Source organism: Paramormyrops kingsleyae, unplaced genomic scaffold, assembly GCF_048594095.1.
Source record: "Paramormyrops kingsleyae isolate MSU_618 unplaced genomic scaffold, PKINGS_0.4 ups42, whole genome shotgun sequence".
NCBI classification, from domain to species: domain Eukaryota; kingdom Metazoa; phylum Chordata; class Actinopteri; order Osteoglossiformes; family Mormyridae; genus Paramormyrops; species Paramormyrops kingsleyae.
Genome location: NW_027325980.1, coordinates 48,269 through 120,357, shown reverse-complemented (window position 1 = coordinate 120,357; position 72,089 = coordinate 48,269). Strand labels below are relative to the sequence as shown.

General features: G+C 35.7%; 2 long non-coding RNA genes across 3 annotated transcripts; one reads left to right on the top strand and one right to left on the bottom strand.

Annotated features, from left to right (window-relative positions):
* The first annotated feature begins 32,353 nt into the window (after positions 1–32,353).
* On the top strand, positions 32,354–35,378 carry LOC140586352 (uncharacterized). 2 transcript variants are annotated; one of them, XR_011988183.1, is made up of 3 exons: positions 32,354–33,361; positions 33,465–33,532; positions 33,628–35,378. It is a non-coding gene; the product is annotated as an uncharacterized lncRNA (long non-coding RNA). The 2 variants fall into 2 exon arrangements; XR_011988182.1 differs by having other exon boundaries at positions 32,354–33,532.
* Positions 35,379–45,086: 9,708 nt separating this feature from the next.
* LOC140586353 (uncharacterized) lies at positions 45,087–47,810 on the bottom strand. Its single transcript, XR_011988184.1, has 3 exons — positions 46,803–47,810; positions 46,632–46,699; positions 45,087–46,536 (listed from the first exon to the last, which is right to left on the bottom strand). It is a non-coding gene; the product is annotated as an uncharacterized lncRNA (long non-coding RNA).
* Between the last annotated feature and the right edge of the window lie 24,279 nt (positions 47,811–72,089).

The following is a 72,089-nucleotide window of genomic DNA, read 5'->3' as shown; positions in this document are numbered from 1 at the left end:
GGAAACGCAGGTTTCATGAAATCAGGTTTCACGAAGCTTCATTTCGTGGTAGTTTGTCATGATTTCTTCACGAAAACACATTTTCCTATAATGGTAGGTCGAACTCTTATAGGGGAAACGCAGGTTTCATGAAATGAACTCAGAATTTCAAGATATGATGAAAACTTCATTTCGTGGTAGTTTGTCATGATTTCTTCACGAAAACACATTTTCCTATAATGGTAGGTCGAACTGTTATAGGGGAAACACAGGTTTCATGAAATGAACTCAGAATTTCAAGTTATGATGAAATCTTCATTTCGTGTTATTTTGTCATGATTTCTTCACGAAAACACATTTTCCTATAATGGTAGGTCGAACTCTTACAGGGAAAACGCAGGTTTCATGAAATGAACTCAGAATTTCAAGTTATGATGAAGTCTTCATTTCGTGTTAGTTTGTCATGATTTCTTCACGAAAACACATTTTCCTATAATGGTAGGTCGAACTCTTATAGGGGAAACGCAGGTTTCATGAAATGAACTCAGAATTTCAAGTTATGATGAAAACTTCATTTCGTGTTAGTTTGTCATGATTTCTTCACGAAAACACATTTTCCTATAATGGTAGGTCGAACTGTAATAGGGGAAACGCAGGTTTCATGAAATGAACTCAGAATTTCAAGTTATGATGAAATCTTCATTTCGTGTTAGTTTGTCATGATTTCTTCACGAAAACACATTTTCCTATAATGGTAGGTCGAACTGTTATAGGGGAAACGCAGGTTTCACGAAATGAACTCAGAATTTCAAGTTATGATGAAGTCTTCATTTCGTGTTAGTTTGTCATGATTTCTTCACGAAAACACATTTTCCTATAATGGTAGGTCGAACTCTAATAGGGGAAACGCAGGTTTCATGAAATGAACTCAGAATTTCAAGTTATGATGAAAACTTCATTTCGTGTTAGTTTGTCATGATTTCTTCACGAAAACACATTTTCCTATAATGGTAGGTCGAACTCTAATAGGGGAAACGCAGGTTTCATGAAATGAACTCAGAATTTCAAGTTATGATGAAATCTTCATTTCGTGTTAGTTTGTCATGATTTCTTCACGAAAACACATTTTCCTATAATGGTAGGTCGAACTCTTATAGGGGAAACGCAGGTTTCATGAAACGAACTCAGAATTTCAAGTTATGATGAAAACATCATTTCGTGTTAGTTTGTCATGATTTCTTCACGAAAACACATTTTCCTATAATGGTAGGTCGAACTGTTATAGGGGAAACGCAGGTTTCACGAAATGAACTCAGAATTTCAAGTTATGATGAAGTCTTCATTTCGTGTTAGTTTGTCATGATTTCTTCACGGAAACACATTTTCCTATAATGGTAGGTCGAACTCTTATAGGGGAAACGCAGGTTTCATGAAATGAACTCAGAATTTCAAGTTATGATGAAAACTTCATTTCGTGGTATTTGTCATGATTTCTTCACGAAAACACATTTTCCTATAATGGTAGGTCGAACTCTTAAAGGGGAAACGCAGATTTCATGAAATGAACTCAGAATTTCAAGTTATGATGAAAACATCATTTCGTGTTAGTTTGTCATGATTTCTTCATGAAAACACATTTTCCTATAATGGTAGGTCGAACTTTTATAGGGGAAACGCAGGTTTCATGAAATGAACTCAGAATTTCAAGTTATGATGAAATCTTCATTTCGTGTTAGTTTGTCATGATTTCTTCACGAAAACACATTTTCCTATAATGGTAGGTCGAACTCTAATAGGGGAAACGCAGGTTTCATGAAATGAACTCAGAATTTCAAGTTATGATGAAAACATCATTTCGTGTTAGTTTGTCATGATTTCTTCACGAAAACACATTTTCCAATAATGGTAGGTCGAACTCTTATAGGGGAAACGCAGGTTTCATGAAATGAACTCAGAATTTCAAGTTATGATGAAAACTTCATTTCGTATTAGTTTGTCATGATTTCTTCACGAAAACACATTTTCCTATAATGGTAGGTCGAACTCTTAAAGGGGAAACGCAGATTTCATGAAATGAACTCAGAATTTCAAGTTATGATGAAAACATCATTTCGTGTTAGTTTGTCATGATTTCTTCATGAAAACACATTTTCCTATAATGGTAGGTCGAACTTTTATAGGGGAAACGCAGGTTTCATGAAATGAACTCAGAATTTCAAGTTATGATGAAATCTTCATTTCGTGGTAGTTTGTCATGATTTCTTCACGAAAACACATTTTCCTATAATGGTAGGTCGAACTCTTACAGGGGAAACGCAGGTTTCATGAAATAAACTCAGAATTTCAAGTTATGATGAAATCTTCATTTCGTGGTAGTTTGTCATGATTTCTTCACGAAAACACATTTTCCTATAATGGTAGGTCGAACTCTTATAGGGGAAACGCAGGTTTCATGAAATGAACTCAGAATTTCAAGTTATGATGAAATCTTCATTTCGTGGTAGTTTGTCATGATTTCTTCACGAAAACACATTTTCCAATAATGGTAGGTCGAACTCTTATAGGGGAAACGCAGGTTTCATGAAATCAGGTTTCACGAAGCTTCATTTCGTGGTAGTTTGTCATGATTTCTTCACGAAAACACATTTTCCTATAATGGTAGGTCGAACTCTTATAGGGGAAACGCAGGTTTCATGAAATGAACTCAGAATTTCAAGTTATGATGAAAACTTGATTTCGTGTTAGTTTGTCATGATTTCTTCACGAAAACACATTTTCCTATAATGGTAGGTCGAACTCTTATAGGGGAAACGCAGGTTTCATGAAATGAACTCAGAATTTCAAGTTATGATGAAAACTTCATTTCTTGTTAGTTTGTCATGATTTCTTCACGAAAACACATTTTCCTATAATGGTAGGTCGAACTCTTATAGGGGAAACGCAGGTTTCATGAAATGAACTCAGAATTTCAAGTTATGATGAAAACTTGATTTCGTGGTAGTTTGTCATGATTTCTTCACGAAAACACATTTTCCTATAATGGTAGGTCGAACTCTTATAGGGGAAACGCAGGTTTCATGAAATGAACTCAGAATTTCAAGTTATGATGAAAACTTCATTTCGTGGTAGTTTGTCATGATTTCTTCACGAAAACACATTTTCCTATAATGGTAGGTCGAACTCTTATAGGGGAAACGCAGGTTTCATGAAATGAACTCAGAATTTCAAGTTATGATGAAATCTTCATTTCGTGGTAGTTTGTCATGATTTCTTCACGAAAACACATTTTTCAATAATGGTAGGTCGAACTCTTATAGGGGAAACGCAGGTTTCATGAAATCAGGTTTCACGAAGCTTCATTTCGTGGTAGTTTGTCATGATTTCTTCACGAAAACACATTTTCCTATAATGGTAGGTCGAACTCTTATAGGGGAAACGCAGGTTTCATGAAATGAACTCAGAATTTCAAGTTATGATGAAAACTTCATTTCGTGGTAGTTTGTCATGATTTCTTCACGAAAACACATTTTCCTATAATGGTAGGTCGAACTGTTATAGGGGAAACACAGGTTTCATGAAATGAACTCAGAATTTCAAGTTATGATGAAATCTTCATTTCGTGTTATTTTGTCATGATTTCTTCACGAAAACACATTTTCCTATAATGGTAGGTCGAACTCTTACAGGGAAAACGCAGGTTTCATGAAATGAACTCAGAATTTCAAGTTATGATGAAGTCTTCATTTCGTGTTAGTTTGTCATGATTTCTTCACGAAAACACATTTTCCTATAATGGTAGGTCGAACTCTTATAGGGGAAACGCAGGTTTCATGAAATGAACTCAGAATTTCAAGTTATGATGAAAACTTCATTTCGTGTTAGTTTGTCATGATTTCTTCACGAAAACACATTTTCCTATAATGGTAGGTCGAACTCTTATAGGGGAAACGCAGGTTTCATGAAATGAACTCAGAATTTCAAGTTATGATGAAAACTTGATTTCGTGGTAGTTTGTCATGATTTCTTCACGAAAACACATTTTCCTATAATGGTAGGTCGAACTCTTATAGGGGAAACGCAGGTTTCATGAAATGGACTCAGAATTTCAAGTTATGATGAAAACTTGATTTCGTGTTAGTTTGTCATGATTTCTTCACGAAAACACATTTTCCTATAATGGTAGGTCGAACTCTTATAGGGGAAACGCAGGTTTCATGAAATGAACTCAGAATTTCAAGTTATGATGAAAACTTCATTTCGTGGTAGTTTGTCATGATTTCTTCACGAAAACACATTTTCCTATAATGGTAGGTCGAACTGTTATAGGGGAAACACAGGTTTCATGAAATGAACTCAGAATTTCAAGTTATGATGAAATCTTCATTTCGTGTTATTTTGTCATGATTTCTTCACGAAAACACATTTTCCTATAATGGTAGGTCGAACTCTTATAGGGAAAACGCAGGTTTCATGAAATGAACTCAGAATTTCAAGTTATGATGAAGTCTTCATTTCGTGTTAGTTTGTCATGATTTCTTCACGAAAACACATTTTCCTATAATGGTAGGTCGAACTCTTATAGGGGAAACGCAGGTTTCATGAAATGAACTCAGAATTTCAAGTTATGATGAAAACTTCATTTCGTGTTAGTTTGTCATGATTTCTTCACGAAAACACATTTTCCTATAATGGTAGGTCGAACTCTTATAGGGGAAACGCAGGTTTCATGAAATGAACTCAGAATTTCAAGTTATGATGAAAACTTCATTTCGTGGTAGTTTGTCATGATTTCTTCACGAAAACACATTTTCCTATAATGGTAGGTCGAACTCTTATAGGGGAAACGCAGGTTTCATGAAATGAACTCAGAATTTCAAGTTATGATGAAAACTTGATTTCGTGGTAGTTTGTCATGATTTCTTCACGAAAACACATTTTCCTATAATGGTAGGTCGAACTCTTATAGGGGAAACGCAGGTTTCATGAAATGAACTCAGAATTTCAAGTTATGATGAAAACTTCATTTCGTGGTAGTTTGTCATGATTTCTTCACGAAAACACATTTTCCTATAATGGTAGGTCGAACTCTTATAGGGGAAACGCAGGTTTCATGAAATGAACTCAGAATTTCAAGTTATGATGAAATCTTCATTTCGTGGTAGTTTGTCATGATTTCTTCACGAAAACACATTTTTCAATAATGGTAGGTCGAACTCTTATAGGGGAAACGCAGGTTTCATGAAATCAGGTTTCACGAAGCTTCATTTCGTGGTAGTTTGTCATGATTTCTTCACGAAAACACATTTTCCTATAATGGTAGGTCGAACTCTTATAGGGGAAACGCAGGTTTCATGAAATGAACTCAGAATTTCAAGTTATGATGAAAACTTCATTTCGTGGTAGTTTGTCATGATTTCTTCACGAAAACACATTTTCCTATAATGGTAGGTCGAACTGTTATAGGGGAAACACAGGTTTCATGAAATGAACTCAGAATTTCAAGTTATGATGAAATCTTCATTTCGTGTTATTTTGTCATGATTTCTTCACGAAAACACATTTTCCTATAATGGTAGGTCGAACTCTTACAGGGAAAACGCAGGTTTCATGAAATGAACTCAGAATTTCAAGTTATGATGAAGTCTTCATTTCGTGTTAGTTTGTCATGATTTCTTCACGAAAACACATTTTCCTATAATGGTAGGTCGAACTCTTATAGGGGAAACGCAGGATTCATGAAATGAACTCAGAATTTCAAGTTATGATGAAATCTTCATTTCGTGTTAGTTTGTCATGATTTCTTCACGAAAACACATTTTCCTATAATGGTAGGTCGAACTCTAATAGGGGAAACGCAGGTTTCATGAAATGAACTCAGAATTTCAAGTTATGATGAAAACATCATTTCGTGTTAGTTTGTCATGATTTCTTCACGAAAACACATTTTCCAATAATGGTAGGTCGAACTCTTATAGGGGAAACGCAGGTTTCATGAAATGAACTCAGAATTTCAAGTTATGATGAAAACTTCATTTCGTGTTAGTTTGTCATGATTTCTTCATGAAAACACATTTTCCTATAATGGTAGGTCGAACTTTTATAGGGGAAACGCAGGTTTCATGAAATGAACTCAGAATTTCAAGTTATGATGAAATCTTCATTTCGTGGTAGTTTGTCATGATTTCTTCACGAAAACACATTTTCCTATAATGGTAGGTCGAACTCTTACAGGGGAAACGCAGGTTTCATGAAATAAACTCAGAATTTCAAGTTATGATGAAATCTTCATTTCGTGGTAGTTTGTCATGATTTCTTCACGAAAACACATTTTCCAATAATGGTAGGTCGAACTCTTATAGGGGAAACGCAGGTTTCATGAAATCAGGTTTCACGAAGCTTCATTTCGTGGTAGTTTGTCATGATTTCTTCACGAAAACACATTTTCCTATAATGGTAGGTCGAACTCTTATAGGGGAAACGCAGGTTTCATGAAATGGACTCAGAATTTCAAGTTATGATGAAAACTTGATTTCGTGTTAGTTTGTCATGATTTCTTCACGAAAACACATTTTCCTATAATGGTAGGTCGAACTCTTATAGGGGAAACGCAGGTTTCATGAAATGAACTCAGAATTTCAAGTTATGATGAAAACTTCATTTCTTGTTAGTTTGTCATGATTTCTTCACGAAAACACATTTTCCTATAATGGTAGGTCGAACTCTTATAGGGGAAACGCAGGTTTCATGAAATGAACTCAGAATTTCAAGTTATGATGAAAACTTGATTTCGTGGTAGTTTGTCATGATTTCTTCACGAAAACACATTTTCCTATAATGGTAGGTCGAACTCTTATAGGGGAAACGCAGGTTTCATGAAATGAACTCAGAATTTCAAGTTATGATGAAAACTTCATTTCGTGGTATTTGTCATGATTTCTTCACGAAAACACATTTTCCTATAATGGTAGGTCGAACTCTTATAGGGGAAACGCAGGTTTCATGAAATGAACTCAGAATTTCAAGTTATGATGAAATCTTCATTTCGTGTTAGTTTGTCATGATTTCTTCACGAAAACACATTTTCCTATAATGGTAGGTCGAACTCTAATAGGGGAAACGCAGGTTTCATGAAATGAACTCAGAATTTCAAGTTATGATGAAAACATCATTTCGTGTTAGTTTGTCATGATTTCTTCACGAAAACACATTTTCCAATAATGATAGGTCGAACTCTTATAGGGGAAACGCAGGTTTCATGAAATGAACTCAGAATTTCAAGTTATGATGAAAACTTCATTTCGTATTAGTTTGTCATGATTTCTTCACGAAAACACATTTTCCTATAATGGTAGGTCGAACTCTTAAAGGGGAAACGCAGATTTCATGAAATGAACTCAGAATTTCAAGTTATGATGAAAACATCATTTCGTGTTAGTTTGTCATGATTTCTTCATGAAAACACATTTTCCTATAATGGTAGGTCGAACTTTTATAGGGGAAACGCAGGTTTCATGAAATGAACTCAGAATTTCAAGTTATGATGAAATCTTCATTTCGTGGTAGTTTGTCATGATTTCTTCACGAAAACACATTTTCCTATAATGGTAGGTCGAACTCTTACAGGGGAAACGCAGGTTTCATGAAATAAACTCAGAATTTCAAGTTATGATGAAATCTTCATTTCGTGGTAGTTTGTCATGATTTCTTCACGAAAACACATTTTCCAATAATGGTAGGTCGAACTCTTATAGGGGAAACGCAGGTTTCATGAAATCAGGTTTCACGAAGCTTCATTTCGTGGTAGTTTGTCATGATTTCTTCACGAAAACACATTTTCCTATAATGGTAGGTCAAACTCTTATAGGGGAAACGCAGGTTTCATGAAATGGACTCAGAATTTCAAGTTATGATGAAAACTTGATTTCGTGTTAGTTTGTCATGATTTCTTCACGAAAACACATTTTCCTATAATGGTAGGTCGAACTCTTATAGGGGAAACGCAGGTTTCATGAAATGAACTCAGAATTTCAAGTTATGATGAAAACTTCATTTCTTGTTAGTTTGTCATGATTTCTTCACGAAAACACATTTTCCTATAATGGTAGGTCGAACTCTTATAGGGGAAACGCAGGTTTCATGAAATGAACTCAGAATTTCAAGTTATGATGAAAACTTGATTTCGTGGTAGTTTGTCATGATTTCTTCACGAAAACACATTTTCCTATAATGGTAGGTCGAACTCTTATAGGGGAAACGCAGGTTTCATGAAATGAACTCAGAATTTCAAGTTATGATGAAAACTTCATTTCGTGGTAGTTTGTCATGATTTCTTCACGAAAACACATTTTCCTATAATGGTAGGTCGAACTCTTATAGGGGAAACGCAGGTTTCATGAAATGAACTCAGAATTTCAAGTTATGATGAAATCTTCATTTCGTGGTAGTTTGTCATGATTTCTTCACGAAAACACATTTTTCAATAATGGTAGGTCGAACTCTTATAGGGGAAACGCAGGTTTCATGAAATCAGGTTTCACGAAGCTTCATTTCGTGGTAGTTTGTCATGATTTCTTCACGAAAACACATTTTCCTATAATGGTAGGTCGAACTCTTATAGGGGAAACGCAGGTTTCATGAAATGAACTCAGAATTTCAAGTTATGATGAAAACTTCATTTCGTGGTAGTTTGTCATGATTTCTTCACGAAAACACATTTTCCTATAATGGTAGGTCGAACTGTTATAGGGGAAACACAGGTTTCATGAAATGAACTCAGAATTTCAAGTTATGATGAAATCTTCATTTCGTGGTAGTTTGTCATGATTTCTTCACGAAAACACATTTTCCTATAATGGTAGGTCGAACTCTTATAGGGGAAACGCAGGTTTCATGAAATGGACTCAGAATTTCAAGTTATGATGAAAACTTGATTTCGTGTTAGTTTGTCATGATTTCTTCACGAAAACACATTTTCCTATAATGGTAGGTCGAACTCTTATAGGGGAAACGCAGGTTTCATGAAATGAACTCAGAATTTCAAGTTATGATGAAAACTTCATTTCGTGGTAGTTTGTCATGATTTCTTCACGAAAACACATTTTCCTATAATGGTAGGTCGAACTGTTATAGGGGAAACACAGGTTTCATGAAATGAACTCAGAATTTCAAGTTATGATGAAATCTTCATTTCGTGTTATTTTGTCATGATTTCTTCACGAAAACACATTTTCCTATAATGGTAGGTCGAACTCTTATAGGGAAAACGCAGGTTTCATGAAATGAACTCAGAATTTCAAGTTATGATGAAGTCTTCATTTCGTGTTAGTTTGTCATGATTTCTTCACGAAAACACATTTTCCTATAATGGTAGGTCGAACTCTTATAGGGGAAACGCAGGTTTCATGAAATGAACTCAGAATTTCAAGTTATGATGAAAACTTCATTTCGTGTTAGTTTGTCATGATTTCTTCACGAAAACACATTTTCCTATAATGGTAGGTCGAACTCTTATAGGGGAAACGCAGGTTTCATGAAATGAACTCAGAATTTCAAGTTATGATGAAAACTTCATTTCGTGGTAGTTTGTCATGATTTCTTCACGAAAACACATTTTCCTATAATGGTAGGTCGAACTCTTATAGGGGAAACGCAGGTTTCATGAAATGAACTCAGAATTTCAAGTTATGATGAAAACTTGATTTCGTGGTAGTTTGTCATGATTTCTTCACGAAAACACATTTTCCTATAATGGTAGGTCGAACTCTTATAGGGGAAACGCAGGTTTCATGAAATGAACTCAGAATTTCAAGTTATGATGAAAACTTCATTTCGTGGTAGTTTGTCATGATTTCTTCACGAAAACACATTTTCCTATAATGGTAGGTCGAACTCTTATAGGGGAAACGCAGGTTTCATGAAATGAACTCAGAATTTCAAGTTATGATGAAATCTTCATTTCGTGGTAGTTTGTCATGATTTCTTCACGAAAACACATTTTTCAATAATGGTAGGTCGAACTCTTATAGGGGAAACGCAGGTTTCATGAAATCAGGTTTCACGAAGCTTCATTTCGTGGTAGTTTGTCATGATTTCTTCACGAAAACACATTTTCCTATAATGGTAGGTCGAACTCTTATAGGGGAAACGCAGGTTTCATGAAATGAACTCAGAATTTCAAGTTATGATGAAAACTTCATTTCGTGGTAGTTTGTCATGATTTCTTCACGAAAACACATTTTCCTATAATGGTAGGTCGAACTGTTATAGGGGAAACACAGGTTTCATGAAATGAACTCAGAATTTCAAGTTATGATGAAATCTTCATTTCGTGTTATTTTGTCATGATTTCTTCACGAAAACACATTTTCCTATAATGGTAGGTCGAACTCTTACAGGGAAAACGCAGGTTTCATGAAATGAACTCAGAATTTCAAGTTATGATGAAGTCTTCATTTCGTGTTAGTTTGTCATGATTTCTTCACGAAAACACATTTTCCTATAATGGTAGGTCGAACTCTTATAGGGGAAACGCAGGATTCATGAAATGAACTCAGAATTTCAAGTTATGATGAAATCTTCATTTCGTGTTAGTTTGTCATGATTTCTTCACGAAAACACATTTTCCTATAATGGTAGGTCGAACTCTAATAGGGGAAACGCAGGTTTCATGAAATGAACTCAGAATTTCAAGTTATGATGAAAACATCATTTCGTGTTAGTTTGTCATGATTTCTTCACGAAAACACATTTTCCAATAATGGTAGGTCGAACTCTTATAGGGGAAACGCAGGTTTCATGAAATGAACTCAGAATTTCAAGTTATGATGAAAACTTCATTTCGTGTTAGTTTGTCATGATTTCTTCATGAAAACACATTTTCCTATAATGGTAGGTCGAACTTTTATAGGGGAAACGCAGGTTTCATGAAATGAACTCAGAATTTCAAGTTATGATGAAATCTTCATTTCGTGGTAGTTTGTCATGATTTCTTCACGAAAACACATTTTCCTATAATGGTAGGTCGAACTCTTACAGGGGAAACGCAGGTTTCATGAAATAAACTCAGAATTTCAAGTTATGATGAAATCTTCATTTCGTGGTAGTTTGTCATGATTTCTTCACGAAAACACATTTTCCAATAATGGTAGGTCGAACTCTTATAGGGGAAACGCAGGTTTCATGAAATCAGGTTTCACGAAGCTTCATTTCGTGGTAGTTTGTCATGATTTCTTCACGAAAACACATTTTCCTATAATGGTAGGTCGAACTCTTATAGGGGAAACGCAGGTTTCATGAAATGGACTCAGAATTTCAAGTTATGATGAAAACTTGATTTCGTGTTAGTTTGTCATGATTTCTTCACGAAAACACATTTTCCTATAATGGTAGGTCGAACTCTTATAGGGGAAACGCAGGTTTCATGAAATGAACTCAGAATTTCAAGTTATGATGAAAACTTCATTTCTTGTTAGTTTGTCATGATTTCTTCACGAAAACACATTTTCCTATAATGGTAGGTCGAACTCTTATAGGGGAAACGCAGGTTTCATGAAATGAACTCAGAATTTCAAGTTATGATGAAAACTTGATTTCGTGGTAGTTTGTCATGATTTCTTCACGAAAACACATTTTCCTATAATGGTAGGTCGAACTCTTATAGGGGAAACGCAGGTTTCATGAAATGAACTCAGAATTTCAAGTTATGATGAAAACTTCATTTCGTGGTATTTGTCATGATTTCTTCACGAAAACACATTTTCCTATAATGGTAGGTCGAACTCTTATAGGGGAAACGCAGGTTTCATGAAATGAACTCAGAATTTCAAGTTATGATGAAATCTTCATTTCGTGTTAGTTTGTCATGATTTCTTCACGAAAACACATTTTCCTATAATGGTAGGTCGAACTCTAATAGGGGAAACGCAGGTTTCATGAAATGAACTCAGAATTTCAAGTTATGATGAAAACATCATTTCGTGTTAGTTTGTCATGATTTCTTCACGAAAACACATTTTCCAATAATGATAGGTCGAACTCTTATAGGGGAAACGCAGGTTTCATGAAATGAACTCAGAATTTCAAGTTATGATGAAAACTTCATTTCGTATTAGTTTGTCATGATTTCTTCACGAAAACACATTTTCCTATAATGGTAGGTCGAACTCTTAAAGGGGAAACGCAGATTTCATGAAATGAACTCAGAATTTCAAGTTATGATGAAAACATCATTTCGTGTTAGTTTGTCATGATTTCTTCATGAAAACACATTTTCCTATAATGGTAGGTCGAACTTTTATAGGGGAAACGCAGGTTTCATGAAATGAACTCAGAATTTCAAGTTATGATGAAATCTTCATTTCGTGGTAGTTTGTCATGATTTCTTCACGAAAACACATTTTCCTATAATGGTAGGTCGAACTCTTACAGGGGAAACGCAGGTTTCATGAAATAAACTCAGAATTTCAAGTTATGATGAAATCTTCATTTCGTGGTAGTTTGTCATGATTTCTTCACGAAAACACATTTTCCAATAATGGTAGGTCGAACTCTTATAGGGGAAACGCAGGTTTCATGAAATCAGGTTTCACGAAGCTTCATTTCGTGGTAGTTTGTCATGATTTCTTCACGAAAACACATTTTCCTATAATGGTAGGTCGAACTCTTATAGGGGAAACGCAGGTTTCATGAAATGGACTCAGAATTTCAAGTTATGATGAAAACTTGATTTCGTGTTAGTTTGTCATGATTTCTTCACGAAAACACATTTTCCTATAATGGTAGGTCGAACTCTTATAGGGGAAACGCAGGTTTCATGAAATGAACTCAGAATTTCAAGTTATGATGAAAACTTCATTTCTTGTTAGTTTGTCATGATTTCTTCACGAAAACACATTTTCCTATAATGGTAGGTCGAACTCTTATAGGGGAAACGCAGGTTTCATGAAATGAACTCAGAATTTCAAGTTATGATGAAAACTTGATTTCGTGGTAGTTTGTCATGATTTCTTCACGAAAACACATTTTCCTATAATGGTAGGTCGAACTCTTATAGGGGAAACGCAGGTTTCATGAAATGAACTCAGAATTTCAAGTTATGATGAAAACTTCATTTCGTGGTAGTTTGTCATGATTTCTTCACGAAAACACATTTTCCTATAATGGTAGGTCGAACTCTTATAGGGGAAACGCAGGTTTCATGAAATGAACTCAGAATTTCAAGTTATGATGAAATCTTCATTTCGTGGTAGTTTGTCATGATTTCTTCACGAAAACACATTTTTCAATAATGGTAGGTCGAACTCTTATAGGGGAAACGCAGGTTTCATGAAATCAGGTTTCACGAAGCTTCATTTCGTGGTAGTTTGTCATGATTTCTTCACGAAAACACATTTTCCTATAATGGTAGGTCGAACTCTTATAGGGGAAACGCAGGTTTCATGAAATGAACTCAGAATTTCAAGTTATGATGAAAACTTCATTTCGTGGTAGTTTGTCATGATTTCTTCACGAAAACACATTTTCCTATAATGGTAGGTCGAACTGTTATAGGGGAAACACAGGTTTCATGAAATGAACTCAGAATTTCAAGTTATGATGAAATCTTCATTTCGTGTTATTTTGTCATGATTTCTTCACGAAAACACATTTTCCTATAATGGTAGGTCGAACTCTTACAGGGAAAACGCAGGTTTCATGAAATGAACTCAGAATTTCAAGTTATGATGAAGTCTTCATTTCGTGTTAGTTTGTCATGATTTCTTCACGAAAACACATTTTCCTATAATGGTAGGTCGAACTCTTATAGGGGAAACGCAGGTTTCATGAAATGAACTCAGAATTTCAAGTTATGATGAAAACTTCATTTCGTGTTAGTTTGTCATGATTTCTTCACGAAAACACATTTTCCTATAATGGTAGGTCGAACTCTTATAGGGGAAACGCAGGTTTCATGAAACGAACTCAGAATTTCAAGTTATGATGAAAACATCATTTCGTGTTAGTTTGTCATGATTTCTTCACGAAAACACATTTTCCTATAATGGTAGGTCGAACTGTTATAGGGGAAACGCAGGTTTCACGAAATGAACTCAGAATTTCAAGTTATGATGAAGTCTTCATTTCGTGTTAGTTTGTCATGATTTCTTCACGGAAACACATTTTCCTATAATGGTAGGTCGAACTCTTATAGGGGAAACGCAGGTTTCATGAAATGAACTCAGAATTTCAAGTTATGATGAAAACTTCATTTCGTGGTATTTGTCATGATTTCTTCACGAAAACACATTTTCCTATAATGGTAGGTCGAACTCTTATAGAGGAAACGCAGGTTTCATGAAATGAACTCAGAATTTCAAGTTATGATGAAATCTTCATTTCGTGTTAGTTTGTCATGATTTCTTCACGAAAACACATTTTCCTATAATGGTAGGTCGAACTCTAATAGGGGAAACGCAGGTTTCATGAAATGAACTCAGAATTTCAAGTTATGATGAAAACATCATTTCGTGTTAGTTTGTCATGATTTCTTCACGAAAACACATTTTCCAATAATGGTAGGTCGAACTCTTATAGGGGAAACGCAGGTTTCATGAAATGAACTCAGAATTTCAAGTTATGATGAAAACTTCATTTCGTATTAGTTTGTCATGATTTCTTCACGAAAACACATTTTCCTATAATGGTAGGTCGAACTCTTAAAGGGGAAACGCAGATTTCATGAAATGAACTCAGAATTTCAAGTTATGATGAAAACATCATTTCGTGTTAGTTTGTCATGATTTCTTCATGAAAACACATTTTCCTATAATGGTAGGTCGAACTTTTATAGGGGAAACGCAGGTTTCATGAAATGAACTCAGAATTTCAAGTTATGATGAAATCTTCATTTCGTGGTAGTTTGTCATGATTTCTTCACGAAAACACATTTTCCTATAATGGTAGGTCGAACTCTTACAGGGGAAACGCAGGTTTCATGAAATAAACTCAGAATTTCAAGTTATGATGAAATCTTCATTTCGTGGTAGTTTGTCATGATTTCTTCACGAAAACACATTTTCCAATAATGGTAGGTCGAACTCTTATAGGGGAAACGCAGGTTTCATGAAATCAGGTTTCACGAAGCTTCATTTCGTGGTAGTTTGTCATGATTTCTTCACGAAAACACATTTTCCTATAATGGTAGGTCGAACTCTAATAGGGGAAACGCAGGTTTCATGAAATGAACTCAGAATTTCAAGTTATGATGAAAACTTCATTTCGTGTTAGTTTGTCATGATTTCTTCACGAAAACACATTTTCCTATAATGGTAGGTCGAACTCTAATAGGGGAAACGCAGGTTTCATGAAATGAACTCAGAATTTCAAGTTATGATGAAATCTTCATTTCGTGTTAGTTTGTCATGATTTCTTCACGAAAACACATTTTCCTATAATGGTAGGTCGAACTCTTATAGGGGAAACGCAGGTTTCATGAAACGAACTCAGAATTTCAAGTTATGATGAAAACATCATTTCGTGTTAGTTTGTCATGATTTCTTCACGAAAACACATTTTCCTATAATGGTAGGTCGAACTGTTATAGGGGAAACGCAGGTTTCACGAAATGAACTCAGAATTTCAAGTTATGATGAAGTCTTCATTTCGTGTTAGTTTGTCATGATTTCTTCACGGAAACACATTTTCCTATAATGGTAGGTCGAACTCTTATAGGGGAAACGCAGGTTTCATGAAATGAACTCAGAATTTCAAGTTATGATGAAAACTTCATTTCGTGGTATTTGTCATGATTTCTTCACGAAAACACATTTTCCTATAATGGTAGGTCGAACTCTTAAAGGGGAAACGCAGATTTCATGAAATGAACTCAGAATTTCAAGTTATGATGAAAACATCATTTCGTGTTAGTTTGTCATGATTTCTTCATGAAAACACATTTTCCTATAATGGTAGGTCGAACTTTTATAGGGGAAACGCAGGTTTCATGAAATGAACTCAGAATTTCAAGTTATGATGAAATCTTCATTTCGTGTTAGTTTGTCATGATTTCTTCACGAAAACACATTTTCCTATAATGGTAGGTCGAACTCTAATAGGGGAAACGCAGGTTTCATGAAATGAACTCAGAATTTCAAGTTATGATGAAAACATCATTTCGTGTTAGTTTGTCATGATTTCTTCACGAAAACACATTTTCCAATAATGGTAGGTCGAACTCTTATAGGGGAAACGCAGGTTTCATGAAATGAACTCAGAATTTCAAGTTATGATGAAAACTTCATTTCGTATTAGTTTGTCATGATTTCTTCACGAAAACACATTTTCCTATAATGGTAGGTCGAACTCTTAAAGGGGAAACGCAGATTTCATGAAATGAACTCAGAATTTCAAGTTATGATGAAAACATCATTTCGTGTTAGTTTGTCATGATTTCTTCATGAAAACACATTTTCCTATAATGGTAGGTCGAACTTTTATAGGGGAAACGCAGGTTTCATGAAATGAACTCAGAATTTCAAGTTATGATGAAATCTTCATTTCGTGGTAGTTTGTCATGATTTCTTCACGAAAACACATTTTCCTATAATGGTAGGTCGAACTCTTACAGGGGAAACGCAGGTTTCATGAAATAAACTCAGAATTTCAAGTTATGATGAAATCTTCATTTCGTGGTAGTTTGTCATGATTTCTTCACGAAAACACATTTTCCTATAATGGTAGGTCGAACTCTTATAGGGGAAACGCAGGTTTCATGAAATGAACTCAGAATTTCAAGTTATGATGAAATCTTCATTTCGTGGTAGTTTGTCATGATTTCTTCACGAAAACACATTTTCCAATAATGGTAGGTCGAACTCTTATAGGGGAAACGCAGGTTTCATGAAATCAGGTTTCACGAAGCTTCATTTCGTGGTAGTTTGTCATGATTTCTTCACGAAAACACATTTTCCTATAATGGTAGGTCGAACTCTTATAGGGGAAACGCAGGTTTCATGAAATGAACTCAGAATTTCAAGTTATGATGAAAACTTCATTTCGTGTTAGTTTGTCATGATTTCTTCACGAAAACACATTTTCCTATAATGGTAGGTCGAACTCTTATAGGGGAAACGCAGGTTTCATGAAATGAACTCAGAATTTCAAGTTATGATGAAAACTTCATTTCGTGTTAGTTTGTCATGATTTCTTCACGAAAACACATTTTCCTATAATGGTAGGTCGAACTCTTATAGGGGAAACGCAGGTTTCATGAAATGGACTCAGAATTTCAAGTTATGATGAAAACTTGATTTCGTGTTAGTTTGTCATGATTTCTTCACGAAAACACATTTTCCTATAATGGTAGGTCGAACTCTTATAGGGGAAACGCAGGTTTCATGAAATGAACTCAGAATTTCAAGTTATGATGAAAACTTCATTTCGTGTTAGTTTGTCATGATTTCTTCACGAAAACACATTTTCCTATAATGGTAGGTCGAACTCTTATAGGGGAAACGCAGGTTTCATGAAATGAACTCAGAATTTCAAGTTATGATGAAAACTTGATTTCGTGGTAGTTTGTCATGATTTCTTCACGAAAACACATTTTCCTATAATGGTAGGTCGAACTCTTATAGGGGAAACGCAGGTTTCATGAAATGGACTCAGAATTTCAAGTTATGATGAAAACTTGATTTCGTGTTAGTTTGTCATGATTTCTTCACGAAAACACATTTTCCTATAATGGTAGGTCGAACTCTTATAGGGGAAACGCAGGTTTCATGAAATGAACTCAGAATTTCAAGTTATGATGAAAACTTCATTTCGTGTTAGTTTGTCATGATTTCTTCACGAAAACACATTTTCCTATAATGGTAGGTCGAACTCTTATAGGGGAAACGCAGGTTTCATGAAATGAACTCAGAATTTCAAGTTATGATGAAAACTTGATTTCGTGGTAGTTTGTCATGATTTCTTCACGAAAACACATTTTCCTATAATGGTAGGTCGAACTCTTATAGGGGAAACGCAGGTTTCATGAAATGAACTCAGAATTTCAAGTTATGATGAAAACTTCATTTCGTGGTAGTTTGTCATGATTTCTTCACGAAAACACATTTTCCTATAATGGTAGGTCGAACTCTTATAGGGGAAACGCAGGTTTCATGAAATGAACTCAGAATTTCAAGTTATGATGAAATCTTCATTTCGTGGTAGTTTGTCATGATTTCTTCACGAAAACACATTTTTCAATAATGGTAGGTCGAACTCTTATAGGGGAAACGCAGGTTTCATGAAATGAACTCAGAATTTCAAGTTATGATGAAAACTTGATTTCGTGGTAGTTTGTCATGATTTCTTCAAGAAAACACATTTTCCTATAATGGTAGGTCGAACTCTTATAGGGGAAACGCAGGTTTCATGAAATGGACTCAGAATTTCAAGTTATGATGAAAACTTGATTTCGTGTTAGTTTGTCATGATTTCTTCACGAAAACACATTTTCCTATAATGGTAGGTCGAACTCTTATAGGGGAAACGCAGGTTTCATGAAATGAACTCAGAATTTCAAGTTATGATGAAAACTTCATTTCGTGTTAGTTTGTCATGATTTCTTCACGAAAACACATTTTCCTATAATGGTAGGTCGAACTCTTATAGGGGAAACGCAGGTTTCATGAAATGAACTCAGAATTTCAAGTTATGATGAAAACTTGATTTCGTGGTAGTTTGTCATGATTTCTTCACGAAAACACATTTTCCTATAATGGTAGGTCGAACTCTTATAGGGGAAACGCAGGTTTCATGAAATGAACTCAGAATTTCAAGTTATGATGAAAACTTCATTTCGTGGTAGTTTGTCATGATTTCTTCACGAAAACACATTTTCCTATAATGGTAGGTCGAACTCTTATAGGGGAAACGCAGGTTTCATGAAATGAACTCAGAATTTCAAGTTATGATGAAATCTTCATTTCGTGGTAGTTTGTCATGATTTCTTCACGAAAACACATTTTTCAATAATGGTAGGTCGAACTCTTATAGGGGAAACGCAGGTTTCATGAAATCAGGTTTCACGAAGCTTCATTTTGTGGTAGTTTGTCATGATTTCTTCACGAAAACACATTTTCCTATAATGGTAGGTCGAACTCTTATAGGGGAAACGCAGGTTTCATGAAATGAACTCAGAATTTCAAGATATGATGAAAACTTCATTTCGTGGTAGTTTGTCATGATTTCTTCACGAAAACACATTTTCCTATAATGGTAGGTCGAACTGTTATAGGGGAAACACAGGTTTCATGAAATGAACTCAGAATTTCAAGTTATGATGAAATCTTCATTTCGTGTTATTTTGTCATGATTTCTTCACGAAAACACATTTTCCTATAATGGTAGGTCGAACTCTTACAGGGAAAACGCAGGTTTCATGAAATGAACTCAGAATTTCAAGTTATGATGAAGTCTTCATTTCGTGTTAGTTTGTCATGATTTCTTCACGAAAACACATTTTCCTATAATGGTAGGTCGAACTCTTATAGGGGAAACGCAGGTTTCATGAAATGAACTCAGAATTTCAAGTTATGATGAAAACTTCATTTCGTGTTAGTTTGTCATGATTTCTTCACGAAAACACATTTTCCTATAATGGTAGGTCGAACTCTAATAGGGGAAACGCAGGTTTCATGAAATGAACTCAGAATTTCAAGTTATGATGAAATCTTCATTTCGTGTTAGTTTGTCATGATTTCTTCACGAAAACACATTTTCCTATAATGGTAGGTCGAACTCTAATAGGGGAAACGCAGGTTTCATGAAATGAACTCAGAATTTCAAGTTATGATGAAAACATCATTTCGTGTTAGTTTGTCATGATTTCTTCACGAAAACACATTTTCCAATAATGGTAGGTCGAACTCTTATAGGGGAAACGCAGGTTTCATGAAATGAACTCAGAATTTCAAGTTATGATGAAAACTTCATTTCGTATTAGTTTGTCATGATTTCTTCACGAAAACACATTTTCCTATAATGGTAGGTCGAACTCTTAAAGGGGAAACGCAGATTTCATGAAATGAACTCAGAATTTCAAGTTATGATGAAAACATCATTTCGTGTTAGTTTGTCATGATTTCTTCATGAAAACACATTTTCCTATAATGGTAGGTCGAACTTTTATAGGGGAAACGCAGGTTTCATGAAATGAACTCAGAATTTCAAGTTATGATGAAATCTTCATTTCGTGGTAGTTTGTCATGATTTCTTCACGAAAACACATTTTCCTATAATGGTAGGTCGAACTCTTACAGGGGAAACGCAGGTTTCATGAAATAAACTCAGAATTTCAAGTTATGATGAAATCTTCATTTCGTGGTAGTTTGTCATGATTTCTTCACGAAAACACATTTTCCAATAATGGTAGGTCGAACTCTTATAGGGGAAACGCAGGTTTCATGAAATCAGGTTTCACGAAGCTTCATTTCGTGGTAGTTTGTCATGATTTCTTCACGAAAACACATTTTCCTATAATGGTAGGTCGAACTCTTATAGGGGAAACGCAGGTTTCATGAAATGGACTCAGAATTTCAAGTTATGATGAAAACTTGATTTCGTGTTAGTTTGTCATGATTTCTTCACGAAAACACATTTTCCTATAATGGTAGGTCGAACTCTTATAGGGGAAACGCAGGTTTCATGAAATGAACTCAGAATTTCAAGTTATGATGAAAACTTCATTTCTTGTTAGTTTGTCATGATTTCTTCACGAAAACACATTTTCCTATAATGGTAGGTCGAACTCTTATAGGGGAAACGCAGGTTTCATGAAATGAACTCAGAATTTCAAGTTATGATGAAAACTTGATTTCGTGGTAGTTTGTCATGATTTCTTCACGAAAACACATTTTCCTATAATGGTAGGTCGAACTCTTATAGGGGAAACGCAGGTTTCATGAAATGAACTCAGAATTTCAAGTTATGATGAAAACTTCATTTCGTGGTATTTGTCATGATTTCTTCACGAAAACACATTTTCCTATAATGGTAGGTCGAACTCTTATAGGGGAAACGCAGGTTTCATGAAATGAACTCAGAATTTCAAGTTATGATGAAATCTTCATTTCGTGTTAGTTTGTCATGATTTCTTCACGAAAACACATTTTCCTATAATGGTAGGTCGAACTCTAATAGGGGAAACGCAGGTTTCATGAAATGAACTCAGAATTTCAAGTTATGATGAAAACATCATTTCGTGTTAGTTTGTCATGATTTCTTCACGAAAACACATTTTCCAATAATGATAGGTCGAACTCTTATAGGGGAAACGCAGGTTTCATGAAATGAACTCAGAATTTCAAGTTATGATGAAAACTTCATTTCGTATTAGTTTGTCATGATTTCTTCACGAAAACACATTTTCCTATAATGGTAGGTCGAACTCTTAAAGGGGAAACGCAGATTTCATGAAATGAACTCAGAATTTCAAGTTATGATGAAAACATCATTTCGTGTTAGTTTGTCATGATTTCTTCATGAAAACACATTTTCCTATAATGGTAGGTCGAACTTTTATAGGGGAAACGCAGGTTTCATGAAATGAACTCAGAATTTCAAGTTATGATGAAATCTTCATTTCGTGGTAGTTTGTCATGATTTCTTCACGAAAACACATTTTCCTATAATGGTAGGTCGAACTCTTACAGGGGAAACGCAGGTTTCATGAAATAAACTCAGAATTTCAAGTTATGATGAAATCTTCATTTCGTGGTAGTTTGTCATGATTTCTTCACGAAAACACATTTTCCAATAATGGTAGGTCGAACTCTTATAGGGGAAACGCAGGTTTCATGAAATCAGGTTTCACGAAGCTTCATTTCGTGGTAGTTTGTCATGATTTCTTCACGAAAACACATTTTCCTATAATGGTAGGTCGAACTCTTATAGGGGAAACGCAGGTTTCATGAAATGGACTCAGAATTTCAAGTTATGATGAAAACTTGATTTCGTGTTAGTTTGTCATGATTTCTTCACGAAAACACATTTTCCTATAATGGTAGGTCGAACTCTTATAGGGGAAACGCAGGTTTCATGAAATGAACTCAGAATTTCAAGTTATGATGAAAACTTCATTTCTTGTTAGTTTGTCATGATTTCTTCACGAAAACACATTTTCCTATAATGGTAGGTCGAACTCTTATAGGGGAAACGCAGGTTTCATGAAATGAACTCAGAATTTCAAGTTATGATGAAAACTTGATTTCGTGGTAGTTTGTCATGATTTCTTCACGAAAACACATTTTCCTATAATGGTAGGTCGAACTCTTATAGGGGAAACGCAGGTTTCATGAAATGAACTCAGAATTTCAAGTTATGATGAAAACTTCATTTCGTGGTAGTTTGTCATGATTTCTTCACGAAAACACATTTTCCTATAATGGTAGGTCGAACTCTTATAGGGGAAACGCAGGTTTCATGAAATGAACTCAGAATTTCAAGTTATGATGAAATCTTCATTTCGTGGTAGTTTGTCATGATTTCTTCACGAAAACACATTTTTCAATAATGGTAGGTCGAACTCTTATAGGGGAAACGCAGGTTTCATGAAATCAGGTTTCACGAAGCTTCATTTCGTGGTAGTTTGTCATGATTTCTTCACGAAAACACATTTTCCTATAATGGTAGGTCGAACTCTTATAGGGGAAACGCAGGTTTCATGAAATGAACTCAGAATTTCAAGTTATGATGAAAACTTCATTTCGTGGTAGTTTGTCATGATTTCTTCACGAAAACACATTTTCCTATAATGGTAGGTCGAACTGTTATAGGGGAAACACAGGTTTCATGAAATGAACTCAGAATTTCAAGTTATGATGAAATCTTCATTTCGTGTTATTTTGTCATGATTTCTTCACGAAAACACATTTTCCTATAATGGTAGGTCGAACTCTTACAGGGAAAACGCAGGTTTCATGAAATGAACTCAGAATTTCAAGTTATGATGAAGTCTTCATTTCGTGTTAGTTTGTCATGATTTCTTCACGAAAACACATTTTCCTATAATGGTAGGTCGAACTCTTATAGGGGAAACGCAGGTTTCATGAAATGAACTCAGAATTTCAAGTTATGATGAAAACTTCATTTCGTGTTAGTTTGTCATGATTTCTTCACGAAAACACATTTTCCTATAATGGTAGGTCGAACTCTTATAGGGGAAACGCAGGTTTCATGAAATGAACTCAGAATTTCAAGTTATGATGAAAACTTGATTTCGTGGTAGTTTGTCATGATTTCTTCACGAAAACACATTTTCCTATAATGGTAGGTCGAACTCTTATAGGGGAAACGCAGGTTTCATGAAATGGACTCAGAATTTCAAGTTATGATGAAAACTTCATTTCGTGGTAGTTTGTCATGATTTCTTCACGAAAACACATTTTCCTATAATGGTAGGTCGAACTCTTATAGGGGAAACGCAGGTTTCATGAAATGAACTCAGAATTTCAAGTTATGATGAAATCTTCATTTCGTGGTAGTTTGTCATGATTTCTTCACGAAAACACATTTTTCAATAATGGTAGGTCGAACTCTTATAGGGGAAACGCAGGTTTCATGAAATCAGGTTTCACGAAGCTTCATTTCGTGGTAGTTTGTCATGATTTCTTCACGAAAACACATTTTCCTATAATGGTAGGTCGAACTCTTATAGGGGAAACGCAGGTTTCATGAAATGAACTCAGAATTTCAAGTTATGATGAAAACTTCATTTCGTGGTAGTTTGTCATGATTTCTTCACGAAAACACATTTTCCTATAATGGTAGGTCGAACTGTTATAGGGGAAACACAGGTTTCATGAAATGAACTCAGAATTTCAAGTTATGATGAAATCTTCATTTCGTGTTATTTTGTCATGATTTCTTCACGAAAACACATTTTCCTATAATGGTAGGTCGAACTCTTACAGGGAAAACGCAGGTTTCATGAAATGAACTCAGAATTTCAAGTTATGATGAAGTCTTCATTTCGTGTTAGTTTGTCATGATTTCTTCACGAAAACACATTTTCCTATAATGGTAGGTCGAACTCTTATAGGGGAAACGCAGGATTCATGAAATGAACTCAGAATTTCAAGTTATGATGAAATCTTCATTTCGTGTTAGTTTGTCATGATTTCTTCACGAAAACACATTTTCCTATAATGGTAGGTCGAACTCTAATAGGGGAAACGCAGGTTTCATGAAATGAACTCAGAATTTCAAGTTATGATGAAAACATCATTTCGTGTTAGTTTGTCATGATTTCTTCACGAAAACACATTTTCCAATAATGGTAGGTCGAACTCTTATAGGGGAAACGCAGGTTTCATGAAATGAACTCAGAATTTCAAGTTATGATGAAAACTTCATTTCGTGTTAGTTTGTCATGATTTCTTCATGAAAACACATTTTCCTATAATGGTAGGTCGAACTTTTATAGGGGAAACGCAGGTTTCATGAAATGAACTCAGAATTTCAAGTTATGATGAAATCTTCATTTCGTGGTAGTTTGTCATGATTTCTTCACGAAAACACATTTTCCTATAATGGTAGGTCGAACTCTTACAGGGGAAACGCAGGTTTCATGAAATAAACTCAGAATTTCAAGTTATGATGAAATCTTCATTTCGTGGTAGTTTGTCATGATTTCTTCACGAAAACACATTTTCCTATAATGGTAGGTCGAACTCTTATAGGGGAAACGCAGGTTTCATGAAATGAACTCAGAATTTCAAGTTATGATGAAATCTTCATTTCGTGGTAGTTTGTCATGATTTCTTCACGAAAACACATTTTCCAATAATGGTAGGTCGAACTCTTATAGGGGAAACGCAGGTTTCATGAAATCAGGTTTCACGAAGCTTCATTTCGTGGTAGTTTGTCATGATTTCTTCACGAAAACACATTTTCCTATAATGGTAGGTCGAACTCTTATAGGGGAAACGCAGGTTTCATGAAATGAACTCAGAATTTCAAGTTATGATGAAAACTTCATTTCGTGTTAGTTTGTCATGATTTCTTCACGAAAACACATTTTCCTATAATGGTAGGTCGAACTCTTATAGGGGAAACGCAGGTTTCATGAAATGAACTCAGAATTTCAAGTTATGATGAAAACTTCATTTCGTGTTAGTTTGTCATGATTTCTTCACGAAAACACATTTTCCTATAATGGTAGGTCGAACTCTTATAGGGGAAACGCAGGTTTCATGAAATGGACTCAGAATTTCAAGTTATGATGAAAACTTGATTTCGTGTTAGTTTGTCATGATTTCTTCACGAAAACACATTTTCCTATAATGGTAGGTCGAACTCTTATAGGGGAAACGCAGGTTTCATGAAATGAACTCAGAATTTCAAGTTATGATGAAAACTTGATTTCGTGTTAGTTTGTCATGATTTCTTCACGAAAACACATTTTCCTATAATGGTAGGTCGAACTCTTATAGGGGAAACGCAGGTTTCATGAAATGAACTCAGAATTTCAAGTTATGATGAAAACTTCATTTCGTGTTAGTTTGTCATGATTTCTTCACGAAAACACATTTTCCTATAATGGTAGGTCGAACTCTTATAGGGGAAACGCAGGTTTCATGAAATGAACTCAGAATTTCAAGTTATGATGAAAACTTGATTTCGTGGTAGTTTGTCATGATTTCTTCACGAAAACACATTTTCCTATAATGGTAGGTCGAACTCTTATAGGGGAAACGCAGGTTTCATGAAATGGACTCAGAATTTCAAGTTATGATGAAAACTTGATTTCGTGTTAGTTTGTCATGATTTCTTCACGAAAACACATTTTCCTATAATGGTAGGTCGAACTCTTATAGGGGAAACGCAGGTTTCATGAAATGAACTCAGAATTTCAAGTTATGATGAAAACTTCATTTCGTGTTAGTTTGTCATGATTTCTTCACGAAAACACATTTTCCTATAATGGTAGGTCGAACTCTTATAGGGGAAACGCAGGTTTCATGAAATGAACTCAGAATTTCAAGTTATGATGAAAACTTGATTTCGTGGTAGTTTGTCATGATTTCTTCACGAAAACACATTTTCCTATAATGGTAGGTCGAACTCTTATAGGGGAAACGCAGGTTTCATGAAATGAACTCAGAATTTCAAGTTATGATGAAAACTTCATTTCGTGGTAGTTTGTCATGATTTCTTCACGAAAACACATTTTCCTATAATGGTAGGTCGAACTCTTATAGGGGAAACGCAGGTTTCATGAAATGAACTCAGAATTTCAAGTTATGATGAAAACTTCATTTCGTGGTAGTTTGTCATGATTTCTTCACGAAAACACATTTTCCTATAATGGTAGGTCGAACTGTTATAGGGGAAACACAGGTTTCATGAAATGAACTCAGAATTTCAAGTTATGATGAAATCTTCATTTCGTGTTATTTTGTCATGATTTCTTCACGAAAACACATTTTCCTATAATGGTAGGTCGAACTCTTACAGGGAAAACGCAGGTTTCATGAAATGAACTCAGAATTTCAAGTTATGATGAAGTCTTCATTTCGTGTTAGTTTGTCATGATTTCTTCACGAAAACACATTTTCCTATAATGGTAGGTCGAACTCTTAAAGGGGAAACGCAGGTTTCATGAAATGAACTCAGAATTTCAAGTTATGATGAAAACTTGATTTCGTGTTAGTTTGTCATGATTTCTTCACGAAAACACATTTTCCTATAATGGTAGGTCGAACTCTTATAGGGGAAACGCAGGTTTCATGAAATGAACTCAGAATTTCAAGTTATGATGAAAACTTCATTTCGTGTTAGTTTGTCATGATTTCTTCACGAAAACACATTTTCCTATAATGGTAGGTCGAACTCTTATAGGGGAAACGCAGGTTTCATGAAATGAACTCAGAATTTCAAGTTATGATGAAAACTTGATTTCGTGGTAGTTTGTCATGATTTCTTCACGAAAACACATTTTCCTATAATGGTAGGTCGAACTCTTATAGGGGAAACGCAGGTTTCATGAAATGGACTCAGAATTTCAAGTTATGATGAAAACTTGATTTCGTGTTAGTTTGTCATGATTTCTTCACGAAAACACATTTTCCTATAATGGTAGGTCGAACTCTTATAGGGGAAACGCAGGTTTCATGAAATGAACTCAGAATTTCAAGTTATGATGAAAACTTCATTTCGTGTTAGTTTGTCATGATTTCTTCACGAAAACACATTTTCCTATAATGGTAGGTCGAACTCTTATAGGGGAAACGCAGGTTTCATGAAATGAACTCAGAATTTCAAGTTATGATGAAAACTTGATTTCGTGGTAGTTTGTCATGATTTCTTCACGAAAACACATTTTCCTATAATGGTAGGTCGAACTCTTATAGGGGAAACGCAGGTTTCATGAAATGAACTCAGAATTTCAAGTTATGATGAAAACTTCATTTCGTGGTAGTTTGTCATGATTTCTTCACGAAAACACATTTTCCTATAATGGTAGGTCGAACTCTTATAGGGGAAACGCAGGTTTCATGAAATGAACTCAGAATTTCAAGTTATGATGAAAACTTCATTTCGTGGTAGTTTGTCATGATTTCTTCACGAAAACACATTTTCCTATAATGGTAGGTCGAACTGTTATAGGGGAAACACAGGTTTCATGAAATGAACTCAGAATTTCAAGTTATGATGAAATCTTCATTTCGTGTTATTTTGTCATGATTTCTTCACGAAAACACATTTTCCTATAATGGTAGGTCGAACTCTTACAGGGAAAACGCAGGTTTTATGAAATGAACTCAGAATTTCAAGTTATGATGAAGTCTTCATTTCGTGTTAGTTTGTCATGATTTCTTCACGAAAACACATTTTCCTATAATGGTAGGTCGAACTCTTAAAGGGGAAACGCAGATTTCATGAAATGAACTCAGAATTTCAAGTTATGATGAAAACATCATTTCGTGTTAGTTTGTCATGATTTCTTCATGAAAACACATTTTCCTATAATGGTAGGTCGAACTTTTATAGGGGAAACGCAGGTTTCATGAAATGAACTCAGAATTTCAAGTTATGATGAAATCTTCATTTCGTGGTAGTTTGTCATGATTTCTTCACGAAAACACATTTTCCTATAATGGTAGGTCGAACTCTTACAGGGGAAACGCAGGTTTCATGAAATGAACTCAGAATTTCAAGTTATGATGAAATCTTCATTTCGTGGTAGTTTGTCATGATTTCTTCACGAAAACACATTTTCCTATAATGGTAGGTCGAACTCTTATAGGGGAAACGCAGGTTTCATGAAATGAACTCAGAATTTCAAGTTATGATGAAATCTTCATTTCGTGGTAGTTTGTCATGATTTCTTCACGAAAACACATTTTCCAATAATGGTAGGTCGAACTCTTATAGGGGAAACGCAGGTTTCATGAAATCAGGTTTCACGAAGCTTCATTTCGTGGTAGTTTGTCATGATTTCTTCACGAAAACACATTTTCCTATAATGGTAGGTCGAACTCTTATAGGGGAAACGCAGGTTTCATGAAATGAACTCAGAATTTCAAGTTATGATGAAAACTTCATTTCGTGTTAGTTTGTCATGATTTCTTCACGAAAACACATTTTCCTATAATGGTAGGTCGAACTCTTATAGGGGAAACGCAGGTTTCATGAAATGAACTCAGAATTTCAAGTTATGATGAAAACTTCATTTCGTGTTAGTTTGTCATGATTTCTTCACGAAAACACATTTTCCTATAATGGTAGGTCGAACTCTTATAGGGGAAACGCAGGTTTCATGAAATGGACTCAGAATTTCAAGTTATGATGAAAACTTGATTTCGTGTTAGTTTGTCATGATTTCTTCACGAAAACACATTTTCCTATAATGGTAGGTCGAACTCTTATAGGGGAAACGCAGGTTTCATGAAATGAACTCAGAATTTCAAGTTATGATGAAAACTTGATTTCGTGTTAGTTTGTCATGATTTCTTCACGAAAACACATTTTCCTATAATGGTAGGTCGAACTCTTATAGGGGAAACGCAGGTTTCATGAAATGAACTCAGAATTTCAAGTTATGATGAAAACTTCATTTCGTGTTAGTTTGTCATGATTTCTTCACGAAAACACATTTTCCTATAATGGTAGGTCGAACTCTTATAGGGGAAACGCAGGTTTCATGAAATGAACTCAGAATTTCAAGTTATGATGAAAACTTCATTTCGTGTTAGTTTGTCATGATTTCTTCACGAAAACACATTTTCCTATAATGGTAGGTCGAACTCTTATAGGGGAAACGCAGGTTTCATGAAATGAACTCAGAATTTCAAGTTATGATGAAAACTTCATTTCGTGTTAGTTTGTCATGATTTCTTCACGAAAACACATTTTCCTATAATGGTAGGTCGAACTCTTATAGGGGAAACGCAGGTTTCATGAAATGGACTCAGAATTTCAAGTTATGATGAAAACTTGATTTCGTGTTAGTTTGTCATGATTTCTTCACGAAAACACATTTTCCTATAATGGTAGGTCGAACTCTTATAGGGGAAACGCAGGTTTCATGAAATGAACTCAGAATTTCAAGTTATGATGAAAACTTGATTTCGTGTTAGTTTGTCATGATTTCTTCACGAAAACACATTTTCCTATAATGGTAGGTCGAACTCTTATAGGGGAAACGCAGGTTTCATGAAATGAACTCAGAATTTCAAGTTATGATGAAAACTTCATTTCGTGTTAGTTTGTCATGATTTCTTCACGAAAACACATTTTCCTATAATGGTAGGTCGAACTCTTATAGGGGAAACGCAGGTTTCATGAAATGAACTCAGAATTTCAAGTTATGATGAAAACTTGATTTCGTGGTAGTTTGTCATGATTTCTTCACGAAAACACATTTTCCTATAATGGTAGGTCGAACTCTTATAGGGGAAACGCAGGTTTCATGAAATGGACTCAGAATTTCAAGTTATGATGAAAACTTGATTTCGTGTTAGTTTGTCATGATTTCTTCACGAAAACACATTTTCCTATAATGGTAGGTCGAACTCTTATAGGGGAAACGCAGGTTTCATGAAATGAACTCAGAATTTCAAGTTATGATGAAAACTTCATTTCGTGTTAGTTTGTCATGATTTCTTCACGAAAACACATTTTCCTATAATGGTAGGTCGAACTCTTATAGGGGAAACGCAGGTTTCATGAAATGGACTCAGAATTTCAAGTTATGATGAAAACTTGATTTCGTGGTAGTTTGTCATGATTTCTTCACGAAAACACATTTTCCTATAATGGTAGGTCGAACTCTTATAGGGGAAACGCAGGTTTCATGAAATGAACTCAGAATTTCAAGTTATGATGAAAACTTCATTTCGTGGTAGTTTGTCATGATTTCTTCACGAAAACACATTTTCCTATAATGGTAGGTCGAACTCTTATAGGGGAAACGCAGGTTTCATGAAATGAACTCAGAATTTCAAGTTATGATGAAATCTTCATTTCGTGGTAGTTTGTCATGATTTCTTCACGAAAACACATTTTTCAATAATGGTAGGTCGAACTCTTATAGGGGAAACGCAGGTTTCATGAAATGAACTCAGAATTTCAAGTTATGATGAAAACTTGATTTCGTGGTAGTTTGTCATGATTTCTTCAAGAAAACACATTTTCCTATAATGGTAGGTCGAACTCTTATAGGGGAAACGCAGGTTTCATGAAATGGACTCAGAATTTCAAGTTATGATGAAAACTTGATTTCGTGTTAGTTTGTCATGATTTCTTCACGAAAACACATTTTCCTATAATGGTAGGTCGAACTCTTATAGGGGAAACGCAGGTTTCATGAAATGAACTCAGAATTTCAAGTTATGATGAAAACTTCATTTCGTGTTAGTTTGTCATGATTTCTTCACGAAAACACATTTTCCTATAATGGTAGGTCGAACTCTTATAGGGGAAACGCAGGTTTCATGAAATGAACTCAGAATTTCAAGTTATGATGAAAACTTGATTTCGTGGTAGTTTGTCATGATTTCTTCACGAAAACACATTTTCCTATAATGGTAGGTCGAACTCTTATAGGGGAAACGCAGGTTTCATGAAATGAACTCAGAATTTCAAGTTATGATGAAAACTTCATTTCGTGGTAGTTTGTCATGATTTCTTCACGAAAACACATTTTCCTATAATGGTAGGTCGAACTCTTATAGGGGAAACGCAGGTTTCATGAAATGAACTCAGAATTTCAAGTTATGATGAAATCTTCATTTCGTGGTAGTTTGTCATGATTTCTTCACGAAAACACATTTTTCAATAATGGTAGGTCGAACTCTTATAGGGGAAACGCAGGTTTCATGAAATCAGGTTTCACGAAGCTTCATTTTGTGGTAGTTTGTCATGATTTCTTCACGAAAACACATTTTCCTATAATGGTAGGTCGAACTCTTATAGGGGAAACGCAGGTTTCATGAAATGAACTCAGAATTTCAAGATATGATGAAAACTTCATTTCGTGGTAGTTTGTCATGATTTCTTCACGAAAACACATTTTCCTATAATGGTAGGTCGAACTCTAATAGGGGAAACGCAGGTTTCATGAAATGAACTCAGAATTTCAAGTTATGATGAAATCTTCATTTCGTGTTAGTTTGTCATGATTTCTTCACGAAAACACATTTTCCTATAATGGTAGGTCGAACTCTTATAGGGGAAATGCAGGTTTCATGAAACGAACTCAGAATTTCAAGTTATGATGAAAACATCATTTCGTGTTAGTTTGTCATGATTTCTTCACGAAAACACATTTTCCTATAATGGTAGGTCGAACTGTTATAGGGGAAACGCAGGTTTCACGAAATGAACTCAGAATTTCAAGTTATGATGAAGTCTTCATTTCGTGTTAGTTTGTCATGATTTCTTCACGGAAACACATTTTCCTATAATGGTAGGTCGAACTCTTATAGGGGAAACGCAGGTTTCATGAAATGAACTCAGAATTTCAAGTTATGATGAAAACTTCATTTCGTGGTATTTGTCATGATTTCTTCACGAAAACACATTTTCCTATAATGGTAGGTCGAACTCTTATAGAGGAAACGCAGGTTTCATGAAATGAACTCAGAATTTCAAGTTATGATGAAATCTTCATTTCGTGTTAGTTTGTCATGATTTCTTCACGAAAACACATTTTCTTATAATGGTAGGTCGAACTCTAATAGGGGAAACAGAGAGATGGAGAATGCCGCTTTTGTCAAAATGACAGGTTGGGTCAAAGGTCACAAAGGTCAAATAAATCAAAAAGTGACAGGCGGTGGGTGCAAGCCGGGTGACGTCATGAGGTAGTGGGAGGGGGGGCTTTTTTTTTTGGCTGTGAGCCAGTTGAGCGTTGGGATAGGGGTTTATTTGTATATAGTTTATTTATTTATTATAATTTAATTATTTATTATTATTTAATTATTTATTATAATGTAATTATTATTTTATATTGAGTAGAGTGCTTATGAGTGTGTTGTTTTGTCTGCATCCACCGGGTGCCGAGCAGGGGGGGACTGAGCAGGGGGGGTTAAGGTCCCAAACACTGGGTCTGAGTGGGGGTGGGTTACCTGATGGAGTGTGAGCGTACGCTGTACCACCGTGGTAAGGTCCGTGGCTTTGGAGAATCTGTGGAAAAGGGCTCTGAGAGAGCGATGCTGTGTCTGTTGCGGTACCGTGGTAAGGTCCCGTGGCTTTGGATAATCCGCAAAGGACTCGGAGAGAGCGATGCCGGAGAGCTGAGAGTTGTGCTGCGCGAGACTGAAAGAAATCCTGTGAGAATGACCAAGTTGGAGCTAAGAATGAGAGGAGGAGCTGGGTCTGACGTCCAGTAAAAAAACGCTTAGCAGTAGTTTGACCGTCTGTGTGTGTGTGTATGTGTGTGTGTGTGTGAAAGCCGACACCCCCCTGCAGCAGTAGCAGTTTGGCCTTGTGTTTTTCCTCATGCAACCTATGTACATCCCGATAGGTCAAATCCCGGTCAAACTGTAATTTCGGCCACAGATCAAGTTTGACACTTTGTATTTCAGTAAATTTTGTTAAAAGTTTTGTCTTTTCCCCCCGACTCCCCGCCACACATCAAGTTTGACATTTTGTATTTCAGTAAATTTTGTCTTTTCCCCCCGACTCCCCCCATACCGTCTACGCAGTTAAAACGTACATCGAAATAGACAACAGATAAAACTTGACAGGACGTATATTTCTCCTTAAAGAATCCTAAAAAGTAAGCAACCGGTGAAATTTTTATTACCTTGAGAAGGGTCCCCCTCCTTTGGTAAAGAGACACAAGTACCCCACACCCCGTATCATCAAGGCATTGCCCTACTGGAAAGAGAAAACTACATGGGACCTGCATAGAGTAAGTATATTATTTCTTTTACGCGTGTTTTATGATATTTTACGCGTGTTTTATGATAAACACAATACAATAAAATAACTTAAAATAATTATTTTATTTTTAGAGATTCAGCTATTTTGGGTTTGTTTTTTTTTCTCTACGGGAGACACTGCGGATAGAAAACTCCATATAGTGAGTATATTATTTCTTTTATACATATGATAAACGCTATACATTAAAAATAACTTATTCTAATAATAGGTATTCTCTATTATTTTATGTACAAGAGAGACGGCACGGACCGGTCAAGAGAAAATCTACGCAAGACCTGAATCAGCAGGTATGGATGGAGCAACACCCCCCCTCCTATACCTGAAGCGCTATTAAATGAAATAGACAACATCAACAACGCTAATAATGATGAAAATGATGCGGTTTACTTTGCTCAACACGACTCGCCACCCGCAGCGTCTGGTGAAGCGACGGCCCAAGAGCCCTGTTTGCTACCATCCTTAGAGACATTATTAATAACCTTCCGGTGCTGATAGGGTCGGCACCGACCCATTTTTAAGTTTAACATGCATAAAAGCACCACATATATTTGTGCATACTCTTAAAACAAAAGGCTCCATATTGAACCTTTTAGCTTGGTACATATATGACACTCCTTGGACATTCTCAATTAAAAGAAATGGCACCTTTTTGAAGGCAATGGTTATATTTCCTCTGGTTAGAACCCCTATAGTTCTATATAGCACACCCAAGAACCTTTTTTTTCGAAATATATACTGCATCAAAGTTTTTTGACTTTGTCAGGAATCTCTATTTAAACTAAATAAATTAAAACAAAATCAAGGTAAGGCATCCCCACACATGTAAGGTAAGATAAGACCAGTTCAGTTTATTTATATAATTCTCTAGAGGTTTATTTTATCATTATTTTTTATTGAAAACGAGAGGAATGCTGTCAAAAGAAAGGTCCAGAAAGCCACACCAAAAATATTAAAACCAATCTTTTCATGGATAAGGAAGCCTAACAAGGTAACCAAGAAGTAAGAAACAAATTGGATGATAAATAATTGTTTTGAGGGTATCTTATGGCTGATGTACTGTAAGACACGTGCTGCTTGACACCGACCCGTCTAACATAAGAGACAGGAACAGAAAGCTAACATAGGCCGAAGGTTAAGCGTGTTAAATGAAAGGCAGCGGGATAATTCCCCATAATGCCGCACCATAACAAAATCAAACGCGACGTGAAAACGTTTAATAGACCTCAATAAAAATGTCAGGGACGTCTACGACAAACGCAGATTGTTGCCTATTGGGGAAACTGCCTTTTGGATACCGAAATGTAAAACTAGCAGCATCGCAAAAAGGGTGTTGTAAGTCTTTAAAAATATTTCATCGAATGAATTTGTTAGTGTAACATGAAAGTGTTTCAAAGATGTACAGATGTTTTAAAATGTAATATGAAAGTTTTTCAAAGTAAGATGTACAGATGTTTTAAAATGTAATATGAAAGTTTTTCAAAGTAAGATGTACAGATGTTTTAAAATGTAACATGAAAGTTTTTCAAAGTAAGATGTACAGATGTTTTAAAAAATGTAACATGAAAGTTTTTCAAAGTAAGATGTACAGATGCTTTAAAAATGTTCGGGTGTTTTATTTTCTAGACGCGTTGTACAAAAACGGTTTGTTATGTGTACGCAGCGCAAGCATGTTTGTACAAAGTTTTATGCATTCAGTTTGCGAATCAGTTTTGAAATCTAATATGAACGTGGCTTTTATTTTACAAAAACAAAGTTGCAAAAAATTTGTAGGCTCTTTATCAAAGCAGATTTTGTTAATATAACATGAAGTTTTTTTTTATTATTTTCAAAGTTGCACAAGGGTTTTAAAATGTAACATGTACACGTGTGTTTTATTTTTCAAACTTGTACAAAAACGTGTGTGTACATTTATCAAATGAGTTTTAAAATGCAACATGTACAGGTATTTTATTATTCAAAATAAAAGTTGTACATACATTTTGTTATATGTATGCAGCACGGTCATGTTTTTAAAATGTGCTAATATTTGCGGGATGGTGGGAATGGAATGCTGTCAAAAGAAAGGTCCAGAAAGCCACACCAAAAATATTAAAACCAATCTTTTCATGGATAAGGAAGCCTAACAAGGTAACCAAGAAGTAAGAAACAAATTGGATGATAAATAATTGTTTTGAGGGTATCTTATGGCTGATGTACTGTAAGACACGTGCTGCTTGACACCGACCCGTCTAACATAAGAGACAGGAACAGAAAGCTAACATAGGCCGAAGGTTAAGCGTGTTAAATGAAAGGCAGCGGGATAATTCCCCATAATGCCGCACTATAACAAAATCAAACGCGACGTGAAAACGTTTAATAGACCTCAATAAAAATGTCAGGGACGTCTACGACAAACGCAGATTGTTGCCTAGTGGGGAAACTGCCTTTTGGATACCGAAATGTAAAACTAGCAGCATCGCAAAAAGGGTGTTGTAAGTCTTTAAAAATATTTCATCGAATGAATTTGTTAGTGTAACATGAAAGTGTTTCAAAGATGTACAGATGTTTTAAAATGTAATATGAAAGTTTTTCAAAGTAAGATGTACAGATGTTTTAAAATGTAACATGAAAGTTTTTCAAAGTAAGATGTACAGATGTTTTAAAAAATGTAACATGAAAGTTTTTCAAAGTAAGATGTACAGATGCTTTAAAAATGTTCGGGTGTTTTATTTTCTAGACGCGTTGTACAAAAACGGTTTGTTATGTGTACGCAGCGCAAGCATGTTTGTACAAAGTTTTATGCATTCATTTTGCGAATCAGTTTTGAAATCTAATATGAACGTGGCTTTTATTTTACAAAAACAAAGTTGCAAAAAATTTGTAGGCTCTTTATCAAAGCAGATTTTGTTAATATAACATGAAGTTTTTTTTTATTATTTTCAAAGTTGCACAAGGGTTTTAAAATGTAACATGTACACGTGTGTTTTATTTTTCAAACTTGTACAAAAACGTGTGTGTACATTTATCAAATGAGTTTTAAAATGCAACATGTACAGGTATTTTATTATTCAAAATAAAAGTTGTACATACATTTTGTTATATGTATGCAGCACGGTCATGTTTTTAAAATGTGCTAATATTTGCGGGATGGTGGGAATAAAGCGTATTTAAAAGGGGTACCTCTCGTGGAATCTACCAATCTTTAGCAGCTTTTGAACCCTGAGCCACACGGGGACTGGGGTTTTTAACCGTGAGACTCGACACCTAGCTACGCATTAGATCCTTACTTCAGCAATGGTCCCCATGTACCCAGTGTAGGGTCAGGTCCATCGCAAGAGAATGTCTCCGCCGTGAAAGAACGATCCACCAGCATTTTGTGTATCAACGAATCTGTAATCATTCTTTCCATTCATTATATGCTGAGTTTTCCAAAATTGTTTTTTAGCTGAAGCATCAAAAGCTGTAACTTCGAGTGCACCTGGTTTAATAGCATTTTATTTATAACAGTAGGAGCTTGTAAACTGCATTTAGCGGTCGCATGAAAACACATTAAAAACTTTAAAGAATAAAGCTTTAGTTATTTTTAATAAAGACGGCTTTCTAGTAAATGGTTTTCCTACAAGGTGACCCCGCGGCCTATACTTAAGACATCCGGGCGCCTGATTTGAGATGTTTACTGAGGACGGTATGTTAAGTTAACAGTGGTGACTGAGCTGCACCGTGTTTGACTCTTAATGAAACTTAGACCTAATTCAACAGAACCAGTCGTCATCCACTTTGCAGTGAGATTTCTGTGCGAAATGTGAACAAAGATTCATTTTCTTACTTTACCACTTATCGGATAATAAGGGAAATGGCAGCGGCAATAACCTACACAGTTATTTGTTCCTTCCATATGTATATATATAGCACCGCAGAACGTTTTGCACTTTTTTGCACTATTTGTTTATTGTTTGTTGTGTGTTCTACATGCATGTTTGCACTGGAGGATCTGCTTTTTATTCTCATTGTACATGAGTATAGTGACAATAAAAAGGCATTTCATTCATTCATAATATGTCGGACACAATGGCTCTGAGCACCAGGGAGTCCGCCGTGAGGCGCACGAGCTGCTAGCTGATGTAATGCTGCGAACGGTCGGGGCTCTGACATTCTTAAGGTGCGGCTATCTATCCCCGAGACACTTTAGCCAGGAGCGTGTATATTTGCGCTTATTAATGCTGCAGTGTCAGGGTTTTGCTGACTCTTATAGGAAGCTGGCTAGCAATAACATTTTTAGCTGGTCTTTTTCATTTAGTACATACACGGTTTAGAAGAAAACCTAATCACCATTAAAAAAAATAAATAAATAAACGTACAAAACTATTGAAATCCCCCAGAAGCATGTGCATATTTTTCTGGTTTGCATGTGTGTGTGTGTGTGTGTGTGTGTGTGTGTGTGTGTGTGTGTGGTTACCTAAGCACAGTCGGCCTAGTGTTTGATAGGTGATGGAGAAGCGTACGGTCGTGGGGACAGTAAACTACATGCGCCTATGCCAACATGTGTTTAAGTATAGCGACAAACATGGACGCTTTCTTTAACGTAAAACAGTTAAAGGCTCATACGGTTTTGTTTACATTTTTATTTTTTTAATTTCAAGTAGCCTCTAATCACCTTACATTAGTTCTGATTTACTGTAGTCACCAATCAGAGTATTTTAAAACAATGGCACTGAAATGTCACCACATGTTAAAGCTAACAAAGTAACATGATTATATCAGCGGAACAAACCAGTCGCCGGTACGTATAGACGGATCATGTGTTGCTCAACAATCGACAGCATTTTGAAATCTATTTGTATTTAGACAAATATATTGGGAATAAAGCGTTGTGTTTTAAAAGGCAGACATTGAGGTCGAATTTAAATTGGTCACAATTGTATTGTTTTCCGCAGCTAGAAGTGTCGGCTGAGGTTGATTTTAATTGGCATGTCAGTTTAGGATTCTTGCAGTAGAAGTTATGTAGTGAATTGCGGTACTCTGAAATTAAGTGATATGTGTATTAGAATCGTGAAGCGTCATCTTCCTTTGTTTTAGGTTCACCCCGGGCATTTTATGAATTGTAATGTAATATCAGACAGTGTGTGATGAATTTCTGAAGGCCTGTTATAGGCCTATATGACAATTTCGTGGAAACGTCTCATGGAAAAATGTAGTTGCAGTTTGTCAGGACTAAAGACTGGCTAATGTGACATGGTGAACAAGTCCTGTGGTTAAAGAATGCCGGCCTGTTGCTTAAAACATTGTGTTGTATGCCGAATGTTTCTTGCCCATAGACTACATGTTGCTATACTGTTCCTTTATAATATTCAACTATTATTTTTTAAATCATTTAATGAAATAGGTAAATACCTCATCATTGATGACTATGGTCCACCTGAGTGACAAGTAACCCGTCCTGGACAGAGGTTTCTTCAAGGCCTGTTGTGGGAACCCCATGGTGTAGGATTAAGAGAAAGAATACAGGGAGTGGTACAAATGAGCAGTTGTCCTGCCCCCTTTTACTCATTTTGGATGCTTAAATTACTAAATTGTGATTTTAATGCTCATCTGTATGATTCTATGGTCTGAGCGAGTCTCCAGTACTACATGAATGGTAAACTTAAAAACTCTACTTCTCTTAGCTTAATGATATTTTCTTTTACTGTGTACGATTGGTAGAAATGAAAATCGTGATTTGTCTCTCAGCTTGTGTGTGTGTGTGTGTGTGTGTCTGTGTGTGTGCGTGCGGTGTGTCAACAATGGCAATTATTCACTAAATTCTAAACAAACCCACATATAAAACCCCCTCCCCACCCACCCCAGACACCTATAAAACACAGCATTCTTGCTCTCACCCCCCACTCATTTTGTGAAAAAGCATGTCTGTTGCCAAGACTACAGCTCGTGTCTTGAGTCGTACATACTATGACCCCAGCCACCCGGGGTCATACGGAGGGGCCTCCAGACTGCAGAGAGCCGTGCAGGAAGATACGGGGGAAAAAAGTGGCTACTGATGACATCAGAGAGTGGCTGTCTATGCAAGACAGTTATACTTTACATAAGCCGGCTAAAAAGAATTTCCCCAGGAGCAGAGTGTTTAATACCGAGAGCCATGTATCAGCGGCAGGCCGGTTTATGCGACATGCAAGGGCTGGCGATGTACAACTACCCCATTATGTCACCCTTAAGCAGGCAACATGTGTACCACCCTGTATAATCTATCTACGCCACCAAATGACCCAGGGTTTTGATGGCGTAAAATAAACACGGTCAAGTACTTGTTAGCAATAACGACACAATGTTTTCATGACTCAACTCATTTTATTTAGAAAGCATATAAAAATGAGCAGCCAATCACATTTTGACAGACGTTTACACACCAGCCATAGGGTGCTCGCATGTGTACAAATTGCAGAAATCATTAAACGCCTCATCTACAGCATACTCACAATCACCGTCTTCAGCGAAGCGTTTCAGCTCGCGCAATTTGGCCCGTACATTAATTTGGCCTTTAAGTTCAGAAACTAACACATCGATTGATGCATGTATTTTTACAGGAGCGGTATGAGGGTGAAACATGGCCACCGCCTTTGTGATAATATGTTTAAGCCGTGGCCTATACAGCTTTTTGAACAGCTTTTCAAAATTGTTAAAGAAATAAAACGGTACAGGTTCATAGCGACACGTGTGCTGAAGCAGGCTAGGGTGTTTCACAGTACAGCCGATACAGGTCGCCTTCAAGTCATCTTCGATTAGCCGATCCAGAATAAAGGCAAGTGACCCTTTGATTATCTTCATGGCAGCTACGGTGATGCCGCCACACCCAGAATCTCCAGATAATGATGGAGCCGCAAAACGATCGCGGAAATCATCCAACATCGATGCAGTAACCCGCGATGTATCCATTAGGGCAGAGTCCGCACGCGGAGGTTGTGACTGGAACAGAACCCCATACGGGCACCATGATGCGGCCTGCCGCGGAGTGTATTGAGGAAGCTCTGGTGGCGTTGTATCCATTCGCTGTCCAAAAGTATAGAGGGTCATGGATGGGGATCGCTGGGGGTTAAGTTGAGGAGAAGACTTGTTGTGCTGTATCGACCCAAAAGTAAATTCAGACATGTCCTCCAGGAAAAGGGCTGGTGTCTGGGGAGGTTGGGGAGGGGGTTTTATATGTGGGTTTGCCGTAAGGAGATACTTTAACCCGTCGTTGTACATCGCCAGCCCTTGCATGTCGCATAAACCGGCCTGCCGCTGATACATGGCTCTCGGTATTAAACACTCTGCTCCTGGGGAAATTCTTTTTAGCCGGCTTATGTAAAGTATAACTGTCTTGCATAGACAGCCACTCTCTGATGTCATCAGTAGCCACTTTTTTCCCCCGTATCTTCCTGCACGGCTCTCTGCAGTCTGGAGGCCCCTCCGTATGACCCCGGGTGGCTGGGGTCATAGTATGTACGACTCAAGACACGAGCTGTAGTCTTGGCAACAGACATGCTTTTTCACAAAATGAGTGGGGGGTGAGAGCAAGAATGCTGTGTTTTATAGGTGTCTGGGGTGGGTGGGGAGGGGGTTTTATATGTGGGTTTGTTTAGAATTTAGTGAATAATTGCCATTGTTGACACACCGCACGCACACACACAGACACACACACACACACACACACAAGCTGAGAGACAAATCACGATTTTCATTTCTACCAATCGTACACAGTAAAAGAAAATATCATTAAGCTAAGAGAAGTAGAGTTTTTAAGTTTACCATTCATGTAGTACTGGAGACTCGCTCAGACCATAGAATCATACAGATGAGCATTAAAATCACAATTTAGTAATTTAAGCATCCAAAATGAGTAAAAGGGGGCAGGACAACTGCTCATTTGTACCACTCCCTGTATTCTTTCTCTTAATCCTACACCATGGGGTTCCCACAACAGGCCTTGAAGAAACCTCTGTCCAGGACGGGTTACTTGTCACTCAGGTGGACCATAGTCATCAATGATGAGGTATTTACCTATTTCATTAAATGATTTAAAAAATAATAGTTGAATATTATAAAGGAACAGTATAGCAACATGTAGTCTATGGGCAAGAAACATTCGGCATACAACACAATGTTTTAAGCAACAGGCCGGCATTCTTTAACCACAGGACTTGTTCACCATGTCACATTAGCCAGTCTTTAGTCCTGACAAACTGCAACTACATTTTTCCATGAGACGTTTCCACGAAATTGTCATATAGGCCTATAACAGGCCTTCAGAAATTCATCACACACTGTCTGATATTACATTACAATTCATAAAATGCCCGGGGTGAACCTAAAACAAAGGAAGATGACGCTTCACGATTCTAATACACATATCACTTAATTTCAGAGTACCGCAATTCACTACATAACTTCTACTGCAAGAATCCTAAACTGACATGCCAATTAAAATCAACCTCAGCCGACACTTCTAGCTGCGGAAAACAATACAATTGTGACCAATTTAAATTCGACCTCAATGTCTGCCTTTTAAAACACAACGCTTTATTCCCAATATATTTGTCTAAATACAAATAGATTTCAAAATGCTGTCGATTGTTGAGCAACACATGATCTGTCTATACGTACCGGCGACTGGTTTGTTCCGCTGATATAATCATGTTACTTTGTTAGCTTTAACATGTGGTGACATTTCAGTGCCATTGTTTTAAAATACTCTGATTGGTGACTACAGTAAATCAGAACTAATGTAAGGTGATTAGAGGCTACTTGAAATTAAAAAAATAAAAATGTAAACAAAACCGTATGAGCCTTTAACTGTTTTACGTTAAAGAAAGCGTCCATGTTTGTCGCTATACTTAAACACATGTTGGCATAGGCGCATGTAGTTTACTGTCCCCACGACCGTACGCTTCTCCATCACCTATCAAACACTAGGCCGACTGTGCTTAGGTAACCACACACACACACACACACACACACACACACACACACACACACACAACATGCAAACCAGAAAAATATGCACATGCTTCTGGGGGATTTCAATAGTTTTGTACGTTTATTTATTTATTTTTTTTAATGGTGATTAGGTTTTCTTCTAAACCGTGTATGTACTAAATGAAAAAGACCAGCTAAAAATGTTATTGCTAGCCAGCTTCCTATAAGAGTCAGCAAAACCCTGACACTGCAGCATTAATAAGCGCAAATATACACGCTCCTGGCTAAAGTGTCTCGGGGATAGATAGCCGCACCTTAAGAATGTCAGAGCCCCGACCGTTCGCAGCATTACATCAGCTAGCAGCTCGTGCGCCTCACGGCGGACTCCCTGGTGCTCAGAGCCATTGTGTCCGACATATTATGAATGAATGAAATGCCTTTTTATTGTCACTATACTCATGTACAATGAGAATAAAAAGCAGATCCTCCAGTGCAAACATGCATGTAGAACACACAACAAACAATAAACAAATAGTGCAAAAAAGTGCAAAACGTTCTGCGGTGCTATATATATACATATGGAAGGAACAAATAACTGTGTAGGTTATTGCCGCTGCCATTTCCCTTATTATCCGATAAGTGGTAAAGTAAGAAAATGAATCTTTGTTCACATTTCGCACAGAAATCTCACTGCAAAGTGGATGACGACTGGTTCTGTTGAATTAGGTCTAAGTTTCATTAAGAGTCAAACACGGTGCAGCTCAGTCACCACTGTTAACTTAACATACCGTCCTCAGTAAACATCTCAAATCAGGCGCCCGGATGTCTTAAGTATAGGCCGCGGGGTCACCTTGTAGGAAAACCATTTACTAGAAAGCCGTCTTTATTAAAAATAACTAAAGCTTTATTCTTTAAAGTTTTTAATGTGTTTTCATGCGACCGCTAAATGCAGTTTACAAGCTCCTACTGTTATAAATAAAATGCTATTAAACCAGGTGCACTCGAAGTTACAGCTTTTGATGCTTCAGCTAAAAAACAATTTTGGAAAACTCAGCATATAATGAATGGAAAGAATGATTACAGATTCGTTGATACACAAAATGCTGGTGGATCGTTCTTTCACGGCGGAGACATTCTCTTGCGATGGACCTGACCCTACACTGGGTACATGGGGACCATTGCTGAAGTAAGGATCTAATGCGTAGCTAGGTGTCGAGTCTCACGGTTAAAAACCCCAGTCCCCGTGTGGCTCAGGGTTCAAAAGCTGCTAAAGATTGGTAGATTCCACGAGAGGTACCCCTTTTAAATACGCTTTATTCCCACCATCCCGCAAATATTAGCACATTTTAAAAACATGACCGTGCTGCATACATATAACAAAATGTATGTACAACTTTTATTTTGAATAATAAAATACCTGTACATGTTGCATTTTAAAACTCATTTGATAAATGTACACACACGTTTTTGTACAAGTTTGAAAAATAAAACACACGTGTACATGTTACATTTTAAAACCCTTGTGCAACTTTGAAAATAATAAAAAAAAACTTCATGTTATATTAACAAAATCTGCTTTGATAAAGAGCCTACAAATTTTTTGCAACTTTGTTTTTGTAAAATAAAAGCCACGTTCATATTAGATTTCAAAACTGATTCGCAAAATGAATGCATAAAACTTTGTACAAACATGCTTGCGCTGCGTACACATAACAAACCGTTTTTGTACAACGCGTCTAGAAAATAAAACACCCGAACATTTTTAAAGCATCTGTACATCTTACTTTGAAAAACTTTCATGTTACATTTTTTAAAACATCTGTACATCTTACTTTGAAAAACTTTCATGTTACATTTTAAAACATCTGTACATCTTACTTTGAAAAACTTTCATATTACATTTTAAAACATCTGTACATCTTTGAAACACTTTCATGTTACACTAACAAATTCATTCGATGAAATATTTTTAAAGACTTACAACACCCTTTTTGCGATGCTGCTAGTTTTACATTTCGGTATCCAAAAGGCAGTTTCCCCACTAGGCAACAATCTGCGTTTGTCGTAGACGTCCCTGACATTTTTATTGAGGTCTATTAAACGTTTTCACGTCGCGTTTGATTTTGTTATAGTGCGGCATTATGGGGAATTATCCCGCTGCCTTTCATTTAACACGCTTAACCTTCGGCCTATGTTAGCTTTCTGTTCCTGTCTCTTATGTTAGACGGGTCGGTGTCAAGCAGCACGTGTCTTACAGTACATCAGCCATAAGATACCCTCAAAACAATTATTTATCATCCAATTTGTTTCTTACTTCTTGGTTACCTTGTTAGGCTTCCTTATCCATGAAAAGATTGGTTTTAATATTTTTGGTGTGGCTTTCTGGACCTTTCTTTTGACAGCATTCCATTCCCACCATCCCGCAAATATTAGCACATTTTAAAAACATGACCGTGCTGCATACATATAACAAAATGTATGTACAACTTTTATTTTGAATAATAAAATACCTGTACATGTTGCATTTTAAAACTCATTTGATAAATGTACACACACGTTTTTGTACAAGTTTGAAAAATAAAACACACGTGTACATGTTACATTTTAAAACCCTTGTGCAACTTTGAAAATAATAAAAAAAAACTTCATGTTATATTAACAAAATCTGCTTTGATAAAGAGCCTACAAATTTTTTGCAACTTTGTTTTTGTAAAATAAAAGCCACGTTCATATTAGATTTCAAAACTGATTCGCAAACTGAATGCATAAAACTTTGTACAAACATGCTTGCGCTGCGTACACATAACAAACCGTTTTTGTACAACGCGTCTAGAAAATAAAACACCCGAACATTTTTAAAGCATCTGTACATCTTACTTTGAAAAACTTTCATGTTACATTTTTTAAAACATCTGTACATCTTACTTTGAAAAACTTTCATGTTACATTTTAAAACATCTGTACATCTTACTTTGAAAAACTTTCATATTACATTTTAAAACATCTGTACATCTTACTTTGAAAAACTTTCATATTACATTTTAAAACATCTGTACATCTTTGAAACACTTTCATGTTACACTAACAAATTCATTCGATGAAATATTTTTAAAGACTTACAACACCCTTTTTGCGATGCTGCTAGTTTTACATTTCGGTATCCAAAAGGCAGTTTCCCCAATAGGCAACAATCTGCGTTTGTCGTAGACGTCCCTGACATTTTTATTGAGGTCTATTAAACGTTTTCACGTCGCGTTTGATTTTGTTATGGTGCGGCATTATGGGGAATTATCCCGCTGCCTTTCATTTAACACGCTTAACCTTCGGCCTATGTTAGCTTTCTGTTCCTGTCTCTTATGTTAGACGGGTCGGTGTCAAGCAGCACGTGTCTTACAGTACATCAGCCATAAGATACCCTCAAAACAATTATTTATCATCCAATTTGTTTCTTACTTCTTGGTTACCTTGTTAGGCTTCCTTATCCATGAAAAGATTGGTTTTAATATTTTTGGTGTGGCTTTCTGGACCTTTCTTTTGACAGCATTCCTCTCGTTTTCAATAAAAAATAATGATAAAATAAACCTCTAGAGAATTATATAAATAAACTGAACTGGTCTTATCTTACCTTACATGTGTGGGGATGCCTTACCTTGATTTTGTTTTAATTTATTTAGTTTAAATAGAGATTCCTGACAAAGTCAAAAAACTTTGATGCAGTATATATTTCGAAAAAAAAGGTTCTTGGGTGTGCTATATAGAACTATAGGGGTTCTAACCAGAGGAAATATAACCATTGCCTTCAAAAAGGTGCCATTTCTTTTAATTGAGAATGTCCAAGGAGTGTCATATATGTACCAAGCTAAAAGGTTCAATATGGAGCCTTTTGTTTTAAGAGTATGCACAAATATATGTGGTGCTTTTATGCATGTTAAACTTAAAAATGGGTCGGTGCCGACCCTATCAGCACCGGAAGGTTATTAATAATGTCTCTAAGGATGGTAGCAAACAGGGCTCTTGGGCCGTCGCTTCACCAGACGCTGCGGGTGGCGAGTCGTGTTGAGCAAAGTAAACCGCATCATTTTCATCATTATTAGCGTTGTTGATGTTGTCTATTTCATTTAATAGCGCTTCAGGTATAGGAGGGGGGGTGTTGCTCCATCCATACCTGCTGATTCAGGTCTTGCGTAGATTTTCTCTTGACCGGTCCGTGCCGTCTCTCTTGTACATAAAATAATAGAGAATACCTATTATTAGAATAAGTTATTTTTAATGTATAGCGTTTATCATATGTATAAAAGAAATAATATACTCACTATATGGAGTTTTCTATCCGCAGTGTCTCCCGTAGAGAAAAAAAAACAAACCCAAAATAGCTGAATCTCTAAAAATAAAATAATTATTTTAAGTTATTTTATTGTATTGTGTTTATCATAAAACACGCGTAAAATATCATAAAACACGCGTAAAAGAAATAATATACTTACTCTATGCAGGTCCCATGTAGTTTTCTCTTTCCAGTAGGGCAATGCCTTGATGATACGGGGTGTGGGGTACTTGTGTCTCTTTACCAAAGGAGGGGGACCCTTCTCAAGGTAATAAAAATTTCACCGGTTGCTTACTTTTTAGGATTCTTTAAGGAGAAATATACGTCCTGTCAAGTTTTATCTGTTGTCTATTTCGATGTACGTTTTAACTGCGTAGACGGTATGGGGGGAGTCGGGGGGAAAAGACAAAATTTACTGAAATACAAAATGTCAAACTTGATGTGTGGCGGGGAGTCGGGGGGAAAAGACAAAACTTTTAACAAAATTTACTGAAATACAAAGTGTCAAACTTGATCTGTGGCCGAAATTACAGTTTGACCGGGATTTGACCTATCGGGATGTACATAGGTTGCATGAGGAAAAACACAAGGCCAAACTGCTACTGCTGCAGGGGGGTGTCGGCTTTCACACACACACACACATACACACACACACAGACGGTCAAACTACTGCTAAGCGTTTTTTTACTGGACGTCAGACCCAGCTCCTCCTCTCATTCTTAGCTCCAACTTGGTCATTCTCACAGGATTTCTTTCAGTCTCGCGCAGCACAACTCTCAGCTCTCCGGCATCGCTCTCTCCGAGTCCTTTGCGGATTATCCAAAGCCACGGGACCTTACCACGGTACCGCAACAGACACAGCATCGCTCTCTCAGAGCCCTTTTCCACAGATTCTCCAAAGCCACGGACCTTACCACGGTGGTACAGCGTACGCTCACACTCCATCAGGTAACCCACCCCCACTCAGACCCAGTGTTTGGGACCTTAACCCCCCCTGCTCAGTCCCCCCCTGCTCGGCACCCGGTGGATGCAGACAAAACAACACACTCATAAGCACTCTACTCAATATAAAATAATAATTACATTATAATAAATAATTAAATAATAATAAATAATTAAATTATAATAAATAAATAAACTATATACAAATAAACCCCTATCCCAACGCTCAACTGGCTCACAGCCAAAAAAAAAAGCCCCCCCTCCCACTACCTCATGACGTCACCCGGCTTGCACCCACCGCCTGTCACTTTTTGATTTATTTGACCTTTGTGACCTTTGACCCAACCTGTCATTTTGACAAAAGCGGCATTCTCCATCTCTCTGGAAACGCAGGTTTCATGAAATGAACTCAGAATTTCAAGTTATGATGAAAACATCATTTCGTGTTAGTTTGTCATGATTTCTTCACGAAAACACATTTTCCAATAATGGTAGGTCGAACTCTTATAGGGGAAACGCAGGTTTCATGAAATGAACTCAGAATTTCAAGTTATGATGAAAACTTCATTTCGTATTAGTTTGTCATGATTTCTTCACGAAAACACATTTTCCTATAATGGTAGGTCGAACTCTTAAAGGGGAAACGCAGATTTCATGAAATGAACTCAGAATTTCAAGTTATGATGAAAACATCATTTCGTGTTAGTTTGTCATGATTTCTTCATGAAAACACATTTTCCTATAATGGTAGGTCGAACTTTTATAGGGGAAACGCAGGTTTCATGAAATGAACTCAGAATTTCAAGTTATGATGAAATCTTCATTTCGTGGTAGTTTGTCATGATTTCTTCACGAAAACACATTTTCCTATAATGGTAGGTCGAACTCTTACAGGGGAAACGCAGGTTTCATGAAATAAACTCAGAATTTCAAGTTATGATGAAATCTTCATTTCGTGGTAGTTTGTCATGATTTCTTCACGAAAACACATTTTCCAATAATGGTAGGTCGAACTCTTATAGGGGAAACGCAGGTTTCATGAAATCAGGTTTCACGAAGCTTCATTTCGTGGTAGTTTGTCATGATTTCTTCACGAAAACACATTTTCCTATAATGGTAGGTCGAACTCTTATAGGGGAAACGCAGGTTTCATGAAATGGACTCAGAATTTCAAGTTATGATGAAAACTTGATTTCGTGTTAGTTTGTCATGATTTCTTCACGAAAACACATTTTCCTATAATGGTAGGTCGAACTCTTATAGGGGAAACGCAGGTTTCATGAAATGAACTCAGAATTTCAAGTTATGATGAAAACTTCATTTCTTGTTAGTTTGTCATGATTTCTTCACGAAAACACATTTTCCTATAATGGTAGGTCGAACTCTTATAGGGGAAACGCAGGTTTCATGAAATGAACTCAGAATTTCAAGTTATGATGAAAACTTGATTTCGTGGTAGTTTGTCATGATTTCTTCACGAAAACACATTTTCCTATAATGGTAGGTCGAACTCTTATAGGGGAAACGCAGGTTTCATGAAATGAACTCAGAATTTCAAGTTATGATGAAAACTTCATTTCGTGGTATTTGTCATGATTTCTTCACGAAAACACATTTTCCTATAATGGTAGGTCGAACTCTTATAGGGGAAACGCAGGTTTCATGAAATGAACTCAGAATTTCAAGTTATGATGAAATCTTAATTTCGTGTTAGTTTGTCATGATTTCTTCACGAAAACACATTTTCCTATAATGGTAGGTCGAACTCTAATAGGGGAAACGCAGGTTTCATGAAATGAACTCAGAATTTCAAGTTATGATGAAAACATCATTTCGTGTTAGTTTGTCATGATTTCTTCACGAAAACACATTTTCCAATAATGGTAGGTCGAACTCTTATAGGGGAAACGCAGGTTTCATGAAATGAACTCAGAATTTCAAGTTATGATGAAAACTTCATTTCGTATTAGTTTGTCATGATTTCTTCACGAAAACACATTTTCCTATAATGGTAGGTCGAACTCTTAAAGGGGAAACGCAGATTTCATGAAATGAACTCAGAATTTCAAGTTATGATGAAAACATCATTTCGTGTTAGTTTGTCATGATTTCTTCATGAAAACACATTTTCCTATAATGGTAGGTCGAACTTTTATAGGGGAAACGCAGGTTTCATGAAATGAACTCAGAATTTCAAGTTATGATGAAATCTTCATTTCGTGGTAGTTTGTCATGATTTCTTCACGAAAACACATTTTCCTATAATGGTAGGTCGAACTCTTACAGGGGAAACGCAGGTTTCATGAAATAAACTCAGAATTTCAAGTTATGATGAAATCTTCATTTCGTGGTAGTTTGTCATGATTTCTTCACGAAAACACATTTTCCAATAATGGTAGGTCGAACTCTTATAGGGGAAACGCAGGTTTCATGAAATCAGGTTTCACGAAGCTTCATTTCGTGGTAGTTTGTCATGATTTCTTCACGAAAACACATTTTCCTATAATGGTAGGTCGAACTCTTATAGGGGAAACGCAGGTTTCATGAAATGGACTCAGAATTTCAAGTTATGATGAAAACTTGATTTCGTGTTAGTTTGTCATGATTTCTTCACGAAAACACATTTTCCTATAATGGTAGGTCGAACTCTTATAGGGGAAACGCAGGTTTCATGAAATGAACTCAGAATTTCAAGTTATGATGAAAACTTCATTTCTTGTTAGTTTGTAATGATTTCTTCACGAAAACACATTTTCCTATAATGGTAGGTCGAACTCTTATAGGGGAAACGCAGGTTTCATGAAATGAACTCAGAATTTCAAGTTATGATGAAAACTTGATTTCGTGGTAGTTTGTCATGATTTCTTCACGAAAACACATTTTCCTATAATGGTAGGTCGAACTCTTATAGGGGAAACGCAGGTTTCATGAAATGAACTCAGAATTTCAAGTTATGATGAAAACTTCATTTCGTGGTAGTTTGTCATGATTTCTTCACGAAAACACATTTTCCTATAATGGTAGGTCGAACTCTTATAGGGGAAACGCAGGTTTCATGAAATGAACTCAGAATTTCAAGTTATGATGAAAACTTCATTTCGTGTTAGTTTGTCATGATTTCTTCACGAAAACACATTTTCCTATAATGGTAGGTCGAACTCTTATAGGGGAAACGCAGGTTTCATGAAATGAACTCAGAATTTCAAGTTATGATGAAAACTTGATTTCGTGGTAGTTTGTCATGATTTCTTCACGAAAACACATTTTCCTATAATGGTAGGTCGAACTCTTATAGGGGAAACGCAGGTTTCATGAAATGGACTCAGAATTTCAAGTTATGATGAAAACTTGATTTCGTGTTAGTTTGTCATGATTTCTTCACGAAAACACATTTTCCTATAATGGTAGGTCGAACTCTTATAGGGGAAACGCAGGTTTCATGAAATGAACTCAGAATTTCAAGTTATGATGAAAACTTCATTTCGTGGTAGTTTGTCATGATTTCTTCACGAAAACACATTTTCCTATAATGGTAGGTCGAACTGTTATAGGGGAAACACAGGTTTCATGAAATGAACTCAGAATTTCAAGTTATGATGAAATCTTCATTTCGTGTTATTTTGTCATGATTTCTTCACGAAAACACATTTTCCTATAATGGTAGGTCGAACTCTTACAGGGAAAACGCAGGTTTCATGAAATGAACTCAGAATTTCAAGTTATGATGAAGTCTTCATTTCGTGTTAGTTTGTCATGATTTCTTCACGAAAACACATTTTCCTATAATGGTAGGTCGAACTCTTATAGGGGAAACGCAGGTTTCATGAAATGAACTCAGAATTTCAAGTTATGATGAAAACTTCATTTCGTGTTAGTTTGTCATGATTTCTTCACGAAAACACATTTTCCTATAATGGTAGGTCGAACTCTTATAGGGGAAACGCAGGTTTCATGAAATGAACTCAGAATTTCAAGTTATGATGAAAACTTGATTTCGTGGTAGTTTGTCATGATTTCTTCACGAAAACACATTTTCCTATAATGGTAGGTCGAACTCTTATAGGGGAAACGCAGGTTTCATGAAATGAACTCAGAATTTCAAGTTATGATGAAAACTTCATTTCGTGTTAGTTTGTCATGATTTCTTCACGAAAACACATTTTCCTATAATGGTAGGTCGAACTCTTATAGGGGAAACGCAGGTTTCATGAAATGAACTCAGAATTTCAAGTTATGATGAAAACTTGATTTCGTGGTAGTTTGTCATGATTTCTTCACGAAAACACATTTTCCTATAATGGTAGGTCGAACTCTTATAGGGGAAACGCAGGTTTCATGAAATGAACTCAGAATTTCAAGTTATGATGAAAACTTCATTTCGTGGTAGTTTGTCATGATTTCTTCACGAAAACACATTTTCCTATAATGGTAGGTCGAACTCTTATAGGGGAAACGCAGGTTTCATGAAATGAACTCAGAATTTCAAGTTATGATGAAATCTTCATTTCGTGGTAGTTTGTCATGATTTCTTCACGAAAACACATTTTTCAATAATGGTAGGTCGAACTCTTATAGGGGAAACGCAGGTTTCATGAAATCAGGTTTCACGAAGCTTCATTTCGTGGTAGTTTGTCATGATTTCTTCACGAAAACACATTTTCCTATAATGGTAGGTCGAACTCTTATAGGGGAAACGCAGGTTTCATGAAATGAACTCAGAATTTCAAGTTATGATGAAAACTTCATTTCGTGGTAGTTTGTCATGATTTCTTCACGAAAACACATTTTCCTATAATGGTAGGTCGAACTGTTATAGGGGAAACACAGGTTTCATGAAATGAACTCAGAATTTCAAGTTATGATGAAATCTTCATTTCGTGTTATTTTGTCATGATTTCTTCACGAAAACACATTTTCCTATAATGGTAGGTCGAACTCTTACAGGGAAAACGCAGGTTTCATGAAATGAACTCAGAATTTCAAGTTATGATGAAGTCTTCATTTCGTGTTAGTTTGTCATGATTTCTTCACGAAAACACATTTTCCTATAATGGTAGGTCGAACTCTTATAGGGGAAACGCAGGATTCATGAAATGAACTCAGAATTTCAAGTTATGATGAAATCTTCATTTCGTGTTAGTTTGTCATGATTTCTTCACGAAAACACATTTTCCTATAATGGTAGGTCGAACTCTTATAGGGGAAACGCAGGTTTCATGAAACGAACTCAGAATTTCAAGTTATGATGAAAACATCATTTCGTGTTAGTTTGTCATGATTTCTTCACGAAAACACATTTTCCTATAATGGTAGGTCGAACTCTAATAGGGGAAACGCAGGTTTCATGAAATGAACTCAGAATTTCAAGTTATGATGAAAACATCATTTCGTGTTAGTTTGTCATGATTTCTTCACGAAAACACATTTTCCAATAATGGTAGGTCGAACTCTTATAGGGGAAACGCAGGTTTCATGAAATGAACTCAGAATTTCAAGTTATGATGAAAACTTCATTTCGTATTAGTTTGTCATGATTTCTTCACGAAAACACATTTTCCTATAATGGTAGGTCGAACTCTTAAAGGGGAAACGCAGATTTCATGAAATGAACTCAGAATTTCAAGTTATGATGAAAACATCATTTCGTGTTAGTTTGTCATGATTTCTTCATGAAAACACATTTTCCTATAATGGTAGGTCGAACTTTTATAGGGGAAACGCAGGTTTCATGAAATGAACTCAGAATTTCAAGTTATGATGAAATCTTCATTTCGTGGTAGTTTGTCATGATTTCTTCACGAAAACACATTTTCCTATAATGGTAGGTCGAACTCTTACAGGGGAAACGCAGGTTTCATGAAATAAACTCAGAATTTCAAGTTATGATGAAATCTTCATTTCGTGGTAGTTTGTCATGATTTCTTCACGAAAACACATTTTCCAATAATGGTAGGTCGAACTCTTATAGGGGAAACGCAGGTTTCATGAAATCAGGTTTCACGAAGCTTCATTTCGTGGTAGTTTGTCATGATTTCTTCACGAAAACACATTTTCCTATAATGGTAGGTCGAACTCTTATAGGGGAAACGCAGGTTTCATGAAATGGACTCAGAATTTCAAGTTATGATGAAAACTTGATTTCGTGTTAGTTTGTCATGATTTCTTCACGAAAACACATTTTCCAATAATGGTAGGTCGAACTCTTATAGGGGAAACGCAGGTTTCATGAAATGAACTCAGAATTTCAAGTTATGATGAAAACTTCATTTCGTATTAGTTTGTCATGATTTCTTCACGAAAACACATTTTCCTATAATGGTAGGTCGAACTCTTAAAGGGGAAACGCAGATTTCATGAAATGAACTCAGAATTTCAAGTTATGATGAAAACATCATTTCGTGTTAGTTTGTCATGATTTCTTCATGAAAACACATTTTCCTATAATGGTAGGTCGAACTTTTATAGGGGAAACGCAGGTTTCATGAAATGAACTCAGAATTTCAAGTTATGATGAAATCTTCATTTCGTGGTAGTTTGTCATGATTTCTTCACGAAAACACATTTTCCTATAATGGTAGGTCGAACTCTTACAGGGGAAACGCAGGTTTCATGAAATAAACTCAGAATTTCAAGTTATGATGAAATCTTCATTTCGTGGTAGTTTGTCATGATTTCTTCACGAAAACACATTTTCCAATAATGGTAGGTCGAACTCTTATAGGGGAAACGCAGGTTTCATGAAATCAGGTTTCAAGAAGCTTCATTTCGTGGTAGTTTGTCATGATTTCTTCACGAAAACACATTTTCCTATAATGGTAGGTCGAACTCTTATAGGGGAAACGCAGGTTTCATGAAATGGACTCAGAATTTCAAGTTATGATGAAAACTTGATTTCGTGTTAGTTTGTCATGATTTCTTCACGAAAACACATTTTCCTATAATGGTAGGTCGAACTCTTATAGGGGAAACGCAGGTTTCATGAAATGAACTCAGAATTTCAAGTTATGATGAAAACTTCATTTCGTGTTAGTTTGTCATGATTTCTTCACGAAAACACATTTTCCTATAATGGTAGGTCGAACTCTTATAGGGGAAACGCAGGTTTCATGAAATGAACTCAGAATTTCAAGTTATGATGAAAACTTGATTTCGTGGTAGTTTGTCATGATTTCTTCACGAAAACACATTTTCCTATAATGGTAGGTCGAACTCTTATAGGGGAAACGCAGGTTTCATGAAATGAACTCAGAATTTCAAGTTATGATGAAAACTTCATTTCGTGGTAGTTTGTCATGATTTCTTCACGAAAACACATTTTCCTATAATGGTAGGTCGAACTCTTATAGGGGAAACGCAGGTTTCATGAAATGAACTCAGAATTTCAAGTTATGATGAAATCTTCATTTCGTGTTAGTTTGTCATGATTTCTTCACGAAAACACATTTTTCAATAATGGTAGGTCGAACTCTTATAGGGGAAACGCAGGTTTCATGAAATCAGGTTTCACGAAGCTTCATTTCGTGGTAGTTTGTCATGATTTCTTCACGAAAACACATTTTTCAATAATGGTAGGTCGAACTCTTATAGGGGAAACGCAGGTTTCATGAAATCAGGTTTCACGAAGCTTCATTTCGTGGTAGTTTGTCATGATTTCTTCACGAAAACACATTTTCCTATAATGGTAGGTCGAACTCTTATAGGGGAAACGCAGGTTTCATGAAATGGACTCAGAATTTCAAGTTATGATGAAAACTTGATTTCGTGTTAGTTTGTCATGATTTCTTCACGAAAACACATTTTCCTATAATGGTAGGTCGAACTCTTATAGGGGAAACGCAGGTTTCATGAAATGAACTCAGAATTTCAAGTTATGATGAAAACTTCATTTCGTGTTAGTTTGTCATGATTTCTTCACGAAAACACATTTTCCTATAATGGTAGGTCGAACTCTTATAGGGGAAACGCAGGTTTCATGAAATGAACTCAGAATTTCAAGTTATGATGAAAACTTGATTTCGTGGTAGTTTGTCATGATTTCTTCACGAAAACACATTTTCCTATAATGGTAGGTCGAACTCTTATAGGGGAAACGCAGGTTTCATGAAATGAACTCAGAATTTCAAGTTATGATGAAAACTTCATTTCGTGGTAGTTTGTCATGATTTCTTCACGAAAACACATTTTCCTATAATGGTAGGTCGAACTCTTATAGGGGAAACGCAGGTTTCATGAAATGAACTCAGAATTTCAAGTTATGATGAAATCTTCATTTCGTGTTAGTTTGTCATGATTTCTTCACGAAAACACATTTTTCAATAATGGTAGGTCGAACTCTTATAGGGGAAACGCAGGTTTCATGAAATGAACTCAGAATTTCAAGTTATGATGAAAACTTCATTTCGTGGTAGTTTGTCATGATTTCTTCACGAAAACACATTTTCCTATAATGGTAGGTCGAACTCTTATAGGGGAAACGCAGGTTTCATGAAATGAACTCAGAATTTCAAGTTATGATGAAAACTTCATTTCGTGGTAGTTTGTCATGATTTCTTCACGAAAACACATTTTCCTATAATGGTAGGTCGAACTCTTATAGGGGAAACACAGGTTTCATGAAATGAACTCAGAATTTCAAGTTATGATGAAATCTTCATTTCGTGTTAGTTTGTCATGATTTCTTCACGAAAACACATTTTCCTATAATGGTAGGTCGAACTTTTATAGGGGAAACGCAGGTTTCATGAAATGAACTCAGAATTTCAAGTTATGATGAAATCTTCATTTCGTGGTAGTTTGTCATGATTTCTTCACGAAAACACATTTTCCTATAATGGTAGGTCGAACTCTTACAGGGGAAACGCAGGTTTCATGAAATAAACTCAGAATTTCAAGTTATGATGAAATCTTCATTTCGTGGTAGTTTGTCATGATTTCTTCACGAAAACACATTCTCCTATAATGGTAGGTCGAACTCTTATAGGGGAAACGCAGGTTTCATGAAATGAACTCAGAATTTCAAGTTATGATGAAATCTTCATTTCGTGGTAGTTTGTCATGATTTCTTCACGAAAACACATTTTCCAATAATGGTAGGTCGAACTCTTATAGGGGAAACGCAGGTTTCATGAAATCAGGTTTCACGAAGCTTCATTTCGTGGTAGTTTGTCATGATTTCTTCACGAAAACACATTTTCCTATAATGGTAGGTCGAACTCTTATAGGGGAAACGCAGGTTTCATGAAATGAACTCAGAATTTCAAGTTATGATGAAAACTTCATTTCGTGTTAGTTTGTCATGATTTCTTCACGAAAACACATTTTCCTATAATGGTAGGTCGAACTCTTATAGGGGAAACGCAGGTTTCATGAAATGAACTCAGAATTTCAAGTTATGATGAAAACTTCATTTCGTGTTAGTTTCTCATGATTTCTTCACGAAAACACATTTTCCTATAATGGTAGGTCGAACTCTTATAGGGGAAACGCAGGTTTCATGAAATGGACTCAGAATTTCAAGTTATGATGAAAACTTGATTTCGTGTTAGTTTGTCATGATTTCTTCACGAAAACACATTTTCCTATAATGGTAGGTCGAACTCTTATAGGGGAAACGCAGGTTTCATGAAATGAACTCAGAATTTCAAGTTATGATGAAAACTTCATTTCGTGTTAGTTTGTCATGATTTCTTCACGAAAACACATTTTCCTATAATGGTAGGTCGAACTCTTATAGGGGAAACGCAGGTTTCATGAAATGAACTCAGAATTTCAAGTTATGATGAAAACTTGATTTCGTGGTAGTTTGTCATGATTTCTTCACGAAAACACATTTTCCTATAATGGTAGGTCGAACTCTTATAGGGGAAACGCAGGTTTCATGAAATGAACTCAGAATTTCAAGTTATGATGAAAACTTGATTTCGTGGTAGTTTGTCATGATTTCTTCACGAAAACACATTTTCCTATAATGGTAGGTCGAACTCTTATAGGGGAAACGCAGGTTTCATGAAATGGACTCAGAATTTCAAGTTATGATGAAATCTTCATTTCGTGGTAGTTTGTCATGATTTCTTCACGAAAACACATTTTTCAATAATGGTAGGTCGAACTCTTATAGGGGAAACGCAGGTTTCATGAAATCAGGTTTCACGAAGCTTCATTTCGTGGTAGTTTGTCATGATTTCTTCACGAAAACACATTTTCCTATAATGGTAGGTCGAACTCTTATAGGGGAAACGCAGGTTTCATGAAATGAACTCAGAATTTCAAGTTATGATGAAAACTTCATTTCGTGGTAGTTTGTCATGATTTCTTCACGAAAACACATTTTCCTATAATGGTAGGTCGAACTCTTATAGGGGAAACGCAGGTTTCATGAAATGAACTCAGAATTTCAAGTTATGATGAAATCTTCATTTCGTGTTATTTTGTCATGATTTCTTCACGAAAACACATTTTCCTATAATGGTAGGTCGAACTCTTACAGGGAAAACGCAGGTTTCATGAAATGAACTCAGAATTTCAAGTTATGATGAAGTCTTCATTTCGTGTTAGTTTGTCATGATTTCTTCACGAAAACACATTTTCCTATAATGGTAGGTCGAACTCTTATAGGGGAAACGCAGGTTTCATGAAATGAACTCAGAATTTCAAGTTATGATGAAAACTTCATTTCGTGTTAGTTTGTCATGATTTCTTCACGAAAACACATTTTCCTATAATGGTAGGTCGAACTCTTAAAGGGGAAACGCAGATTTCATGAAATGAACTCAGAATTTCAAGTTATGATGAAAACATCATTTCGTGTTAGTTTGTCATGATTTCTTCATGAAAACACATTTTCCTATAATGGTAGGTCGAACTTTTATAGGGGAAACGCAGGTTTTATGAAATGAACTCAGAATTTCAAGTTATGATGAAATCTTCATTTCGTGGTAGTTTGTCATGATTTCTTCACGAAAACACATTTTCCTATAATGGTAGGTCGAACTCTTACAGGGGAAACGCAGGTTTCATGAAATAAACTCAGAATTTCAAGTTATGATGAAATCTTCATTTCGTGGTAGTTTGTCATGATTTCTTCACGAAAACACATTTTCCTATAATGGTAGGTCGAACTCTTACAGGGGAAACGCAGGTTGCATGAAATGAACTCAGAATTTCAAGTTATGATGAAAACTTCATTTCGTGTTAGTTTGTCATGATTTCTTCACAAAAACACATTTTCCTATAATGGTAGGTCGAACTCTTACAGGGGAAACGCAGGTTTCATGAAATGAACTCAGAATTTCAAGTTATGATGAAAACTTCATTTCGTGTTAGTTTGTCATGATTTCTTCACGAAAACACATTTTCCTATAATGGTAGGTCGAACTCTTAAAGGGGAAACGCAGATTTCATGAAATGAACTCAGAATTTCAAGTTATGATGAAAACATCATTTCGTGTTAGTTTGTCATGATTTCTTCATGAAAACACATTTTCCTATAATGGTAGGTCGAACTTTTATAGGGGAAACGCAGGTTTCATGAAATGAACTCAGAATTTCAAGTTATGATGAAATCTTCATTTCGTGGTAGTTTGTCATGATTTCTTCACGAAAACACATTTTCCTATAATGGTAGGTCGAACTCTTACAGGGGAAACGCAGGTTTCATGAAATGAACTCAGAATTTCAAGTTATGATGAAAACTTCATTTCGTGGTAGTTTGTCATGATTTCTTCACGAAAACACATTTTCCTATAATGGTAGGTCGAACTCTAATAGGGGAAACGCAGGTTTCATGAAATGAACTCAGAATTTCAAGTTATGATGAAAACTTGATTTCGTGTGAGTTTGTCATGATTTCTTCACGAAAACACATTTTCCTATAATGGTAGATCGAACTCTTATAGGGGAAACGCAGGTTTCACGAAATGAACTCAGAATTTCAAGTTATGATGAAGTCTTCATTTCGTGTTAGTTTGTCATGATTTCTTCACGGAAACACATTTTCCTATAATGGTAGGTCGAACTCTTATAGGGGAAACGCAGGTTTCATGAAACGAACTCAGAATTTCAAGTTATGATGAAAATATCATTTCGTGTTAGTTTGTCATGATTTCTTCACGAAAACACATTTTCCTATAATGGTAGGTCGAACTGTTATAGGGGAAACGCAGGTTTCACGAAATGAACTCAGAATTTCAAGTTATGATGAAGTCTTCATTTCGTGTTAGTTTGTCATGATTTCTTCACGGAAACACATTGTCCTATAATGGTAGGTCGAACTCTTATAGGGGAAACGCAGGTTTCATGAAATGAACTCAGAATTTCAAGTTATGATGAAAACTTCATTTCGTGGTATTTGTCATGATTTCTTCACGAAAACACATTTTCCTATAATGGTAGGTCGAACTCTTATAGGGGAAACGCAGGTTTCATGAAATGAACTCAGAATTTCAAGGTATGATGAAATCTTCATTTCGTGTTAGTTTGTCATGATTTCTTCACGAAAACACATTTTCCTATAATGGTAGGTCGAACTCTAATAGGGGAAACGCAGGTTTCATGAAATGAACTCAGAATTTCAAGTTATGATGAAAACTTCATTTCGTGTTAGTTTGTCATGATTTCTTCACGAAAACACATTTTCCTATAATGGTAGGTCGAACTCTAATAGGGGAAACGCAGGTTTCATGAAATGAACTCAGAATTTCAAGTTATGATGAAAACTTCATTTCGTGGTATTTGTCATGATTTCTACACGAAAACACATTTTCCAATAATGGTAGTTCGAACTCTTATAGGGGAAACGCAGGTTTCATGAAATGAACTCAGAATTTCAAGTTATGATGAAAACTTCATTTCGTGTTAGTTTGTCATGATTTCTTCACGAAAACACATTTTCCTATAATGGTAGGTCGAACTCTTAAAGGGGAAACGCAGATTTCATGAAATGAACTCAGAATTTCAAGTTATGATGAAAACATCATTTCGTGTTAGTTTGTCATGATTTCTTCACGAAAACACATTTTCCTATAATGGTAGGTCGAACTTTTATAGGGGAAACGCAGGTTTCATGAAATGAACTCAGAATTTCAAGTTATGATGAAATCTTCATTTCGTGGTAGTTTGTCATGATTTCTTCACGAAAACACATTTTCCTATAATGGTAGGTCGAACTCTTACAGGGGAAACGCAGGTTTCATGAAATGAACTCAGAATTTCAAGTTATGATGAAAACTTCATTTCGTGTTAGTTTGTCATGATTTCTTCACAAAAACACATTTTCCTATAATGGTAGGTCGAACTCTTACAGGGGAAACGCAGGTTTCATGAAATGAACTCAGAATTTCAAGTTATGATGAAAACTTCATTTCGTGTTAGTTTGTCATGATTTCTTCACGAAAACACATTTTCCTATAATGGTAGGTCGAACTCTTAAAGGGGAAACGCAGATTTCATGAAATGAACTCAGAATTTCAAGTTATGATGAAAACATCATTTCGTGTTAGTTTGTCATGATTTCTTCATGAAAACACATTTTCCTATAATGGTAGGTCGAACTTTTATAGGGGAAACGCAGGTTTCATGAAATGAACTCAGAATTTCAAGTTATGATGAAATCTTCATTTCGTGGTAGTTTGTCATGATTTCTTCACGAAAACACATTTTCCTATAATGGTAGGTCGAACTCTTACAGGGGAAACGCAGGTTTCATGAAATGAACTCAGAATTTCAAGTTATGATGAAAACTTCATTTCGTGGTAGTTTGTCATGATTTCTTCACGAAAACACATTTTCCTATAATGGTAGGTCGAACTCTAATAGGGGAAACGCAGGTTTCATGAAATGAACTCAGAATTTCAAGTTATGATGAAAACTTGATTTCGTGTGAGTTTGTCATGATTTCTTCACGAAAACACATTTTCCTATAATGGTAGATCGAACTCTTATAGGGGAAACGCAGGTTTCATGAAATGAACTCAGAATTTCAAGTTATGATGAAAACATCATTTCGTGTTAGTTTGTCATGATTTCTTCACGAAAACACATTTTCCTATAAAGGTAGGTCGAACTGTTATAGGGGAAACGCAGGTTTCACGAAATGAACTCAGAATTTCAAGTTATGATGAAGTCTTCATTTCGTGTTAGTTTGTCATGATTTCTTCACGGAAACACATTTTCCTATAATGGTAGGTCGAACTCTTATAGGGGAAACGCAGGTTTCATGAAACGAACTCAGAATTTCAAGTTATGATGAAAATATCATTTCGTGTTAGTTTGTCATGATTTCTTCACGAAAACACATTTTCCTATAATGGTAGGTCGAACTGTTATAGGGGAAACGCAGGTTTCACGAAATGAACTCAGAATTTCAAGTTATGATGAAAACTTGATTACGTGTGAGTTTGTCATGATTTCTTCACGAAAACACATTTTCCTATAATGGTAGGTCGAACTCTTATAAGGGAAACGCAGGTTTCACGAAATGAACTCAGAATTTCAAGTTATGATGAAAACTTGATTACGTGTGAGTTTGTCATGATTTCTTCACGAAAACACATTTTCCTATAATGGTAGGTCGAACTCTTATAGGGGAAACGCAGGTTTCACGAAATGAACTCAGAATTTCAAGTTATGATAAAAACATCATTTCGTGTTAGTTTGTCATGATTTCTTCACGAAAACACATTTTCCAATAATGGTAGGTCGAACTCTTATAGGGGAAACGCAGGTTTCATGAAATGAACTCAGAATTTCAAGTTATGATGAAAACTTCATTTCGTGTTAGTTTGTCATGATTTCTTCACGAAAACACATTTTCCTATAATGGTAGGTCGAACTCTTAAAGGGGAAACGCAGATTTCATGAAATGAACTCAGAATTTCAAGTTATGATGAAAACATCATTTCGTGTTAGTTTGTCATGATTTCTTCACGAAAACACATTTTCCTATAATGGTAGGTCGAACTTTTATAGGGGAAACGCAGGTTTTATGAAATGAACTCAGAATTTCAAGTTATGATGAAATCTTCATTTCGTGGTAGTTTGTCATGATTTCTTCACGAAAACACATTTTCCTATAATGGTAGGTCGAACTCTTACAGGGGAAACGCAGGTTTCATGAAATAAACTCAGAATTTCAAGTTATGATGAAATCTTCATTTCGTGGTAGTTTGTCATGATTTCTTCACGAAAACACATTTTCCTATAATGGTAGGTCGAACTCTTACAGGGGAAACGCAGGTTTCATGAAATGAACTCAGAATTTCAAGTTATGATGAAAACTTCATTTCGTGTTAGTTTGTCATGATTTCTTCACGAAAACACATTTTCCTATAATGGTAGGTCGAACTCTTACAGGGGAAACGCAGGTTTCATGAAATGAACTCAGAATTTCAAGTTATGATGAAAACTTCATTTCGTGTTAGTTTGTCATGATTTCTTCACGAAAACACATTTTCCTATAATGGTAGGTCGAACTCTTAAAGGGGAAACGCAGATTTCATGAAATGAACTCAGAATTTCAAGTTATGATGAAAACATCATTTCGTGTTAGTTTGTCATGATTTCTTCATGAAAACACATTTTCCTATAATGGTAGGTCGAACTTTTATAGGGGAAACGCAGGTTTCATGAAATGAACTCAGAATTTCAAGTTATGATGAAATCTTCATTTCGTGGTAGTTTGTCATGATTTCTTCACGAAAACACATTTTCCTATAATGGTAGGTCGAACTCTTACAGGGGAAACGCAGGTTTCATGAAATTAACTCAGAATTTCAAGTTATGATGAAATCTTCATTTCGTGGTAGTTTGTCATGATTTCTTCACGAAAACACATTTTCCTATAATGGTAGGTCGAACTCTTACAGGCGAAACGCAGGTTTCATGAAATGAACTCAGAATTTCAAGTTATGATGAAAACATCATTTCGTGTTAGTTTGTCATGATTTCTTCATGAAAACACATTTTCCTATAATGGTAGGTCGAACTTTTATAGGGGAAACGCAGGTTTCATGAAATGAACTCAGAATTTCAAGTTATGATGAAATCTTCATTTCGTGGTAGCTTGTCATGATTTCTTCACGAAAACACATTTTCCTATAATGGTAGGTCGAACTCTTACAGGGGAAACGCAGGTTTCATGAAATTAACTAAGAATTTCAAGTTATGATGAAATCTTCATTTCGTGGTAGTTTGTCATGATTTCTTCACGAAAACACATTTTCCTATAATGGTAGGTCGAACACTTACAGGGGAAACGCAGGTTTCATGAAATGAACTCAGAATTTCAAGTTATGATGAAAACTTCATTTCGTGTTAGTTTGTCATGATTTCTTCACGAAAACACATTTTCCTATAATGGTAGGTCGAACTCTTATGGGGGAAACGCAGGTTTCATGAAATGAACTCAGAATTTCAAGTTATGATGAAATCTTGATTTCGTGTGAGTTTGTCATGATTTCATCACGAAAACACATTTTCCTATAATGGTAGGTCGAACTCTTATAGGGGAAACGCAGATTTCATGAAATGAACTCAGAATTTCAAGTTATGATGAAAACTTCATTTCGTGTTAGTTTGTCATGATTTCTTCACGAAAACACATTTTCCTATAATGGTAGGTCGAACTGTAATAGGGGAAACGCAGGTTTCATGAAATGAACTCAGAATTTCAAGTTATGATGAAAACTTCATTTCGTGTTAGTTTGTCATGATTTCTTCACGAAAACACATTTTCCTATAATGGTAGGTCGAACTCTTATGGGGGAAACGCAGGTTTCATGAAATGAACTCAGAATTTCAAGTTATGATGAAATCTTGATTTCGTGTGAGTTTGTCATGATTTCATCACGAAAACACATTTTCCTATAATGGTAGGTCGAACTCTTATAGGGGAAACGCAGATTTCATGAAATGAACTCAGAATTTCAAGTTATGATGAAAACTTCATTTCGTGTTAGTTTGTCATGATTTCTTCACGAAAACACATTTTCCTATAATGGTAGGTCGAACTCTAATAGGGGAAACGCAGGTTTCATGAAATGAACTCAGAATTTCAAGTTATGATGAAAACTTGATTTCGTGTGAGTTTGTCATGATTTCTTCACGAAAACACATTTTCCTATAATGGTAGATCGAACTCTTATAGGGGAAACGCAGGTTTCATGAAATGAACTCAGAATTTCAAGTTATGATGAAAACATCATTTCGTGTTAGTTTGTCATGATTTCTTCACGAAAACACATTTTCCTATAAAGGTAGGTCGAACTGTTATAGGGGAAACGCAGGTTTCACGAAATGAACTCAGAATTTCAAGTTATGATGAAGTCTTCATTTCGTGTTAGTTTGTCATGATTTCTTCACGAAAACACATTTTCCTATAATGGTAGGTCGAACTCTTATGGGGGAAACGCAGGTTTCATGAAATGAACTCAGAATTTCAAGTTATGATGAAATCTTGATTTCGTGTGAGTTTGTCATGATTTCATCACGAAAACACATTTTCCTATAATGGTAGGTCGAACTCTTATAGGGGAAACGCAGATTTCATGAAATGAACTCAGAATTTCAAGTTATGATGAAAACTTCATTTCGTGTTAGTTTGTCATGATTTCTTCACGAAAACACATTTTCCTATAATGGTAGGTCGAACTGTAATAGGGGAAACGCAGGTTTCATGAAATGAACTCAGAATTTCAAGTTATGATGAAAACTTCATTTCGTGTTAGTTTGTCATGATTTCTTCACGAAAACACATTTTCCTATAATGGTAGGTCGAACTCTTATGGGGGAAACGCAGGTTTCATGAAATGAACTCAGAATTTCAAGTTATGATGAAATCTTGATTTCGTGTGAGTTTGTCATGATTTCATCACGAAAACACATTTTCCTATAATGGTAGGTCGAACTCTTATAGGGGAAACGCAGATTTCATGAAATGAACTCAGAATTTCAAGTTATGATGAAAACTTCATTTCGTGTTAGTTTGTCATGATTTCTTCACGAAAACACATTTTCCTATAATGGTAGGTCGAACTGTAATAGGGGAAACGCAGGTTTCATGAAATGAACTCAGAATTTCAAGTTATGATGAAAACTTCATTTCGTGTTAGTTTGTCATGATTTCTTCACGAAAACACATTTTCCTATAATGGTAGGTCGAACTCTTATGGGGGAAACGCAGGTTTCATGAAATGAACTCAGAATTTCAAGTTATGATGAAATCTTGATTTCGTGTGAGTTTGTCATGATTTCATCACGAAAACACATTTTCCTATAATGGTAGGTCGAACTCTTATAGGGGAAACGCAGATTTCATGAAATGAACTCAGAATTTCAAGTTATGATGAAAACTTCATTTCGTGTTAGTTTGTCATGATTTCTTCACGAAAACACATTTTCCTATAATGGTAGGTCGAACTCTAATAGGGGAAACGCAGGTTTCATGAAATGAACTCAGAATTTCAAGTTATGATGAAAACTTGATTTCGTGTGAGTTTGTCATGATTTCTTCACGAAAACACATTTTCCTATAATGGTAGATCGAACTCTTATAGGGGAAACGCAGGTTTCATGAAATGAACTCAGAATTTCAAGTTATGATGAAAACATCATTTCGTGTTAGTTTGTCATGATTTCTTCACGAAAACACATTTTCCTATAAAGGTAGGTCGAACTGTTATAGGGGAAACGCAGGTTTCACGAAATGAACTCAGAATTTCAAGTTATGATGAAGTCTTCATTTCGTGTTAGTTTGTCATGATTTCTTCACGGAAACACATTTTCCTATAATGGTAGGTCGAACTCTTATAGGGGAAACGCAGGTTTCATGAAACGAACTCAGAATTTCAAGTTATGATGAAAATATCATTTCGTGTTAGTTTGTCATGATTTCTTCACGAAAACACATTTTCCTATAATGGTAGGTCGAACTGTTATAGGGGAAACGCAGGTTTCACGAAATGAACTCAGAATTTCAAGTTATGATGAAGTCTTCATTTCGTGTTAGTTTGTCATGATTTCTTCACGGAAACACATTTTCCTATAATGGTAGGTCGAACTCTTATAGGGGAAACGCAGGTTTCATGAAATGAACTCAGAATTTCAAGTTATGATGAAAACTTCATTTCGTGGTATTTGTCATGATTTCTTCACGAAAACACATTTTCCTATAATGGTAGGTCGAACTCTTATAGGGGAAACGCAGGTTTCATGAAATGAACTCAGAATTTCAAGGTATGATGAAATCTTCATTTCGTGTTAGTTTGTCATGATTTCTTCACGAAAACACATTTTCCTATAATGGTAGGTCGAACTCTAATAGGGGAAACGCAGGTTTCATGAAATGAACTCAGAATTTCAAGTTATGATGAAAACTTCATTTCGTGTTAGTTTGTCATGATTTCTTCACGAAAACACATTTTCCTATAATGGTAGGTCGAACTCTAATAGGGGAAACGCAGGTTTCATGAAATGAACTCAGAATTTCAAGTTATGATGAAAACTTCATTTCGTGGTATTTGTCATGATTTCTACACGAAAACACATTTTCCAATAATGGTAGTTCGAACTCTTATAGGGGAAACGCAGGTTTCATGAAATGAACTCAGAATTTCAAGTTATGATGAAAACTTCATTTCGTGTTAGTTTGTCATGATTTCTTCACGAAAACACATTTTCCTATAATGGTAGGTCGAACTCTTAAAGGGGAAACGCAGATTTCATGAAATGAACTCAGAATTTCAAGTTATGATGAAAACATCATTTCGTGTTAGTTTGTCATGATTTCTTCACGAAAACACATTTTCCTATAATGGTAGGTCGAACTTTTATAGGGGAAACGCAGGTTTCATGAAATGAACTCAGAATTTCAAGTTATGATGAAATCTTCATTTCGTGGTAGTTTGTCATGATTTCTTCACGAAAACACATTTTCCTATAATGGTAGGTCGAACTCTTACAGGGGAAACGCAGGTTTCATGAAATAAACTCAGAATTTCAAGTTATGATGAAATCTTCATTTCGTGGTAGTTTGTCATGATTTCTTCACGAAAACACATTTTCCTATAATGGTAGGTCGAACTCTTACAGGGGAAACGCAGGTTTCATGAAATGAACTCAGAATTTCAAGTTATGATGAAAACTTCATTTCGTGTTAGTTTGTCATGATTTCTTCACGAAAACACATTTTCCTATAATGGTAGGTCGAACTCTGATAGGGGAAACGCAGGTTTCATGAAATGAACTCAGAATTTCAAGTTATGATGAAAACTTCATTTCGTGTTAGTTTGTCATGATTTCTTCACGAAAACACATTTTCCTATAATGGTAGGTCGAACTCTTATAGGGGAAACGCAGGTTTCACGAAATGAACTCAGAATTTCAAGTTATGATGAAAACTTGATTACGTGTGAGTTTGTCATGATTTCTTCACGAAAACACATTTTCCTATAATGGTAGGTCGAACTCTTATAAGGGAAACGCAGGTTTCACGAAATGAACTCAGAATTTCAAGTTATGATGAAAACTTGATTACGTGTGAGTTTGTCATGATTTCTTCACGAAAACACATTTTCCTATAATGGTAGGTCGAACTCTTATAGGGGAAACGCAGGTTTCATGAAATGAACTCAGAATTTCAAGTTATGATGAAAACTTGATTTCGGGTTAGTTTGTCATGATTTCTTCACGAAAACACATTTTCCTATAATGGTAGGTCGAACTCTTATAGGGGAAACGCAGATTTCATGAAATGAACTCAGAATTTCAAGTTATGATGAAAACTTCATTTCGTGGTAGTTTGTCATGATTTCTTCACGAAAACACATTTTCCTATAAAGGTAGGTCGAACTGTTATAGGGGAAACGCAGGTTTCACGAAATGAACTCAGAATTTCAAGTTATGATGAAGTCTTCATTTCGTGTTAGTTTGTCATGATTTCTTCACGGAAACACATTTTCCTATAATGGTAGGTCGAACTCTTATAGGGGAAACGCAGGTTTCATGAAACGAACTCAGAATTTCAAGTTATGATGAAAATATCATTTCGTGTTAGTTTGTCATGATTTCTTCACGAAAACACATTTTCCTATAATGGTAGGTCGAACTGTTATAGGGGAAACGCAGGTTTCACGAAATGAACTCAGAATTTCAAGTTATGATGAAGTCTTCATTTCGTGTTAGTTTGTCATGATTTCTTCACGGAAACACATTTTCCTATAATGGTAGGTCGAACTCTTATAGGGGAAACGCAGGTTTCATGAAATGAACTCAGAATTTCAAGTTATGATGAAAACTTCATTTCGTGGTATTTGTCATGATTTCTTCACGAAAACACATTTTCCTATAATGGTAGGTCGAACTCTTATAGGGGAAACGCAGGTTTCATGAAATGAACTCAGAATTTCAAGGTATGATGAAATCTTCATTTCGTGTTAGTTTGTCATGATTTCTTCACGAAAACACATTTTCCTATAATGGTAGGTCGAACTCTAATAGGGGAAACGCAGGTTTCATGAAATGAACTCAGAATTTCAAGTTATGATGAAAACTTCATTTCGTGTTAGTTTGTCATGATTTCTTCACGAAAACACATTTTCCTATAATGGTAGGTCGAACTCTAATAGGGGAAACGCAGGTTTCATGAAATGAACTCAGAATTTCAAGTTATGATGAAAACTTCATTTCGTGGTATTTGTCATGATTTCTACACGAAAACACATTTTCCAATAATGGTAGTTCGAACTCTTATAGGGGAAACGCAGGTTTCATGAAATGAACTCAGAATTTCAAGTTATGATGAAAACTTCATTTCGTGTTAGTTTGTCATGATTTCTTCACGAAAACACATTTTCCTATAATGGTAGGTCGAACTCTTAAAGGGGAAACGCAGATTTCATGAAATGAACTCAGAATTTCAAGTTATGATGAAAACATCATTTCGTGTTAGTTTGTCATGATTTCTTCACGAAAACACATTTTCCTATAATGGTAGGTCGAACTTTTATAGGGGAAACGCAGGTTTCATGAAATGAACTCAGAATTTCAAGTTATGATGAAATCTTCATTTCGTGGTAGTTTGTCATGATTTCTTCACGAAAACACATTTTCCTATAATGGTAGGTCGAACTCTTACAGGGGAAACGCAGGTTTCATGAAATAAACTCAGAATTTCAAGTTATGATGAAATCTTCATTTCGTGGTAGTTTGTCATGATTTCTTCACGAAAACACATTTTCCTATAATGGTAGGTCGAACTCTTACAGGGGAAACGCAGGTTTCATGAAATGAACTCAGAATTTCAAGTTATGATGAAAACTTCATTTCGTGTTAGTTTGTCATGATTTCTTCACGAAAACACATTTTCCTATAATGGTAGGTCGAACTCTGATAGGGGAAACGCAGGTTTCATGAAATGAACTCAGAATTTCAAGTTATGATGAAAACTTCATTTCGTGTTAGTTTGTCATGATTTCTTCACGAAAACACATTTTCCTATAATGGTAGGTCGAACTCTTATAGGGGAAACGCAGGTTTCACGAAATGAACTCAGAATTTCAAGTTATGATGAAAACTTGATTACGTGTGAGTTTGTCATGATTTCTTCACGAAAACACATTTTCCTATAATGGTAGGTCGAACTCTTATAAGGGAAACGCAGGTTTCACGAAATGAACTCAGAATTTCAAGTTATGATGAAAACTTGATTACGTGTGAGTTTGTCATGATTTCTTCACGAAAACACATTTTCCTATAATGGTAGGTCGAACTCTTATAGGGGAAACGCAGGTTTCATGAAATGAACTCAGAATTTCAAGTTATGATGAAAACTTGATTTCGGGTTAGTTTGTCATGATTTCTTCACGAAAACACATTTTCCTATAATGGTAGGTCGAACTCTTATAGGGGAAACGCAGATTTCATGAAATGAACTCAGAATTTCAAGTTATGATGAAAACTTCATTTCGTGTTAGTTTGTCATGATTTCTTCACGAAAACACATTTTCCTATAATGGTAGGTCGAACTCTAATAGGGGAAACGCAGGTTTCATGAAATGAACTCAGAATTTCAAGTTATGATGAAAACTTGATTTCGTGTGAGTTTGTCATGATTTCTTCACGAAAACACATTTTCCTATAATGGTAGGTCGAACTCTTATAGGGGAAACGCAGGCTTCATGAAATGAACTCAGAATTTCAAGTTATGATGAAAACATCATTTCGTGTTAGTTTGTCATGATTTCTTCACGAAAACACATTTTCCTATAATGGTAGGTCGAACTCTTACAGGGGAAACGCAGGTTTCATGAAATTAACTCAGAATTTCAAGTTATGATGAAGTCTTCATTTCGTGTTAGTTTGTCATGATATCTTCACGAAAACACATTTTCCTATGATGGTAGGTCGAACTCTTATAGGGGAAACGCAGGTATCATGAAATGAACTCAGAATTTCAAGTTATGATGAAATCTTCATTTCGTGGTAGCTTGTCATGATTTCTTCACGAAAACACATTTTCCTATAATGGTAGGTCGAACTCTTACAGGGGAAACGCAGGTTTCATGAAATGAACTCAGAATTTCAAGTTATGATGAAAACTTCATTTCGTGTTAGTTTGTCATGATTTCTTCACGAAAACACATTTTCCTATAATGGTAGGTCGAACTCTTACAGGGGAAACGCAGGTTTCATGAAATGAACTCAGAATTTCAAGTTATGATGAAGTCTTCATTTCGTGTTAGTTTGTCATGATTTCTTCACGGAAACACATTTTCCTATAATGGTAGGTCGAACTCTTATAGGGGAAACGCAGGTTTCATGAAATGAACTCAGAATTTCAAGTTATGATGAAAACTTCATTTCGTGGTATTTGTCATGATTTCTTCACGAAAACACATTTTCCTATAATGGTAGGTCGAACTCTTATAGGGGAAACGCAGGTTTCATGAAATGAACTCAGAATTTCAAGGTATGATGAAATCTTCATTTCGTGTTAGTTTGTCATGATTTCTTCACGAAAACACATTTTCCTATAATGGTAGGTCGAACTCTAATAGGGGAAACGCAGGTTTCATGAAATGAACTCAGAATTTCAAGTTATGATGAAAACTTCATTTCGTGTTAGTTTGTCATGATTTCTTCACGAAAACACATTTTCCTATAATGGTAGGTCGAACTCTAATAGGGGAAACGCAGGTTTCATGAAATGAACTCAGAATTTCAAGTTATGATGAAAACATCATTTCGTGTTAGTTTGTCATGATTTCTTCACGAAAACACATTTTCCTATAATGGTAGGTCGAACTTTTATAGGGGAAACGCAGGTTTCATGAAATGAACTCAGAATTTCAAGTTATGATGAAATCTTCATTTCGTGGTAGTTTGTCATGATTTCTTCACGAAAACACATTTTCCTATAATGGTAGGTCGAACTCTTACAGGGGAAACGCAGGTTTCATGAAATAAACTCAGAATTTCAAGTTATGATGAAATCTTCATTTCGTGGTAGTTTGTC